The sequence below is a fragment of the Aphelocoma coerulescens genome, chromosome 6 (assembly GCF_041296385.1).
Source record: "Aphelocoma coerulescens isolate FSJ_1873_10779 chromosome 6, UR_Acoe_1.0, whole genome shotgun sequence".
In the NCBI taxonomy this organism is placed as follows: Eukaryota; Metazoa; Chordata; class Aves; order Passeriformes; family Corvidae; genus Aphelocoma; species Aphelocoma coerulescens.
This window is the reverse complement of record NC_091020.1, coordinates 37181893-37237500: the sequence shown is the minus strand read 5'-3', so window position 1 is coordinate 37237500 and position 55608 is coordinate 37181893. Positions and strand designations below refer to the sequence as shown.

Genomic DNA, 55608 nt, shown 5'->3' with positions numbered 1-55608 from the left:
TAGCCCTGCGTCCCTGACCCCTAGCCCCTGGCCCTGGGCCCCTAGCCCTGGACCCCTGCACCCCTAGCCCCTGGCCCTGGGCCCCTGGCCCTGGGCCCCTGGCCCCTAGCCCTGCGCCCCTACCCCTGGACCCCTGCACCCCTAACCCCTGGCTCTGGGCCCCTAGCCCTGCATCCCTGGCCCCTAGCCCTGGACCCCTGCACCCCTAACCCCTGGCCCTGGACCCCTGGCCCCTGGCCCTGGGCCCCTGGCCCCTAGCCCTGCACCCCTGGCCCCTGGCCCTGGGCCCCGGGCCCCTGACCCCTAGCCCTGCACCCCTGGCCCTGGATCCCTGGCCCCTAGCCCTGGATCCCTGGACCCCTAGCCCTGGACCCCTGGCTCCTGGCCCTGGACCCCTGACCCTGTGGCCTGTGGCCCCTGGCCTGTGGCCCCTAACCCTGCCTCCTACCCTGCACACCTGTCCCTAGCCTGTGCTCCTCACCTGTGCCTGCACCCCTCGCCCTGCCTCTTGCCCTGTACCTGCACCCCTGACCTGTGATCCTCGTGTGCACCTGCACCCCTAGTGTGTGGTCCCTACTTGAACCTCCACCCCTAACCTGCACTCCTTCCCTGTGCCTGCACCCCTGGCCCTTGCTCCTCACCTGCACCTGGCACCCCTAGTGGGCACCTGTGCCCCTACCCTGTGTACTACTGTCCCTTTGGCCCCTGGCCCTTACCTGCTGGTCTCTGGCTGGCGTGCGTTGTCCCTTGTGTGGTGGGCTCCTGCCGTGGTCCTGGTGGTGGGGCTCTGGCATTGTATGGGTATTGGGGCTATAGGGTTGGGGTCAGGGCTGAGGCTGCGGTTAGGGTTTGGGGCTGGGGTCGGGTGGGGAGGGTGCTGGCATGGGCTCAGCATTTTAGATTATTGCCTCCGGCTGTGGGGAGGGTGCTGGCATGGGCTCGGCATTTTGGATTATTGCCTCCGGCTGTGGGGAGGGTGCTGGCGTGGGCTCGGCATTCAGGGTGATTGCCTCCAGCTGTGGGGAGGGCTGCTGCCTGGGGCTGCTTTTTGGGGGGAATGGGGTGTTGTTTGGGGTCCTGGTTAAGGTTAGGTTTAGGGAATGGGGCTTGTGTATTGTACCTCTTGTGTTTGTTGTGGAGTGTGTGGTTTCTGAGCCCGTTCTCTTTATTCCCTGGCTTCCCCCTGGGCTCTTAGCCTTTATTATATTCTCCTGCTGCCTCCCCCTTGGGCTCTTGGCCTTTATTATGCCCCCCTGTACTCTCCCCCTGGGCTCTCAGCCTTTATTGTGTCCCTCCTTAGCTGCCACCCTTTTTGTGGTTTTCTAACCTTTTTGTGTGGGTGTTCTCCTTCCGTGGGGGCTATGCCGCTCTCCTGGTGTTGGGGGGTCTGCCTGCTGTGGCTGGGTGGGCTAAAATGGTGGCCTGAGGGGTGCTGTGGGGTGGTGTGCGACTGGCGGGAAGGGGGGGCTGCCCTGAGGGGAGCCGGGATGGCGGGAAGGGCCGCCGTGAGGCGGCGCGGGGTGGGGGGGGTCCCCTGAGGGGACCCGCGGGCGGCGAGGGGCGGGAGCTGCCCTGAGGGGGGTCGCAATGGCGGGAAGGGCTGCCGTGAGGCGGCGCGGGGTGGGGGGGGTGCCCTGAGGGGACCCGCGGGCGGCGAGGGGCGGGGGATACCCTGAGGGGGCTGTAATGGCGGGGGAGCTGCCCTGAGGGGACCCGCGGGCGGCGAGGGGTGGTGGGTGCCCTGAGGGGGTCCGGGTACCGGGAGGGGCTGCCGTGAGGCGGCGTGGGGTGGGGGGGTGCCGTGAGGGAACCCGCGGGCGGCGAGGGGCGGGGGATACCCTGAGGGGGGCTATAATGGCGGGAGGGGCTGCCGTGAGGCGGCGGGGGGTGCCGTGAGGGGACCCGCGGGCGGCGAGGGGTGGGGGGTACCCTGAGGGGGTCCGGAATACCGGGGGGGGCTGCCGTGAGGCGGCGCGGGGTGGCGGGGTGCCGTGAGGGGACCCGCGGGCGGCACGGGGCGGGGGATACCGTGAGGGGACCCGGAATGGCGGGAGGGGGGAGCGGCGGGGGGGTGTGAGGCGGCGGAGCGGTGCGGGAGCGGTGGGGGGGTGGCGGCGGCTCACGGAGGGCTGGCGGGTGGCTCCAGGCGGCGGCGGAGTGGTGCGGGACCGGCGGCGGCTCACGGAGGGCTGGCGGGTGGCTGCGGGCGGCGGCGGGTACCGGACCGGTGGGCTCTGGCTGCCGGCAGGTGCAGGGTCGGCGCGGGACTGGCGGAGGGGCGGTGCCGGGGGGCGGGAAATACCGTGAGGGGAGAGGGGCGGGGCTAGGTTTCGCGCGCGCGCGAAAGAGGGGGCGGAGCCGGGGCGGGGCGGCGTGAGGGGAGGGGGGCGGGGCTAGATTTCGCGCGCGCGCGAAGGAGGGGGGCGGTGCCGGGGGCGGGGGCAGCGTGAGGGGAGGGGGCGGGGCTACATTTCGCGCGCGCGCGAAGGAGGGGGGCGGAGCCGGGGGCGGGGCGGCGTGAGGGGAGAGGGGCGGGGCTAGATTTCGCGCGCGCGCGAAGGAGGGGGGCGGAGCCGGGGGCGGGGCAGCGTGAGGGGAGGGGGCGGGGCTACATTTCGCGCGCGCGCGAAGGAGGGGGCGGTGCCGGGGGGCGGAGCGGCGTGACGCAAGCAGCGGGGGGCGGAGCGGCGTGACGCAAGCGCCGGGGGCGGTGCCGGGGGGCGGTGCGGCGTGACGCAAGCGCCGGGGGCGGTGCCGGGGGGCGGAGCGGCGTGACGCAAGCGCCGGGGGCGGTGCCGGGGGGCGGAGCGGCGTGACGCAAGCGCCGGGGGCGGTGCCGGGGGGCGGAGCGGCGTGACGCAGGCGGCGGGGGCGGTGCCAGGGGCGGAGCGGCGTGACGCAAGCGCCGGGGGGCGGAGCGGCGTGACGCAAGCGCCGGGGGCGGTGCCGGGGGGCGGTGCGGCGTGACGCAAGCGCCGGGGGCGGTGCCGGGGGGGCGGTGCGGCGTGACGCAAACGCCGGGGGCGGTTGCCGGGGGGCGGTGCGGCGTGACGCAAACGCCGGGGGCGGTGCCGGGGGGCGGAGCGGCGTGACGCAAGCGCCGGGGGCGGCGCCGGGGGGCGGAACGGCGTGCCGCGGGACCGGGGGCGGCGCCGGGGGGCGGAGCGGCGTGACGCGGGACAGGGGGGCGGCGACCGGGGCCGGGGGGGGGCGTGTGGCGCGGGCCAGGGGGGCGGCGACCGGGGCCGGGGGGGGGGCGTGTGGCGCGGGCCAGGGGGGCGGTGACCGGGGCCGGGGGGGGCGTGTGACGCGGGCCAGGGGGGCGGCGACCGGGGCCGGGGGGGGCGTGTGACGCGGGCCAGGGGGGCGGCGACCGGGGCCGGGGGGGGCGTGTGACGCGGGCCAGGGGGGCGGCGACCGGGGCCGGGGGGGGCGTGTGGCGCGGGCCAGGGGGGCGGCGACCGGGGCCGGGGGGGGGCGTGTGACGCGGGCCAGGGGGGGCGGCGACCGGGGCCGGGGGGGGGCGTGTGACGCGGGCCAGGGGGGCGGCGACCGGGGCCGGGGGGGGCGTGTGACGCGGGCCAGGGGGGCGGCGACCGGGGCTGGGGGGCGGCGTGTGGCGGGGGCCAGGGGGGCGGCGACCGGGGCCAGGGGGGCGGCGTGTGGCGGGGGCCAGGGGGGCGGCGACCGGGGCCAGGGGGGCGGCGACCGGGGCCGGGGGGGGCGTGTGGCGCGGGCCAGGGGGGCGGCGACCGGGGCCGGGGGGGGCGTGTGGCGCGGGCCAGGGGGGCGGCGACCGGGGCCGGGGGGGGCGTGTGGCGCGGGCCAGGGGGGCGGCGACCGGGGCCGGGGGGGGCGTGTGGCGCGGGCCAGGGGGGCGGCGACCGGGGGGGGCGTGTGGCGCGGGCCAGGGGGGCGGCGACCGGGGCCGGGGGGGGCGTGTGGCGCGGGCCAGGGGGGCGGCGACCGGGGCCGGGGGGGGCGTGTGGCGCGGGCCAGGGGGGCGGCGACCGGGGCCGGGGGGGGCGTGTGGCGCGGGCCAGGGGGGCGGCGACCGGGGCCGGGGGGGGCGTGTGGCGCGGGCCAGGGGGGCGGCGACCGGGGCCGGGGGGGGCGTGTGGCGCGGGCCAGGGGGGCGGCGACCGGGGCCGGGGGGGGCGTGTGACGCGGGCCAGGGGGGCGGCGACCGGGGCGGGGGGGCGTGTGACGCGGGCCAGGGGGGCGGCGACTGGGGCCGGGGGGCGTGTGGGGTGGGCCAGGGGGGCGGCGACCGGGGCCAGGGGGGGCGTGTGGGGTGGGCCAGGGGGGCGGCGACCGGGGCCAGGGGGGGCGTGTGGGGTGGGCCAGGGGGGCGGCGACCGGGGCCAGGGGGGGCGTGTGGGGTGGGCCAGGGGGGCGGCGACCGGGGCCGGGGGGGGCGTGTGACGCGGGCCAGGGGGGCGGCGACCGGGGCTGGGGGGCGGCGTGTGGCGGGGGCCAGGGGGGCGGCGACCGGGGCCAGGGGGGGCGGCGTGTGGCGGGGGCCAGGGGGGCGGCGACCGGGGCCAGGGGGGGCGGCGACCGGGGCCGGGGGGGGGCGTGTGGCGCGGGCCAGGGGGGCGGCGACCGGGGCCGGGGGGGGCGTGTGGCGCGGGCCAGGGGGGCGGCGACCGGGGGCCGGGGGGGGGCGTGTGGCGCGGGCCAGGGGGGGCGGCGACCGGGGCCGGGGGGGGCGTGTGGCGCGGGCCAGGGGGGCGGCGACCGGGGGGGGGCGTGTGGCGCGGGCCAGGGGGGCGGCGACCGGGGCCGGGGGGGGCGTGTGGCGCGGGCCAGGGGGGCGGCGACCGGGGCCGGGGGGGGCGTGTGGCGCGGGCCAGGGGGGCGGCGACCGGGGCCGGGGGGGGCGTGTGGCGCGGGCCAGGGGGGCGGCGACCGGGGCCGGGGGGGGCGTGTGGCGCGGGCCAGGGGGGGCGGCGACCGGGGCCGGGGGGGGCGTGTGGCGCGGGCCAGGGGGGCGGCGACCGGGGCCGGGGGGGGCGTGTGACGCGGGCCAGGGGGGCGGCGACCGGGGCGGGGGGGGCGTGTGACGCGGGCCAGGGGGGCGGCGACTGGGGCCGGGGGGCGTGTGGGGTGGGCCAGGGGGGCGGCGACCGGGGCCAGGGGGGGCGTGTGGGGTGGGCCAGGGGGGCGGCGACCGGGGCCAGGGGGGGCGTGTGGGGTGGGCCAGGGGGGCGGCGACCGGGGCCAGGGGGGGCGTGTGGGGTGGGCCAGGGGGGGGCGTGTGACACGGGCCAGGGGGGCGGCGACGCATATGTGGGGGGTGGGGGCCTGTGATGAATGGGGGAGGGGGCTTGGGGTGAGTGATAGGTGGGGGGGGGGGGGGGGGGGGGGGGGGGGGGGGGGGGGGGCGGTATCCCATTACCTAATTCAATTACTGCTCCAGATGGGAGTAGCTATGTGATGACTAATTCATTCAATTAGTTGCTCCCAGCTGGAGCACTAATTAGGGGCCCTATATACTATATATAAAAAGAAGAAAAATAATAAGTCTGGTGCAGCAGTAGGGCTTTTAATGCTCCCTGGGAGTAAAAATTCTATATGTAAAACTTTTTTTTTTTTTACTCCCAGGGAGCATTAAAAGCCCTACTGCTGCTTTTTTAAATTTAAGCTATAAAGAAAAGTTAACTTTATTTCTAACAAAAGTTAGAAATAAAGTTAAAGTTAGAGAGAAAGAGAGAAAAGCAAAGTAGAAAAGTTAAAGTTAGAGAGAAAGAGAAAGAGAGAAAAGCAAAGTAGAAAAGTTAAAGTTAGAGAGAAAGAGAAAGAGAAAAAAGCAAAGTAGAAAAGTTAAAGTTAGAGAGAAAGAGAAAGAGAGAAAAGCAAAGTAGAAAAGTTAAAGTTAGAGAGAAAGAGAGAAAAGCAAAGTAGAAAAGTTAAAGTTAGAGAGAAAGAGAGAAAAGCAAAGTAGAAAAGTTAAAGTTAAAGAGAAGGAAAAAAGAGAAAAAGTAGAAAAGTTAAAGAGAGAGAAAAGCAAAGTAGAAAAGTTAAAGTTAGAGAGAAAGAGAGAAAAGCAAAGTAGAAAAGTTAAAGTTAGAGAGAAAGAGAGAAAAGCAAAGTAGAAAAGTTAAAGTTAAAGAGAAGGAAAAAAGAGAAAAAGTAGAAAAGTTAAAGAGAGAGAAAAGCAAAGTAGAAAAGTTAAAGTTAGAGAGAAAGAAAGAGAAAAAGAAAAGCAAAGTAGAAAAGTTAAAGTTAGAGAGAGAGAAAGAGAAAAAGAGAAAAGCAAAGTAGAAAAGTTAAAGTTAGAGAGAGAGAAAGGGAAAAAGAGAAAAGCAAAGCAAAGTAGAAAAGTTAAAGTTAGAGAGAAAGAGAGAAAAGCAAAGTAGAAAAGTTAAAGTTAGAGAGAAAGAGAAAGAGAGAAAAGCAAAGTAGAAAAGTTAAAGTTAAAGAGAAGGAAAAAAGAGAAAAAGTAGAAAAGTTAAAGAGAGAGAAAAGCAAAGTAGAAAAGTTAAAGTTAAAGAGAAGGAAAAAAGAGAAAAAGTAGAAAAGTTAAAGAGAGAGAAAAGCAAAGTAGAAAAGTTAAAGTTAGAGAGAAAAAGAAAAGCAAAGTAGAAAAGTTAGAGAGAGAGAAAGAGAAAAAGCAAAGTAGAAAAGTTAAAGTTAGAGAGAGAGAAAGAGAAAAAGAGAAAAGCAAAGTAGAAAAGTTAAAGTTAGAGAGAGAGAAAGGGAAAAAGAGAAAAGCAAAGCAAAGTAGAAAAGTTAAAGTTAGAGAGAGAGAAAAAGAAAAGCAAAGTAGAAAAGTTAAAAGTTAGAGAGAAAGAGAAAAAGAGAAATGCAAAGTAGAAAAGTTAGAGGGAAAGAGAAAAGCAAAGCAGAAAAGTTAGAGGGAAGGAGAAGAGCAAAGTTGAAAAGTTAGAGAGAAACAGGAAAGTAAAGTAGAAAAGTTAAAGAGAAAGGGGAAAGTAAAGCAAAAGAGTCAGCGGGAAAGAGAAAAGTAAAGTTAAAAAGTTAGAGAGAGAGAGAAAGCAAAGTTAAAGACAGAAAAGTAGAGTTGGAGAGAAGAGGAAAGAGAAAAGTAGAGAAAACACAGGAATAAAGACAAACAGAGGAACAAAGAAGAGTTAAAAGAGAAAAATAGAGAAGGACAGAAACAGAGTTAAAGAGAAAAAGAGAGAGACAAAGCAATAAGGAGAAATAGGAAAGCAAAGAAACAGAGTTCTAGAGAAGCAAAGAAATGGAGTCAGAGACAAACAAGGAAATAGTTAAAGAGAAATAGGGAAATAAACCTAGAGAGAAACATAATTGGAGAGAGTGAGGAGAAACTGAGAGACAGAGGTAGAAACAATGAGAAAAAGAAAAACAGACACAGAAATAAAGATAGACAGAGAAAAGTAAAGTGAAGCAAAGCAAGAAATACAGTGAATAAATGACTAAACCACACCAAAGAAAGACAGGAGCCAAGGAAGGAGGGGGGGGCTGGGGATCTTTATTAGGGTTTTAGAGTTTATTCAACTTTATTGAATGGATTTTTGTATTTACACTCTAGCACAATATACAGAAACAACAATGTATACAAATAAAGTACAAATACAATCCATATACACACTGGTAAAAGTCCTATTTGCATACAGAGCAATACATGGAAATACAGCAGCAGACACAAATACAGACCAATACAGAGCAGCACAAGGCAAATACATATCAATACAATATAACAATTACTCTATTTCTGGAAAACTTGCTACATTTTGTTTTATTGTTACAGAAAACCCAAAACAACAGCACCACAGGGAGAACATACCAGTCATCCACCACACACACCTCTTTCAGCTTCCACACAACCCCACCATTGCTCTCATCGCAACCACTCTCCCCCCCCCAGGCTGCTCGGGAACGGGGTTCCCGAGAGCCTCCAAATTGTCCTGCCTGACAAAACCCCGGCCCGGCACGGTCCGCACCCAAACCTTGGCGATGAACATCGCCTCACAGACCGGCCGGGACCGAGGAAAAAAAAACCCAGCCGGGGGGGAAAAAAAAAAAAACCCCCCCAGCTGGGGTTTTTTTATTCTAAATTTAAAAATGTGTTGAAAAACCTGAAAGGCAAAAACCAAACACACAAGGTTAGAACCATTCCACCACACACACACTTCTTTCAGCTTCCACACAATCCCACCATCATCTCAACCACTCTCCCCCCCCCAGGCTGCTCGGGAACGGGGTTCCCGAGAGCCTCCAAATTGTCCTGCCTGACAAAACCCCGGCCCGGCACGGTCCGCACCCAAACCTTGGCGATGAACGTCGCCTCGCAGACCGGCCGGGACCGAGGAAAAAAAAACCCAGCCGGGGGGAAAAAAAAAAAAACCCCCCCAGCTGGGGTTTTTTTATTCTAAATTTAAAAATGTGTTGAAAAACCTGAAAGGCAAAAACCAAACACACAAGGTTAGAACCATTCCACCACACACACACCTCTTTCAGCTTCCACACAATCCCACCATCATCTCAACCACTCTCCCCCACCCTGGCTGCTCGGGAACGGGGTTCCCGAGAGCCTCCAAATTGTCCTGCCTGACAAAACCCCGGCCCGGCACGGTCCGCACCCAAACCTTGGCGATGAACGTCGCCTCGCAGACCGGCCGGGACCGAGGAAAAAAAAACCCAGCCGGGGGGGAAAAAAAAAAAAAACCCCCCCAGCTGGGGTTTTTTTATTCTAAATTTAAAAATGTGTTGAAAAACCTAAAAGGCAAAAACCAAACACACAAGGTTAGAACCATTCCACCACACACACACCTCTTTCAGCTTCCACACAATCCCACCATCATCTCAACCACTCTCCCCACCCTGGCTGCTCGGGAACGGGGTTCCCGAGAGCCTCCAAATCGTCCTGCCTGACAAAACCCCGGCCCGGCACGGTCCGCACCCAAACCTTGGCGATGAACGTCGCCTCGCAGACCGGCCGGGACCGAGGAAAAAAAAACCCAGCCGGGGGGGAAAAAAAAAAAACCCCCCCAGCTGGGGTTTTTTTATTCTAAATTTAAAAATGTGTTGAAAAACCTGAAAGGCAAAAACCAAACACACAAGGTTAGAACCATTCCACCACACACACACACACACACCACACCTCTTTCAGCTTCCACACAACCCCACCATCATCTCAACCACTCTCCCCACCCTGGCTGCTCGGGAACGGGGTTCCCGAGAGCCTCCAAATCGTCCTGCCTGACAAAACCCCGGCCCGGCACGGTCCGCACCCAAACCTTGGCGATGAACGTCGCCTCACAGACCGGCCGGGACCGAGGAAAAAAAAACCCAGCCGGGGGGGAAAAAAAAAAAAACCCCCCCAGCTGGGGTTTTTTTATTCTAAATTTAAAAATGTGTTGAAAAACCTGAAAGGCAAAAACCAAACACACAAGGTTAGAACCATTCCACACACACACACTCACAGGCAGACACAACCACATAAGCACACACAACCTCTCACACACAGATACAGACAGTCACACGCTCTTCAGCTTACACAGTGACTGTAGCCATTCATCAAAACACTCCACCAATGAAAATACTTCGATACATCTTCCCTGGCTGCCGCTCCTCGACATCGAGCCGTAGATTCCGGGAAAATCGGTAGCATCTGTGACCGTGGAGATCCAAAGCCACCTCGGGACCTGCAAGAAAATGTGAAGCGGTCAGAGAGTGGCCCGTGGCTAGGAGTTATCCCCACACCAGGCCCATAAATTTTCTACCCAAAACCCCACAGAAAATAAATGAACCCTTAAGTTTTATGACTGTTCTACCTAACTGTGACTCTACATGCCAGGGCAGGGCGGCTCCGACCCTAAGCGGCGCACAGAGGGGCGGCACCCCAAATTAAGAAAAGATGACACGAGGGCTTGAGATGAGTCTCCAGAAGATTAATTCTTGAGCACAATACACTTAGAGGCGATGGAACCTACTGAAATATTGCGGTCATGGAGGGAGGGTCCGATACCCTCCCTCTAGAGGTCCAAGGGAATGACATGTGAAAAGAAGCCAGTACTAAAACTGAGAAGGAAGATAGATGAGAACATCTTGTGTACTTCCTCCAGTCTCAAGAAGTGAAAAGGTAAAGATGCCAGAATAAGCCCCATCTGGGAAAGTAGGCAAGTAGAGTACAGCCAATACGGCCCAGAACAATGCAAAAAAAGTCACTGATATGCAACAAAGCCCTGTGACACAGAGGACAATGGACACTACATAACATAGACACAACCTACAGAACATAGACACAAGTTGAAACTGCCCAGCAGTCTCACCTGATGGACCCAAGATTCCTACTGCAAGATGAGCCAGAGGCCGATGATGCCAAAGGAAAGAAAGCTCTATGGCAATAGCACATGATAGCAAAACATAAGTCCTTACAAGAAGTTGGTACCAAAGCTGTTAAGAGGATGCTCAAGCTCAGTAGGCCTAGAGAAGAAGGCAACAACTGCTGGGGGACCGGGGCGATCGCTCCGGACCCAAAGGCGAGCTCCTGGGCCAAAAGGTTTTGCGATGACATCAAGACTCGGAGAAGGCCGATGACGTGAAGCTCGTGAGAACACGGAGACGGGTCGGAACCGTCCTGCCCGGCAAAAGGTCGGGTGATGCTGAGGAGAAACCCTCTCCCTTTACTTCTAAGGGGCCTATCCCTCTACAGCCCTCTCCTCTAAGCTAACTTCAAATTGCCTCCTGCAAGTCCAAAGGGTTTTCCCTTGTCCCCACCACCGGTCCCAACACTTAGCTTTTGGAAGACGAGCCGACAAAATCCATCCTCAATGGAAATGAGCACACGGGCGCCATGGATGTTGATACGGTCCCCAGGGTCTGTTTTGGTGGCTGCAAAAATTCAGAAAAAAAATTCAGACCGCAGTGAGACGTCCCAAAAGCGACCCCTTCCGCAAGGCCTCCCTCCCTCCTAAGGGCCCAGGCTCGCTTACCTGCCGCTTCCAAACTTCACCTCCGCAGCTGCTCACGGCACCTAAGACAACAAAACAGAAAACGTCACTGTGGCCCTCGAGAATATTAATCCCCGGGGGTCCTCCGCACCAGTACCCTGGCTCACCTCAAATCTTCATCCGATTCCAGAGGCGGCCCAGAAAATACCTGCAAAGCGAAAAGGTACATGCTTAGCACACTGCCACATACCGCTCGCCTATTACTTGCCCCACTTAAAGGCCAACTCACCTGATTGTCTCTATTTCTTGGCACATCCAAGGCAGCAGCAGCACCTGCAAAGAAACAAAGCAAAAAACATCCTGAAAGACTCTGAAATCACAACCTCCCCCCTCCAATTAAAGTACACTGCACCTATAGCTTAAGCTTGCACCCACCTGGCTGCCAGCATCCCCGACCGGGACATCTTGCCGGTGGACCGCCTAAAATGCGCAAAAAATAACAGATGCTTAGAGCTGCACCAGAAATTGATAAGTGAGGAAGAAAAACTAGTTCGGTCCACTAGTCACCACTTACCTCACTCACTTCACCTTGATGGCTGAGATCCAGCTTGACCTCCTAAAAATAAAGACAAAGAACAATGCTGTAACACAGCCACCATTTGCGCTTGCTCCACAAACACAAATGGTGACTGACCTTCCGGTGGGAACCCCGTCACCCGGTCCAGGGCGCTCTGCCACGGATTTAATCCCTCCGCATCTGAAAGAAAGCGATGACAAAAGTCAAAGTGCTGCATGAGAACTTCACAGCCCCAGCTATCTTGTGTCAATCTAGGAATACCATCTAGAGGCCAAACTACAGCCTACACCACAAGTTACAAGTCCCCAGGCCTTGTCCTATTACACCCATATGCCAGACCGTGCAGCAGGGCAGAGCAGCTCCGGGCCAAATTTACGCAGACACCTGTGACACAGGAAAGGACAAAGGAGGGGATGCGATGAAGAGAGAAAACCCTCGTAGAGAAGAACGATCGCAAGGACCGAGAGACCGAGGAATGAGATGACCTAGCGAGACCGACGGTGAGCCGATGAGGCTCGAAGAACCCCGGCAGAAGGACTTATTCCGAGAACCGCAAAGACGGATGCCCGAGAATCGTACGGTCAGAATCCTCTACCGCTCTTTGCATTCTGACAAGTCCTAATCCGCTATAATGGATCATTGCGGCATACAGCTGTGAATACAGCTCAGAACAAGACCATAAAAGACATCTGACTCGACGCTTCTAAAGAGAGATGCGATTCTGATGCACCTCCAAGCTCTTGAGTCAAAGGATCGATGGTATCGGCACCGGGCCAAAGAGCACCGAGAGCAGAGATGCTAAGAATAACACCCAACATTTCCAATAAGCATCTCAAAGGGCTAAGGCAAAAGACCTGCAACAGAAGATGCCCAAAAGACACAGAACATACAATAGACAAGTGACACACACCGGGACTGCTCTGCTCTGCACACCTCGGCATTGTGATCAAAAGTGAGACTTGCCCTTTATGTGGCCTAAGGGGCCCCTTCCTGGACATCCCCACCTCCATATCTGACTCAAAAATCCCTCCCGGCGAGCCCTGACCCAACACCGCACATTCATTCCCTCAGTGGATTGTAGCCCTCAACTTATCTCTCAGGCATCTGGAGATGGGAATCCTCCTCAGGCACAACAGAAGGCCGGCTCACCCTCTGGGAAGCTCCTGTCATCACCGGGCTGTCGTCTCCTAGTCAGCCACAATAAAGAAAACCAAACATCACTACAGGAACTTAGTGGCACGTCGGCCAAAGCCCCGACAATTCCGCTACTCACCGTCCCCTAAGAAGGCCGGGGTCCTCCGACCGCACGCTTCGGCCGCGCTCCGAGGCCGACGCCGTCGTCGCGGGGTATGCCTGGGTTAAGAGGAGACAAGGTGGTGTGGCATTGCTGAAACTTAAGTGGACCCTCCCTCCTCCTCCCTCCCTGACTCACCGCAACTCCACGGCCGTGGATGTACCGGAAGGTACCTCAGAAGAGAAAATGTAAAGGCTTCGTTGCAGAGTCCCGTAATACTTCCAGAGCGCTCACGACGGTGGCAAACCGGGTCTGTCGGGCGGTCGGCGAGAAGGTTCGGCATAAAAAAAGCGGACCCCCTAAAACACACAAATGACAATGGATGCTTAGAACTGCACCGGAAATTGATAACCGAGCAATAACAACTCGTTCTGTCCACCGGTCACCGCTTACCTCGCTCCATCGACCTTGACTACTGCTATCCAGCTTTACCTCCTGAAAGCAAAGACAAAGAACAATGCTGTAACATAGCCACCATTTACAGTTACCCCACAAACACAAACGGCGACTGACCTTCTTGCGGGAACCCCCTCGCCCGGTCTTGGGCGCCCTGACACAGATTTCATCCGTCTGCATCTGAAAGAAAGCGATGACAAAAGTCAGAGTCCTGCATGATAACAGCTCCAGGCATCCTGTGTCAATCTAGGAATACCAGCTAGAGGCCAAACTACACCCTATATTACAGATTTCAAGGCCTTGGGACTTGTCCTACTGCACCTATACACCAGACTACACGGCGGGGCAGAGCAGCTCCGGGCCAAACCCATGCAGGCACCCGTGACACAGGAAATGACAAACGAGGAGATGCGATGAAGAGAGAAAACTCTGGCAAGAGGAATGACCGCAAGGACCGAGAGAATGCGGAGCGAGATGATCTCGGTGAGACCGACGAGGCTCGAAGAAGATGCTAACGGAAGGGCTTATTCCGAGAACCGCAAAGATGGATGCCCGAGAATCGTCCGGTCAGAATCCTCTACCGCTCTTTGCATTCTGACAAGTCCTAATCCTCTGTAATGGATCACTGCGGTGCAGAGCTGTGAATATAGCTCAGAACAAGACCATAAAAGACCTCTGACTCAATGCCTCTGAAGGGAGATGCGATTCCAATGTGCATCCAAGCTCGTCGGTCAAAGCTCCGACGGTATCGGCACCAGGCCGAGGAACACGGATGCTAAGGATGATGCCTGGCATTTCCGATAAGCTGGCCCCTCGAAGGGCTAAGGAAAAAGACCTAAGACACAAGATGCCCAAAAGACACAGAACATACAACAGACAAGTGACACGACACGCACCAGGACTGCTCTGCCCGCCTCGGCATTGTGATCAAAAGTGAGACTTGCCCTTTATGTGGGCTAAGGGGCCCCTTCTTGGACATTCCCGCCTTCAAAGCTGACTCAAAAATCCCTCCCGGCGAGGCCCGACCCGGCACCCTGCTTTCATCCCCTCGGTGGGTCGTAACCCTCGACTTATCTCTCGGACGTCCGGGATGTGAATCCGCCTCGGGTGCAAAATAAGGCTACCTCGCTGTCCGGGAAGTTCCTGCCATCTCCTAGTCAGCTACAACAAAGAAAACCAAAACATCAGAAAATGTAAAGGCTTCATTGCAGAGTCCCATAACACTTTGGGAGGGCTCACGAGGGCGGCGAGCCGGCTCTGTCAGCCGGTCGGTGAGGGGATTTGGCATAATACGAGTGGACTGCTCAAAACACGCAAATGACGATGGCCGCTTAAAGTTTAGAGTACCGGCACTCGGCACCCGAGCGATAACAACTTTTTCCTTCCACCGGTCACCGCTTACCTCACTAACTTGACCTTGACTGCTGAGATCTGGCTTTATCTCCTAAAAGAAAAAGACAAAGAACGGTGCTATAACATAGCCATCATTTACACTTGCCCAGCACAGACAAACAGTTACTGACCTTCCTGCGGGAATCCCCTCACCCGGTATGGGGCGCTCTGCCACAGATTTAATCCATCTGCATCTGAAAGAAAGCGATGACAAAAGTCAAAGGGCTGCATGAGAATTTCACGGCTCCGACCATCTCGTGTGAATTTAGGAATATCATCTAGAGCCCAGCTACAACCTACATTACAAATTTCAAGTCCCCAGGCCTTGTTCTATTACACCTATGTGCCAGACTATGCGGCAGGGCGGAGCAGCTCCGGGCCAAACCCGTGCAAGCACCCGTGACACAGGAGATGACAAATGAGGAGACACGACAAGGACAGAAAACTCTCTGCGAAAAGAACGACTGCAAGCACATCAAAGGGCTAAGGCAGAAGACACGAGACACAAGATGCCCAAAAGACACAGAACGTAACAATAGACAGGTGACACGACACGCACCGGGATTGCTCTGCCCTGCGCACATCGGCATTGCGATCAAAAGCGAGACTTCCTTTTATGTGGGCTAAGGGGCCCCTTCTTGGATATCTCCATCTCCAAAGCTAATTCAAAAATCCCTCCCGGCAAGTTCCGACCCGACACCCCGCTTTCATCCCCTCCGTAGGTCAGAGCCCTCGACTTATCTCTCGGATGTCCGGGGATGCGAACGTGCCTCGGGTGCAAAAAGAAGGCTGGCTCTCGCTACCCGGGAAGGTCCTGCTGTCGCTGGGCTGTTGTCTCTTAGTCAGATACAATAAAGAAAACCAAGATCAAACTATGAGTTTAGTGGCAAATCGCAACAAGTCGGCGGCTCGCTTCGCTCCTAAGTGCCCCTAGATTCTCAAGGCCCTAGCTTTATCCCTAGTCTAAGGCTGCGGCTGCTATTGTGATAGGCACCCAGGGTAGCAAGGGACAGAGTTACAAGGCGTTTCCATAAATGCATGGGATGTGTTTGCATGCCATAAAACTTGTAAATGCGGCTGCTATGCTTATGGAAAGGCCTTAAGCGGCTCCCAAATACACCGTGCCGCCTTCAAAAGCCCCCTGCTGTAACTCCTAACCCGCTACCCTGCTCGTCCTCCCTCTCCCGGTCGCAATGCTCAACTTCCCTATCGGAAGCCTCAATCTCGGACACCTCGGACAGCCTCAATCTACGGCATGAGGTAGATCCCTTTTTGGACACAATGAATTCACTGAAAAAATTTGAAGTATCCCACTCAACACAACCTGGAATAGCAGGAAGTTGCACTGCTCCAAAAAAAAAAAACCTTAGCACAAAACCAGAAATTATAAAACCACCTTACCAACCCTAAACATGTAACCCAAATGAGTGAACTTAAATATTACCTGTATTCAATGGTATCTTCTTCCCGATGTCTTCAAAGCCTCTGTTGCTTTAGAGGCTAAAAGAGCCTGCTGAAAGCAAGCTGAGATAAGCAGAAAGATCCCCATCACTGAAATGAGAGGAGAGCTCTTACCCCACTCACTCCCAGAGAGGGAATGACTCCCCTTGCAAAAGCCTGGGCTTAATATACCCCTGGCCGGGTCCGCCCCTCGTTCCCATGATGCCCAGGGAAAAGGGAGGAGCCAAATCCTGCAAGGTATAAAAGCCCTCCTAGGAGTTGCCACTGTTTGGCTCCTCTGACTTAAATTTGAGGTGAGTAAAGGGCTTGGTAGGAAACTCTGCAGGGAAACGACAATGCTTTCTTTTTTTGCTTTTATATTGAGCAAAAGGGTGGCCGGCCGGTAAGAAATCAAACTTTGTGTTTTGGGAACTCAGCTAGGTAATTTGTTGTTAAGTTGCATAATTATTCCCTAGTAATTACTGAGTAGTACTCCACCTGTGGCTTAGTAGGGTAGAGAAGAATAGTAATTTTATTAACGATGTAACTCTCCTTGGGACCTCTAATTAAGGCTATATACCTTATAAATAAAAATAAGACGTCTTAATACCCTCCTAGCTGCTATTAGGGTTACGTCCGTGCGGGGCTCGCTCCCGTATGACGTTCGGTACCGGGGCTTGGGTAGGAGCACCCTGAGATGCAATTTAAATCCTTAAAATGCTCAAAAAGGGAGAGCTTTCTTTGACTGAAGTCTTTAAAATGAGGGAACGGGCGGGAGTTGCCTCCACTTGAACCGATACAATGGCAAATTAATGGCTTCTCCCCTTCAATTTAATCCCCTAACCTGTTGGGAAAAGAGGGGTTTTCCTCACTTTAAAACTCTCTGGTGCTGGAAAAAGGGGGATTTTTCCTCAATTCAAACCCTTAGAAAGGAGGGAGAACTGGGCTTCCCCCTCAATTTAAACCTTACAATGATGGAAAAGGGGGAGATGAAAGGGACCTCACATACTGCCCTGCCCGCTCAGGTGCTGCCCCTTGGCACGAGAGCTTTTCCCTGGGTGTTTTCTTGAAGCGATGCTCCTTACCCGGGTGCATCCGGCCGCTCCCCGGCTCCTGCGGAGTGCTGCGACCGTTGTTCCCGAAGCGTCTCTCGGGACGCCTCCGTTGGCCCCTCTCGACCGGCAGCTCCCCGTGTAGGTGTGCCTCGGGAACCCTCTGAAAGCGACCTCTGGCAGAGCCGCCCCCTCCTCATCCACGCCGGTCGCGCTCGGTGCTGCCGCACCTCGGAGCGGGGGGATGAGGCGGAGAAAGGTCCTGCCGGTCGTTCCCTCCCCTACGTGGGCCGTCGTCCGCCCCCGAAACGCCGGGGTGTGGGGCTTTCCTTTCCGTGGAAAAGGACCGGCCTTCTCGTCCGGGTGCACGTGGCCAAAATTGGGATCCCGCCTCCAAAATTCCCTATGTCCTAGGCTTGTACTTACCGAGGAAATTCCCTGCCGATCGCAAGCAATTACCGGTAATGGTTCTTCCATAATTGTTACTGACTTCCGTTTCCTTTGAAGTGTTTGACGTGTTCCTCGAGGGGGTCGAGGGTTTGGCCGGGTCGTTTATGGCCCGTCCCGGCAGGCCCGGACCGAACCCGAGCGCCCCCGTCGCCGGTCCGCCCTGAATTTCGGTGAAATATTGATATTGTTTATAAATACTCCCTTTCCCTGCTACTCGGTCTTTCCTCGTGTATCTGCAGGGAGAGGGTTTACTCTATCCCTTGATCCCACCCGCAGCTCTCCGGCCCAAATGCCGATGCTTGCGGACACGATCTAAGCAGAAAACTACTACGAGTGTTGGCTTTTTGAAGTAAAAGTCTTATTGTACATCTGGCTGTACAATTTAAAAAAATGCATCTATTGATGGTCATTATGGGAAAGCTTTTCAGAGGAGAAAATACCCATTTTGGTAGCACAGATCCCATTTTGACAATACTGCATTTTTGTGGGTTTGGGAATCCTGCCTGTACAAGACATCTGAAAATCGGTATTTTACAATTTGATATTTGGAAACGGGGTCATTTTGATATTTTGGAACTTGATATTCTGTTGTTTTGAAATGGAATTAGTTTGGTATTTTGGAACCTGGTATTCTGATATTTGGAAACCGGGTAACTTTGGTATTTTGGAACTTGGTAATTTGTAACTGGGTTACTTTGGTATTTCTGAACGTGTTCTGGCAATTTGAAACTGGGTTACTTTGCTACCTCTGAACGTGGTGTTCTGGTATTTTGAAACTAGGCTATTTTAATATTTTGGAACTGGGTATTGTGGTTGTTTGAAACTGTTTTTCTGGTATTTTGAAATTTGGGTTTCTATGATTTTGAACTAGGTTATTCTGGTATTTTGTTCCAAAATACCAGACAAATAACAAACAAAACAAAGAACAAAATTTTTCTGTAGGCTGTTTTTTTGGTGTATTTGTAGGCTTTTTTTTTTTCCCTGTGTATTGTATGATGAGCTTTTACTGTTTTTGTAACCTCGGGGTTTGGTTTTTTGTAATCTGCGCCTGGCAGGGACCTGGGGCATCCCGGTCGAGTCTCTAGGCTTCGTTTGCTGTCTTCCGCTACGATTAACAGTTCCTGGCATGGGAACTGTTAAATTACAGACTATATGATGAGACGCTTCCTGAAACAAATTAATTCCAGCTAAATGACTCTTCCTGCTCTGCAGTTCCTATACCTGGCCCGGTTTAAATCCGTACCTAGCCCGACTCTTCGGTCCTTCCGTTTCCTACCGCTCTGCTCGGGGCTTTGCACCTCACGCTCTTTCCGCCCTCGGTGGCGTCACGGCAGAATGTGGCGAGGTTTTGGCCGGCACTTGAGGTCTCCGAGATGAACTTACCGAGAATTCTTCTGCTTTTCGCTGCACCTGCCACAACAACATTTGTTCACTGAAATAAATGCTTTCCACAATGAACTAAAGGTGTAAGGGAACAAGCGCTGCACTGTTGGGGAGGAGGATAGTTTGGCAAGGGAATTACACAGATCTGGAGGCTTGGCAGAATTGAAAAAAAGGCAAGAAAAACACAAGAACTCCAAGCCCAAGCTACATCCACTACACAAAACATATTGGCCATAAAAGCAAGAAATTCCCATCTGCTTCTAAAAAAGCTAAGCAGCACAAAATAAAATCTATTTTGCTAGAGTTCTGCTTACCATAAAAAACCCTGATTAATTTAATCATGACACTTAAACTTCAGGCATATTAGAAAACTTGTACTGTCTGAAATGTCAGGGGAGGCTGATGCAGCAGCTCCACCCCAGTCACTGTGCTGGAAAGCACAGGAGGCACCTGCTACATCACAGGTACTTGTGGAAATAAATAAAACGCAGCACTTTAGGTTGTGACAGATTGTAAAGCACTGTACCTAAAAGCCCCATAACATAAACATGTACTGAAGCTGAAGCAAGCACCACATTGGAAGCTTCTTTCCATCCTGTTCCTTCCACCCACTTGCTGCAGTTCCCTGGGAGCTGCCAGGAGCACTTACTTGCACTGAAGCATCTCCCATGATGAATTTTGCCCCTTCAGTAACAGCTAAGTAGGAGAACCGGAGCTGATCTGCAGTCTGGATGAGCCCCATCCTGTACTTCCTCATTTCCAGGAGAACCTGCTTAACGTCCACGGAAGAAGGGTCTTTCCGTTTGTCCATCTGCAGATAAAAACGTGAAACGTGTTTTCTGCTCTGATGAGGTTCACTACAATGACTCACTTTGTGGTAAGGCCTTCACACCACCCTCCACATTACAGAACGAATGAACTCACATACAATTGGTATCAACGGCTCTTTACTGGGTCTCCAAAAACACACAGGGGAAAACACTGGGCCTCAAAAATGCTGCTTTCCCTGAAAGCAAAGCCTGTCTTTGCGAATCACTCTGAAAACTGGAGACTTTTCTTCCCCTAACTCAAAATGGCCACTTAGGAATGAGACCTACCTTGGAATACACTCCCAAAACAGCAGAGTAAAACAACAGGAAATCACAGGGAACCCCTCCAGCCCCTGCTCCAGCTCCTTTAAGGCTGCACCAAAGCTCCCCTGAAGGTGCCTGTGCAGGAGAGGTGGCCCTGCAGGTGGCCCTTACCAGCAGCAGACAGGTGTCCACCAGGCAGAAGGTGCCCGACCTCCCGATGCCAGCGCTGCAGTGCACCACGACCGGGCCATGCCCGGGGCTCGGCGAGCCCGACTCCCACACCTTGAACGGGAAATTCAGGAACGAGGCCGGCGACTCTGGGACCCCAAAGTCGGGCCAGGTGGTGTAGTGAAAGTGCAGAATCTCCTGAGTTTCCTGGGTCTGCAAAAACAGGGTTTGGGAACAGTTTTAGTTTGGATACACCAGTCAGAAGGACTGACTTAAATTCCAAGGACAAAGTTTCAGGGAGCCTCAGGGAGTTTTTATAGCTGCACAGCCAAGAAACTAATTACAAGTAATTGTCTCTTGTTGTGAAGGTCTCCACTGGGACCAAAGGGAATTGGGTAAGTAAATTTATTTATTTACAATTCAGTTATTTCAGTGCAGCTCAGAAGCCTGTGTCACTGGGTATGGCTGAGACATGAAACCGCCTGGAGTGTCCCCAGGTACGTCTCAGAAATATCCAAGAGTTTCATTTCCATGACATCTCATGCAGAATCATCAAATCCAGACCAATTCGTGACCCCCAATTTCAAGCCAATCTCCTGGCCCGGCTGCGGCGCGATTCATCTGGTGCCCCGAGATGGGACCCTCTCTGCCCGGCTGCCGGATCCAGGGGTAAGCGGACCTCCCGGTCGCGACCCTGAATTTTCAGGGGGAGCTCGGCTGTCCTTTGGCTCGCGGCGGGGGCGGACAAGGACCATCTGCACCAAATTAAGGTATTTGCTATTCCTTTTAAACACAGAAATACCTGCAGGTCCAGGGTGCGAGTCCCTGAGGGTGGGTTGAAAGTCCCGAAGAAGACTGGGTCTCCCAAAATTAGTCCTGGGCAAGAAAAAAAAGTACTTTTAAGGGGTTGGACCCCGACTTTCAAAGGGGTTGGACCCCACTGGGAAAGGTACCTTTAAGGGGCTGGACCCCACTGGCGTGTGCTATTGTACTGCTATTTTTGTTTTGTCTGTCGCTATTCTGCTGCTGTGTGAGTGAGAGTGGATGAGACGTGCTGTCAAAGTACAAAGCGAGTGAGAGGCTCTATCTGCGGTTCCGTACCCCGGCGACGGGCTCGACCGGAGGAAAGCGAAGCGTTTGGCAAAGAGCGAATGAGCATAAATCACATAAACTGTCGGTCTGGAATTCAACCTTACTGTCCAAAGGGGGTGGATTTTAGAGGAGAAAGATTTTAGCTATTGAATTGAAAACATGCAGACCCCCAACGCCTTTCTGATATAGCTCCATCTGATTTCCCTTTTGAAATCCCGTGTTAAGTGTGAGAAAACGGTTCTAAAGCTTGTCTTTGTGAGCATGTATTAATTGTGAGAGAAAGTGGTATTGTATTTCTACTAGATGGAGTGGGTGGTGTCCAAGCTGCCAGAGGAGAGAGCTTGGTATCAGACTAGAAAGAGCAGGAATAAAGAACTTGGCAGAAAAGGAAAGTGCAGATAATGTTAAAGGGGAGAGTGGCAGAGAATAGTGAGAAATTTGAGAGGAGCTGGTTAGAAAAGTACAGCAAGCGTATGGAAGAAGAGATGAGGAAAAGGCAAAAGCAATGGCAAAGGTGATGGCAGAGGTTGTAAGAATTGTGGACATTGTGGTTAATAGGTTTGGGTGTTTAGTTCCCTTTTCTGCTTGGTGTTTTGTGCGGAGCTGCGAGGCTCCTGTTATGTGGTGCTTGTGCAGAGCTGAAAGGCTCCTGTTTGGAGGGGACCCGTGCCCCTGTGCCTTTTGTGTTTTGTTGTGAAAAGCCAAAATTGGCAGGTTTCGGTTCTGAGGTGAATCCGGAGCTCCTATCTTGTGGGGAACCCTCCCCTGCCACCGGTCTGTGGTTTATTGTGGAGAACTAGAATTGGCAGATTCTAATCCTGCGGCCAATTCTGCAGCTGCTGCCTTGTGGGGATGGTGTTGTCCCTGTGCAGGCCCAGGTATTTGTCATGCAGCCTCATCTGCGGGGGCTGTAAAGAGACCTATGGGGAGAATGTTTTGCTGTCCTTCCTTGGTTAATTTGTTAGTCACCTCTCTACTCCTGGGGTGGACTTGGTAAAAAAAAAAAATATTGAGATAAGGAACAATTGGTTACTAAAAGATGATTGATTACTAAAAATGTGATTGGTTATTTAAAAAGAAAAAAAGGCGACTCAAATGCCTGATTCACAGACTGCAACTCTTGCAAAACTGTTAAAAGCAGTCTCGCTCCCTCCGCTGAAGAATCAATTGGAAGAAACCCCACCGAAAACCTGTGGGAGACAACAAAAGTGGTGCGACAAGCACTTCATAGAATAAAAACTAAAACTCCACTTGAATAAGTTAATGCAATTAAACTCTTGTTTCACTCAGACTTTTTTTTTTGGGGGAAGTTTGTTTCTTTTCTCTTTTCTAGGAATGTCAAATGTCCCGACATCAAAGATAAAGCAAGCAGTTTGAGAGCAAGGAAACTGCAAGCAGCAAAATCACACCTAAATGTGATAACCGTTGCTTCGCTGTCACTTTGTGTTAGCCCTATAAAGTTTTACTTCTTTTTTAATAATCGGTCTAGTGGGCCAAATTTTCACTTTTCTTTTATAGGAATCTACCAATACCTGAGATGGAGCTGTGTGAAAACCAATGAAATTGAAAGTGTCACCATAATTGCCTGCATTGTCAGTTGGTTAATGTTTGTAATTTGTTTGTGTTTTCATTGCAAGTGACAGATCAAATAGTAGTTAAAGCATTCTACATATTCTTGAGTTTAATTTTTGTCTAACTTGTTTTGTCTTTTTACTGAAAAATGGTGTGGCTCGGGTCTTATGGATGTATAATTTGTTTCAACCAATATTATCCTGAGAGTTGGTATAAGAATTTATACATATTTGAAATCCTACAAATATGGACTAACCCTCCCGGTTCTGCCTCAGAAGGCTTCAAAATTATTATAATCTGGCTAAATTTTTTGGATTTTCTAATTAGTGAATTAAAGAGTCTTGACAAAACACAAGCAAATGCTACATGAGAAATGATTGAATCCCCCTTCCTAAACCAGGAGGGATACAGAAAAGCCTTCTACCAGCTCTCAAACTAAAGTGCTGTTCAATCTCATGCCATATGTCTTAAGAGGATGTTTTAACTTTTCCTCACCCCTCCTATTTATAGCATATTCTGCAATGTCAGTTGTAGGTGCAGAATGGGATGAAGGCAATTTATTCACCAAAAAAAAAAAAAAAAGGCTACATGAGGTAAAAAGAAAAAAAAAACCCTAAGTTTGAAAGAGAATTCATTTCATTTTTAATCCCACCAAAAATAAAGCCACAGTTTGTAGTTTGTGTCAAGATTAAATGACAAGAGTGCTATAATCTGTCTCCTGGAAAACAGAGCATAGCCCTGATGTAAAGATATGTTTGCATGAGAATATTTTGTATGAAAATGTTCTGTGTGTTAATTTTGTATCATAAAAACTAATCCTTCATAATGTATAGAATTATATAGCAGAGTAAGAATATCATTATAACAAAAACTGTATAAAGAAGTTACAACCAAAGAAGCCTCCTGAAGATACCTGACTAGGACTTTAAAGTGTAAGTTAAACCACTAAGATTAGATAAAGGGAAAACCCATTCTTTGCCCAACTCAGGCCTAGGAAAAAAAACAAAACAAAACCAAAAAAAAACCAACAAAACAAACAAGACTGAAAGAAGAGAAATACCCATAGATAGTAAAATAACAAATCAGATGATCCCATTAGTAAGAGATGTTGAAATTCCAGGGAGATCAAAACGGGCTCCCCCAGTGATTATTGAACTACTGGAAGGGGTACAACCAGTGTCAGTTAAACAATATCCACTAAGGCATGAAGCATGAGTAGGAATGGAACCAATAATTAGTAAATTTATTGATCAGAAGTTGTTGAGAGAGTGTAGGTCTTCCTGCAATACCCCAATTCTACCAGTACAAAAGCCAAATGGAAGTTATTGATTAGTTCAGGACCTGAGGACACTTTACTCACAAAATTACCAAGTGACTGAGTGTGGTTTTCAGTTTTAGATTTAAAGGATGTTTTCTTTTGTCTGCCATTAGCTGAAAGCAGTCAGGAAATTTTTGCCTTTGAATGGGAAAACCCCAGAACAGGGAGAAAAAGCCAGCTTACGTGGACTGTATTGCCACAAGGATTCAAAAATAGACCCGTGATATTTGGAGATCAATTAGCCGAGGAACTGGAAGCCTGGACGCCGCCGCTTGGGAAAGGGAAGGTACGCTCTTGCAGTACATCGATGATCTATTAATAGCAACAAGGACCTGTGAAGACTGCAAGAACTGGACTGTAAGTCTTTTAAATTTTCTGAGACTAAGTGGACATAGAGTCTCTCCTGAAAAGGCTCAGCTAGTCCTCCACAATGTTACATATCTGGGGTATGAACTGGCAGGAGGGGAGAGAGCCTTGAGAGACAACAGGAAGGAGGCAATTTGTCAAATGCCCTGGCCAACTGAAGAACCAAAGAACTGAGAACTTTTCTGGGAATGACAGGATGGTGTAGATTACAGATCTGCAACTATAGACTCATTGTGAAACCTTTATACCAACTCCTAAAAGAGACTAGGGGAACTCACCTATGCTGGACACCAGAGACTAATAATGTATTTGTAACTCTACTGGGCATACCAGATGTCACTAAACCTTTTCTGTTGTTTTGACATGAGAGACAAGGACTGGCGCTGGGACTTTTCGCACAGAAGCTGGGACCCTACAAAAGGCCGGTGGCTTATTTCTGCAAGCAGCTGGACGTGGTCAGCCACGGAGAGCCTGCACTGCGTGCAGTGGCAGCCGTGATCCTGAACGTAGAAGCTCGCGAGTTCACACTGGGACAGTAGATAACTGTTTTTGTCTCTCACACGGTGTCAGCAGTGCTCACACAGAAAGGAAATCACTGGTTAACCCCATCTCGCTTTCTCAAATACCAGGCTGTCCTAGCAGAATCGGAGGATGTGAGTATCCAAGTAACTAACGTTTTAAACCCAGCAGCTTACCTGGGGCAAAGCTGCTGAGGAGCCTGTACGGCATGACCGCATCGAAACCGTGGACGCGGTTTACTCCGGCCGCCCGGACCTAAAGGACTCTCCGCTAGAAAATGCGGCAAACTGGTTCACCGATAGGAGCGGTTATGTCAAGAATGGTAAGCGGCTCGCTGGGTATGCAGTTATAGCCACAGATGCTGTCATTGAGGCAAAACCATTACCTGTGGGGACATCAGCTCAAAAGGCTGAAATAATGGCCCTAACTCGAGCCTTGGCATTGGCCGAAGGAAAACCTATCAACATTTGGACTTATTCGAGGTATACTTTTGGGGTGGTACACGCTCACGGGGCTATCTGGAAAGAAAGGGGTTTATTAACCTCACAGAAGAAATCAAGCAAGCTACTGAAATTGTACAGTTACTGGAATCAGTGGTAAAACCTTCAAAAGTGGCTATAATGCATTGTAAGGGACAGTCCCAGGGTAACACTATCCCTGAACTGGGAAATGCTATGGCAGACAAAACAGCAAAGGCAGTGGCCAGTGGGGTTCAGATCCAAGCCCTAGCTCTAATTCCTTCTAGCATCCTTATAAGTAGAAAAAAAAAACCACCATATGACACCGATGATTTAAATTGGATACAAGAAGACAAGGGACAAATGAGCACAGATGGGTGGGCTAGGATAAAGGGTCTCATAATCATACCCAGAAAACTGTTAAAATTATTTATCGAAAGCCAACATTGCATCAGATCACCTTAGATTACAGTTCTTGAAGGTTTGAGGAGGTATGAGACAAACTTACAGCATGGTTACCCAACTTACCCGGCTTAAACAATTGTTTGTAATAGCTATTTGTGTTATTGCATTGTTACTTAGTGTTTGTATTAGTAGTTACTGTTGTATGATATTATGTACCTGGAATCGAGATGCTTATGCTCCATGGCACAAGTATAAACTTAGAACTAAGATAGAGAAGGGTTCTTACTTTAAAGACATGCAAGATTTGTAAAGAATTACAAATACCCAAAGAAAAGGGGGGGATTGAAGAAGGGGCAGTCAATAACTAACTCATGTAAGCACAAGTTAACTAGCTGGAGACAGCAAATGTTAGTTCAGACAGCAGATGCTAATTACACAACCTAAGAAGCCAAATTCACCTTAATCTTGTCAAGATAGAGGTGTAATAAATAAGGGTATTTTGTTCATTGAAAAGAGCTGACACAGGCCACAACGTACATAACAGGAAATGTCTTAACAAATCCATATGTAAAGGTTGTAAGTGCTGTAAGTGTACTATTGTTTAAGCTCCAGGAAGAAAAGCGGGGGATACTAACTGACCAAATATGGAAAGGGTCACCCAGAGGGCACTTGAAGAAGACTACTTGCCTTCAGCTATCGACCACCAGAAGGCAGAAAACGACCCCCTAGCAACAAGCTCACACATGCGTAGAGTACTCCCTTGAAGATAAGTTAATAGGAAATGATCCTGCATAAAAGAAGGACTGAAATTTGCAAACCCCTGCGGCAGTCGGTGGAGCGGGGACTCCCCTGTCGCCCAGCGCTGATTTTGCTTATGCCTTGCTTGCTGTAATTAATAACTTCTCTAATTTGATTAAACCTCCTTGTCTGCCTCAGTCAATCACAATTTGGTGCCGTGACTTGGATGGGAATGGTACGGTGAGACAGAGATAGGGGAGGCGCCCCACCTCTGGTGGCCTCGGTATCCTCAGTCTTTACCTCGCTCCCACCGACGAACCTAAACTCAAGGCATTAAACAAAGGGAACCGGTCGGCCCCATAAACTTTGTGCGCAGAGGTCCGGACGAAGACGCTGGAAGCGTGAGTATTTGCGGAAAAGGGATCCGTTCGGTCGGGGTCGGGTATCCTGGAGTGTGGCGAGTGCGGTGTGTGAGAGGGGGGCCGGCAGCCGGACTCCCCAAGCGAGTGTGGACCCTCAGTAGTGCGGTTCCCATTGCCCGCGAGGGCGTGGGCCACGAACCAGGGGAAGCGAGTGATTCCACACACAGAACGCCTGAAGGCACTCCAGAGGATGGGACAGGGGAAAAGCAAGCCCTCTAGTTCCATGAGGTTTCCCCCAGTACCTGAGGATAGTCCGTTAGGGCTTTTATTGAATAATTGGAGGCATTATTCGAGTACACAGAATAAAGATAAGGCCAAGATGATTTATTATTGTATAAAGGTCTGGGGAGGAAAGCAGATATCACAAAATGTATTTTGGCCTATATTTGGGTCCTACGAGGACTGGGTGAGACAGGATTTGAATTTATGGGTAAATTCCAAAACTCCTTTTAGTCGAGAAGAGAGTGAATATGCAAAAATATGGATAGAGACCCCCGGGGTACTCCTGTTTACTTTAAAGGAAAAATCTGAAAACTCGGGGGTAAGAAGAAAAGATAAAAAGAAAGAGGAAGTCCCGTTGATTCCACCCCCCTATATACCTCCGCAGGCCCCGCAAGCACCCCCACTCCCACTCCCTGAGCAGCCCCTAGAGGAAGAGGAAGGGAATCCTGAACCCGAACGGGAGGGACCAATGACAAGGGGCAGAGCTAGACGTCATAACCTCTATCCATTAAGAGAAGTGCCTATGGGGGGACCCCAACCAGGAATTGGCTTTATTTCAGTTCCCCTTAGCTCTGGAGATGTACGGGACTTTAAGAAGGAAATGGGGAACCTATTAGAAGACCCCCTGGGAGTTGCAGAGAAGCTAGATCAATTTTTAGGCCCTAATATATAGACCTGGGATGAGTTGCAGTCAATTCTAAATATTCTTTTTACTGCAGAAGAAAAGAACATGATTAGGCGAGCGGGAATGCAAATTTGGGATGCCCAACATGCCCAAGGCCCACAGGCAGATATCAAATGGCCTTTACAAAACCCTAATTGGGATCATCAGGATCCAGCACACAGAACTCATATGCAGGACTTAAGGACAATAGTTATACAAGGGGTCCGAGAGGCAGTACCGAGAGGACAAAACATAAATAAGGCCTTTAATGAGAGGCAGAGAAAGGAGGAAACTCCAACAGATTGGCTAGAAAGGGTAAGAAAGAATCTACAGCTGTATTCAGGCCTGGACCCAGACACACAGTTGGGTCAGGCACTTCTGAAAACTCAATTTGTAGCCAAATCATGGGATGACATCAGGAGGAAGCTAGAAAAACTAGAAAATTGGCAGGAGAGAGGATTAGATGAATTGTTGAGGGAAGCGCAGAAAGTATATGTCAGGAGGGATGAAGAGAATCACAAGAGACAAGTCAGAATGATGGTGGCAGCAGTAAGGGAAAGCAGAAAACAAGACTCTCCCCGCCGAATGGGGCAAATACCCAGAAAGGCCCCTAGGAACACAGAGGGAAATCAGAGAGTGGAAAGGAGGGAAGCAGTCGTATGTTTTTATTGTGGGGAGAAGGGACACATCAGAAGGGATTGTAGAAAGAGGATAAGAGATGAAAAGATGTTTAAAGAAGATTAGAGGGGTCAGGGGCTCTACTTACTGGGGACCAAGAAACATCCAGAGCCCTTGATAAAAATAAAAGTCGGTCCCCAGTGCCAGGAATTTGAATTCCTGGTAGATACGGGAGCAGAAAGATCAACTATCCAAGTTTTACCATCTGGATGTAAAGTCTCCCGAGACACCGCCCTTGTAGTGGGCGCCAAGGGTGAACCTTTTGAGGTCCCTGTTATTAAAGATGTCCTGATAGAAACCGAATCAAAAATAGGAATAGGAAGCCTTTTGTTGGCACCAGAAGCAGAGTATAACCTCATGGGTAGAGATCTCATAGTAGAATTGGGAATAAACCTAGAGGTAATTAATAAAGAATTGAGAATCAAACTATGCCCCCTTAGAGTAGAGGATGAAAAGGAAATTAACCCTGAGGTATGGTACACGCCTGACAGTGTGGGCCAACTGAACATTCCGCCCTTCTCCGTAACCATAAAAGATCCAGAAATTCCAATAAGGATCAAGCAGTATCCCATATCCCCAGAAGGGAAACGAGGACTAAAGCCTGAAATACACAGACTAATAAGCAAGGGACTCCTAGAAGCCTGTATGTCCCCTTTTAATACACCCATTTTACCAGTAAAGAAACCAGATGGATCCTATCGATCGGTGCATGATTTAAGAGAAATTAATAAGAGGACAGTGACCCGGTTCCCGGTGGTTGCTAACCCATACACCCTATTAAGTAGACTAGGGCCAGAAAATCACTGGTGTAGTGTAATTGATCTAAAAGATGCATTTTGGGCCTGCCCCTTAGACGAAAATAGTAGAGATTATTTTGCCTTTGAATGGGAGGACCCAGATACTCATAGGCGACAACAGTTGCGATGGACCGTGCTGCCACAAGGGTTCACAGAATCACCAAATTTATTTGGACAAGCATTAGAACAAATCCTCCAAGAATATCAAACAAGAGAAAACATTACTTTGATTCAGTATGTGGATGACCTCCTGATTGCAGGAAAAAAAGAAGAAGAAGTTCAGGAGGAGAGCATTAAACTGTTAAACTTTTTAAGCTTGAAGGGACTAAAAGTATCAAAGGCAAAATTACAGTTTGTAGAAGAAGAAGTAAAATATTTAGGCCATTATTTGAGTAAAGGAGAGAAAAAAATAGACCCTGAAAGAGTGAAAGGAATCCTCTCACTCCCGCCACCAAGGAGCAAGAGACAAGTAAGGCAATTGCTAGGATTAGTAGGCTACTGTAGACAATGGATTGATAATTATAGTACCAAGGTTAAATTTCTGTATAACAAGCTCAGTCATGACGGGTTATTGAAATGGAGCAGAGAGGATGAGCAGAGCTTAGAACAACTGCAACAGGATTTAATTAACGCTCCAGTACTAAGTTTACCTGATTTTAAAAGACCATTTTATCTATTTGTAAACATTGAAAATGGGACAGCATATGGAGTATTAACTCAATATTGGGCTGGGAGAAAGAAACCGGTAGGATACTTGTCAAAGCTATTAGACCCAGTAAGCAAGGGATGGCCTACATGCCTACAGGCAGTGGTAGCCTGTGCTCTCTTGGTAGAAGAAGCACGTAAAATAACTTTTAATGGGGAACTCAAGGTACTATCTCCACATAATATTAGGGGAATATTGCAACAAAAAGCTGAAAAATGGATAACAGATTCGAGACTTTTAAAGTATGAAGGGATCTTATTAGATTCCCCAAAGCTAACACTAGAGGTCACTACACTACAAAATCCGGCCCAGTTCTTATACGGAGAACCAAATGAGAAAAAATTAGCCCATGATTGCATGTTAACCATAGAAGAACAAACCAAAATCCGACCGGACTTAGAAGAAGAAGAATTAGAAGAAGGGGAGAGGCTGTTTGTAGACGGATCATCTCGGGTAATTGAGGGAAAGAGAGTATCTGGCTATGCAATCATTAAAGAGGAAGGGTCAGAAGTCTTAGAGTCAGGACCTCTAAGTAGATCCTGGTCAGCTCAAGCTTGTGAATTGTATGCAGTCTTACGAGCTCTGAGATTGCTGAAAAATAAAACAGGGACAATATATACAGACTCCAAATATGCATATGGAGTGGTACATACATTTGGAAAAATATGGGAAGAACGAGGGTTAATAAACTCTCAAGGGAAAGACTTAGTCCATCAGGAGCTAATAAGACAGCTACTCCAGGCCTTACGGGAGCCTAGAAGAATTGCTGTAGTACATCTTAAAGGACACCAGAAAGGATTAGATTTTAGGAGTAGAGGTAATAATGGGCCAGACCAAGAAGCAAAAAGGGCAGCACTTTTGGTTATACAACAAGTTCAGGATAAGGAACAACCAAAGGAGAAATTCCTCAATAAAACTAGAATGTATAGTTTTACAGAACAAGAAAAAGAGAAACTATCACGAATGGGGCTAAAAGAAAATTCAGAAGGAGAATGGAAACTCCCAGATGGAAGAGTAGTACTACCTAAATCAATAGCAGTAGAAATTTTACCAAGGTTACATAGCCAAACTCATTGGGGAACACAAGCACTAGCAGACCAGTTTGCCACCAAGTATATGTGTATTGGAATATATAATTTGGCAAAACAAATTGTTAAAGGCTGCATAACTTGCCTTAAAGTGAATAAGGCTTATTTAAGAGAACACCCATTGGGAGGGAGACCACTAGCACACAGGCCCTTTGCTAACATACAACTAGATTTCACCGAATTGCCCAAAGTAGGAAGAAGTAAATACTTATTAGTTATAGTATACCATCTAACGCATTTTGTCGAAGCATTTCCCACAGCAAGGGCAACAGCACAGACAGTGGTCAAAGTTCTATTAGAAAATATTATCCCTAGATATGGAATAATTGAGACTATTGACTCCGACCGAGGACCCCACTTTGTATCTAAAATCATCAAAGAAGTAATGGGAATTATGGGAATAAAGTGGGAATATCATACCCCCTGGCATCCCCAAAGTTCAGGACGAGTAGAAAGAATGAATGGGGAAATAAAGAAGCAATTGACAAAGCTTATGCTTGAAACCAAGTTGTCGTGGGTGAAATGTCTACCATTAGCTTTGTTAAACATACGGACTCAACCAAGATCTGACATGGGAATCTCCCCTTTTGAGATGCTGTATGGAATGCCTTATAATATGGGGGAACCTCAAGATCACCCAAATTTAAGAGACCAAAACATGAATCATTACATTATTACCTTAATGAAATATAGAGAAGAATTATGGAAAAAGAGCATGATAACTCAAAGGCCCCCGCTAGAACTTAAACTACATCGAATTCAACTATTTAATTACACCCACGATTATTGTATTCAAGTGTCCATCATACCCCGAATCACGTATCATCCTAGTGAATACATGTACCAACAACACACCACAGCAGATCATCACCTAGTAAAAAGAGAACCTTTTATTGCATTAACCATAGCAACCCTTCTCACTATAGGAGGAGTTGGGGCAGGAACTGGAGTAGCATCCTTAGTCACCCAGCAAAAAGAATTAAGAGCACTAAGGGTCTCAGTAGATGAAGATCTAAGCCGAATAGAACAAGCAATTGATGGCCTAGTAAAATCAGTAAGATCTCTATCAGAAGTAGTCCTACAAAATAGGAGGGGATTAGACTTATTATTCCTTCAGCAGGGAGGACTGTGTGTAGCACTCAAAGAGGAATGCTGTGTTTATGCAGACCACACTGGGGTAGTGATAGACACCATGACTGAACTAAGAAAACGGCTAGAACAACGGAAAAGAGAAAGAGAGGCACAACAGAGCTGGTATGAATCCTGGTTTAATCATTCACCCTGGTTAACCACTTTGTTATCTACCATTGCAGGGCCTCTAATTCTGTTAGTCCTAGGACTCACATTTGGGCCGTGTATATTCAATAAGCTGATCTCCATAGTAAAAGGGCGCTTAGAAGTAGCACATTTAATGCTCCTTAGGGCTAAATACCAGCAGATACCAGAAAATCATGAAGAAGAAATGTTAGAATTAGCTAAACAAGAGCTAAAAAGATTCAATGAACAAAAATGAACAAGAGAAAAAGGGGGGATTGTAATAAATAAGGGTATTTTGTTCATTGAAAACAGCTGACACAGGCCACAACGTACATAACAGGAAATGTCTTAACAAATCCATATGTAAAGGTTGTAAGTGCTGTAAGTGTACTATTGTTTAAGCTCCAGGAAGAAAAGCAGGGGATACTAACTGACCAAATATGGAAAGGGTCACCCAGAGGGCACTTGAAGAAGACTACTTGCCTTCAGCCATCGACCACCAGAAGGCAGAAAACGACCCCCTAGCAACAAGCTCACACATGCGTAGAGTACTCCCTTGAAGATAAGTTACCAGGAAATGATCCTGCATAAAAGAAGGACTGAAATTTGCAAACCCCTGCGGCAGTCGGTGGAGCGGGGACTCCCCTGTCGCCCAGCGCTGATTTTGCTTATGCCTTGCTTACTGTAATTAATAAATTCTCTAATTTGATTAAACCTCCTTGTCTGCCTCCGTCAATCACAGAGGGGACAAGGATTATCTCAGAGGCTGCTAAATCATTCATTATTTAAAGCCGTGGCTCAGTTAAAGAGCAATACCAATTAAGCTCCTGGATAAAAAGCCTGGGAGATCGGGGTTGGGTTTTTTTCTATTGTTCCTTTCGGTGGCTTTTTGCAAGCAAACTATGAAGCGGACAAGCCGCAAGCGTGCTACAGCGCCCCTTGCTGGGACTCGCTCCGGGCTGGCGCTGTTCCACGGTGCGAGGGGACCGGAAAAGCCACGCGGCCCACGGAACCGGCGGCACTCGCCGCCCGAGGACGGCCCCGCGCTCCCGGAACCGGGAGGAGCGCGGCTCGCGGCACGGAAGCGGCTCCTCCGGCAGGCGGGGGCGGCCCCGCGCCGGGAGACCCCTCCCGCCCCCGGCGCCTGCTGAGCGGCACTGGCGCCGGGCCGAGGGGGACCCGGCGGCGCGCGGCTCGCGGCACGAAAGCGCCTCCTCCGGCAGGCGGGGGCGGTCCCGCGCCGGGAGACCCCCGCCCGCCCCCGGCGCCTGCCGAACGGCACCGGCGCCTGACCGAAGGGGACCCGGCGGCGCCCGAGCCCCGCGCACGGACGGCACGGAGCGGGCGGGACGACCCGGGGCGGCGCGGCTCCGTGCCGCATCTCCCGCCTGCCGGCCCGGCGGCGCTCACCTCGGCTCCGCGCGGCTCGGACCGGCGTGGCTCCGTCGGTCCCTGTCGGCGGCCCAGCCCCCAAATTCCCACTCCTCCTCAGAAATTCCCCAGGGGCCGGGAGTGCTCCCGCGCGAGACATTCGGTGCCGGGGCATGGCCGGAAGCGACCTCAAATGCGGTGGCACGCTCCGATTCAAACCTTTCAAATGCTGGAAAAGACGGAGTTTCTTTCAATTTAACCCCTGAAACTGAGGCAACGGGGGGTGTTCACCTCAATTCAAACCAATACAATGGTAAATAAATAAATGTGTTCTCCCTTTCTATTTAATGGTCTAAGATACCAGAAAGAGAGGAGTTTTCCTCAACTCTCAAATGATGGGGAAAGGGCGATTGTTACCTTCATTAAAACCCTCAAAAAGCAGGGGCAGCAGGGCTTCCCCCTCAATTTAGAACTTAGGTTGATGAAAATGGAGGGGTTACCCTCAATTCAAACCCATAAAATGGTAACATCTGTGCTTTCCCCTTCCATTTTAAATGGAAGTGGGATCCCCTCGTTCAAACACAGACAATAATGAAGGAGGAGTTTCTTCCCTCCATTTAAACTCCTTTTGTTCTCGTAATCCCCATTTTTTTCTGAGGGCACGGGGGGAGGGACTGGCAAGATGAAATCAGAAGGGAAAAATAGAAAGAACCCCCCCCCGCAAACCCACTCACCGGCTCACCTGCTTAGCTGCAGCTGCCTGGCGCCTCCTTTGGCAATGCTCCGCATCTAACTGCATCCGAGTGCTCCCCCAGACCCTGTGAGATGCTCTCACCGTCCTTTCGTGAGAGACCCCCCCAGGACCTCACCGTAAGCCCCTCTCCTCCAACATAGCCCTGCAAAAGTGAGCTGAGGTAACCCCTCCTAAAACAGGCCCCGGCAGGAGCCGCCCTCTCCTCACCGTCACAGCTCACACCTGGGGCTGCTCTGCCCCCTCATCATTCTCACGGCTCACACCTGGGGTTGTTGCCGGTCCAAGTGTGAGGGCAGGTGCAGAAAGGATTTGCTGCTCCTTCCCTGGACGGCTCATTGTCTGCACCTGACACGCTGAGGCACTGGGCTTTCCTTTCCATAGATAATAGATAGTTGATGCCAGGTGCAGGTAAACTGTCAGGGTTGGTTTTTGAAATATTTTTTTAAACTAGAAAGTGTTCCATAAGTATGCATGTGACTTTTGAGATTTGATATACGAGACTTGTTGAGCTTTTGACGGGGTACCCTTCCTTCTCGGACCGGGGTAACGGAGCAGAGGAGGCTGCTGTTCTGCTAAGTTCTTTATTTCATAGTCTCATAGTTTTCTTGAAGGCAGAGTTCAGAGGGGGTTACATGATAAAGCCAAGCAGCAACAGCAGGCAAAAACAGCCTCTTCTATATGTTCTATATGCTCCATATACTCTATATACTATACACACTATACTTAATGCACTCTATACAATGTACTATACACTCTATATTTTTTCTTACGGAAGTGTGGATTATATTTGTTAACTGACCAATAAGATTAATACACGATTCCAGTTTTTCTTAACCTATCCTGGCCTGATTCTAACAGTCGTAAGCCTTACACAAGTACTACATAGGTATTACACAGATTTGCGTATGCAGTTTCTATCGGCTCTTATTGTTTATGTGAACAGTCTATCTAAAAAATATGAACAGTGTAATTCTATCTATATTTTGTCTAAAGTAAAGAATTCTGTGAAAAGGTAACACTGCTGCAGCAAGAACTGTGTTTAAGGTCTCTGCTACAGCTTTTTAATGTTTAAGGCACTTAGCATATATGTCTACTGAAGTTAAAAATCTATGTTTCTATTTCACTTTGGTGTGGCTTCATGTATCTCAGCCTGTCCAAAGGTTTAAATTCAATCCCCGTGCTTTGGCTTCCCTCTGGGCCTGAGTCCAGAGGAGCTTTTGCTCCGACAGAGACTAAATCTCTCGCCGGTTTTAGAGTACTGCATTGAAAGTCTGTGCGCTTTCTCTTCTTTCCCTGTTCTGAGCGAGTTCTTTGGAACTTCTTTCTCCATTGAATTTTTTTATTTACACTTCAGCAAAATGTGGAAATAACGTATACAAACACAAGTACGAATACAATCCATATACATGCTGGCAAAAGTCCAATTTACACACGGAGCAATACATGGAAATTCAGTGGCAAACACCAATACAGAACAATACAGGGCAATGCAAGCCAAGTACATATCAATACAATAAAACAATGCTACTGTTTCTAGAAAGTTTATTACATTTTCTTTTATTGTTATAAGAAACCCAAAACAGCAACATGTAGAGAACATAACAGTCATCCACCACCCACACCTCCTTTAGCTTACACACAAACCCACCCTTGCTCTCATCTTGACCGCTCCACTAACCCTCGGCGCTCTATGGGAATGTGGTTCCCAGGAGCCTCCAAATCATCCTGCCTCACAAAACCCCATCGCCGGCACGGTCCGCACCCAAACTTTGGCGATGAACGTCGCCTCGCAGACCGGCCAGGACCGAAGGAAAAAAACCTGGGGGGGAGGAACAAACCTGGCTGGGGTTTTTTTAATTCAAAATTTAAAAATGTGTTGAAAAACCTGAAAGGCAAATATCTCACATACAACATTAGAACCCATCAACACACATGCTCTCACAGGCAGACAGAAGCAGAAAGACAGACAACTCTCACAGACACACACAGTCACACACTCTTCAGCTAACACACACTCACTGCGGCCCTTACTCAAAAAACTCTACGGATGAAGATGCTTCAGCACATCTTCCAGCTGCTGCTCCTCGACATCAAACGGTAGATTCTGGGAAAATTGGTAGCATCAGTGACCACAGAGATCCAAAGCCACCTCAGGGACCTAAGAGACAACATGAGGCGGTCAGTGAGGGGCCGAAGGCTAGGAGTTATCTCCACGCTAGGCCCATAAATTTTCTACCCAAAACCCCATAGAAAAGATATGAACCTTTAAGTTTTATAACTGTTCTTCTTAACCATTACCCTGCCAGGGCAGGGCAGCTCCAACTGCAAAGAGCACATGGACAAGGTGGTGCGCCAAATATAAGCAAAGATGACAAGAGGGCTTGAGATAACTCTCTGGAAGATTAATTCTTGAGCCCGATATGCTTTAAGGCAACAAAACCTACAGAACTACCACAGTCACATGAGGAGGGTCTAATATGCTCCATATAGAAGTCTAAGGGAATAGGATGTGAACAGAAGGCACTACCAAAAGTGAGAAGGAAGATGGATGAGAACATCTCCTGCACTTCCTCTGGTCTCAAAAAGTAAAAATGTAAAGATGCCGGAATAAGCCCAATCTGGGAAAGTACACAAGGAGAGACACCCCCCCCCCGCTGCCAATACGGCCCAGAACAATGCCGATAAAGCATCAAGACATAACGAAGCCCTAGGACACAGAATAGGGTGGACACATGTTACAGTGGGGATACTGCAACACGCCTATATCAAACCAGGAGTCCCGTGGAAAAGAAATATATATAGACAGATTCTTGCTAGATGTTTCAGAGATGTTTATTTCTCCAGCCGCATGGCCGGGATCTGCCGAGGAACTGTTACAGTCAGCCCCCAAGCTCCTTTGCCTGCACAGGGAAACACAAACCAACCAATGGGGAACGAGGCTGACCAGGGGCAGGGAAATCCCGTGCCTCCCTCAGGGCTCCCAGGGCTACAGGGCGGGGAAGGGACCCCGACAGACACAAACTACACAACATAGACACAAACTACGTAACACAGAGAGAAGTTAAAACTGCCCAGTAGTTTCACCTGATGGACCCAAGATTCCTGCTGCAAGATGAGCCAGAAAGTGATGATGCCAAAGGAAAGACGGCTCTATAGCAATAACACGTGACAGTGAAACAACTCCTTACGAGAAGTTAGTGCCAAAGCTGTTAAGAGGATGCTCAAGAAGTTCAGTAGGCCTAGAGAAAGAGGTGATGACTGCTGGGCGACCGCTCCGGACCCAAAGGCAGGCTCCTCAGGCAAAAAGATCTGCGATGACATCAAGACTCAAAGCACAAAGCTTGCAAAAACATGGGTATGGAACTGCTCTGCCCGGCAAAGGGTCAGGTGATGCTAAGGAGAAACCCTCTCCCTTTACTTCCAAGGGACCCATCCCACTACAGCCCTCTCCTCTAAGCTAACTTCAGATTGCCTCCTGTGATTCCAAAGGTTTTTCCCTTCTCCCAACCACCAGTCCCAGCACTTAGCTTTCAGAGATGAGAGGAAAAAATCCATCCTCGACAGAAAAGAACACGTGGGCGCTGTGGACATCAGTACATTCCCTGTAGTCTGCTTTGGAGGCTGTGAAAATTCAGAAAGAAACTTCAGACTGCAATGAGATGTCCCAAAAATGACCCCTTCTGCAACACCCCCCTCCCTCGTAACTGCAAAGGCTAATTGCTTACCGGCCGTTTCCAAACTTCGGCTCCACACCGGCTCATGGTACCTAAGACGACAAAACAGAAAACGTGACTATCACCCTCCAGAAGATTAATCCCCAGGGCTCCTCTACACTGCTACCCTGGCGCACCTCAAATCTTCATCCGACTCTGGAGGTGGCCTGGACAATACCCGCAAAGTGAAAAGGCACATGCTTGGCACCTCAAAGGACTAAGGCAAAAGACCTGTGACACGAGATGCACAAAAGACAGAGAATGCACAATAGACAGGTGACATGTACCAGGCCTGCTCTGCCCTGCGCACCTCGACACTGTGATCAAAAGCAAGACTTAAGCTTTATGGGGCCTAAGGGGCCCCTTCTTGGGTATCCCCACCTCCAAATCTGACTCAAAAATACCTCCGGTGAGTGCCAACTCGACACCCCGCTTTCACCCCCTCTGTGGGTCACAGGTCTCAACTTACCTCTTGGATGTCTGGGGATGTCAATCTGCCTCGGGTGCAAAAGGCGGCCGCCTCACCATGCAGGCAGCTGGTGCCTTCACCAGGCTGGTTATCTCTTAGTCAGCTACAATAAAGAAAACCAAACAAACATCAGTGCATGAGCTTAGTGGCACCTCAGCCAAAACCCGTCAATTCTGCCACTCACCGTCTCCTAAAAAGGCTGGAGTCCTTGGGCCGCATGCTCTGGCCGCGCTCCAAGGCCAGCACCATCGTTGTAGGGTATACCTGAGTTGAGTGGAGACGAGGTGAGGTAGCATTGCTAAAACTTGAGCAGACCCGCGCTCCCCCTCCCTCCCTCCCCAACTTATTGCAACTCCTCAGCCGTTGCCAAAGGCAACCTGGATGGTACCCTCACATGGAAAAGGTAAAGGCTTCGTCACAGAGCCCCATGATACTCACAGAGTACTAACAAGGGAAGCGAGACAGGACCGTCGGCCGGTCGGTGAGGGGCACAGCCTAAGACAGTGGTACGGCCTGAAACACACAAATGACAATGGATGCTTAGAGCTGTACCAGAACTTAGCGCCCAAGGAATAACATGTGGTTCTTTCCACCAATGACTTCTTACCTCATTCACTTGACCTTGACTGCTGAAATCTGGCTTTACCTCCTAAGAACAAAGACAAAGAACAATCCTGTAACACAGCCACCATTTATGTTTGCCCTGCAAAGACAAACAGTGACCGACCTTCATGTGGGAACCCCCTCACACGGTATGGGGGGCTCTGGCATGGATTTAATCTGCCTGCATCTTCAAGAAAGTGATGACAAAAGTCAAAGGGCTGCATGAGAACTTCACAGCTCCAGCCATCTTGTGACAATCTAGAAATATCATCTAGAGGACAAACTACTCCCTACATTACAAATTTCAAGTCCCCAAGCCTTGTTCTGTTACACCGATATGCCAGGGTATGCAGCAGGGCAGAGCAGCTCTGGGCCAAACCCATGCAGGCACCCATGACAGAGGAGACGACAAACGAGAGGATACAACAAGGAGAGAGAACTCAGGGTGGAAAGCATGACTGCAAGCACATCAAAGGGCTAAGGCAAAAGACCTGTGACACAGGACACCCAAAAGACATGGCATGCACTATAGACAAGTGACACAACATGCACTCGGATTGCTCTGCCCTGCGCACCTCAGCATTGTCATCAAATGTGAGACTTTCACTTTATGCGGGCTAAGGCGCCCCTTCTTGGGTATCCCCATCTCCAAAGCTGACGCAAAAATCCCTCCCGGCGAAGCCCGACTCGATACTCCGCTTTCATCCCCTTGACTTATCTCTCAGACGTCCTGAGATGTGAATCCAGCTGGGACGCAAAAGAAGACCGCCTCACCATCCTGGAAGCTCCTACCATTGCCGGGCTTTTGTCTTTTAGACGGCTACAATAACAAAAGCCAAACATCAGTACAGGAACTTCTTGGCACATTGGCCAAGCCCCCAACAGTTCCACTACTCACCGTCTCCTAAGAAGGCCGGGGTCCTTGGGCCCCACGCTTTGGCCACGCCCCGAGGCAGATACCGTCACCGCAGGGTATACCTGAGTTAAGAGGAGAGGAGGTGATGCGGGACTGCTGAAACTTGAGCGGACCCTCGCTCCCCCACCCTCCCTCCCCGACTTGCCGCAATGCCTCAGCCGTCGCCAAAGGCTACCGGGACGGTACCTTCGCATGGAAAAGGTAAAGGCTTCATCGCAGAGTCCCATGATACTTGCAGAGGACTCACGAGGGTGGCAAGAGAGGTCCGTCAGCCAGTCGGCGAGGAGTTCGGTGTAATACAAGGGGACTACCTGAAACACACAAATGACAATGGATGCTTAGAGCTGTACCAGAACTTGGCACCCAAGGCATAACAAGTGCTTCTTTCCACCAGTGACTTCTTACCTCATTCACTTGACTTTGACTGCTAAGATCTGGCTTTACCTCCTAAGAACAAAGACAAAGAACAATCCTGTAACACAGCCACCATTTATGTTTGCCCTGCAAAGACAAACAGTGACCGACCTTCAGGTGGGAACCCCCTCACACGGTATGGGGCGCTCTGCCGCAGATTTAATCCGTCTGCATCTGCAAGAAAGTGATGACAAAAGACAAAGAGCTGCATTAGAACTTCACAGCTCCAGCCATCCTGTATGAGTCTAGGAATACCATCTTGAGGCCAAACTACAACCTACCCCACAAATTCCACATCCCCAGGCCTTGTCCTATTACACCCATACTCCACAGTATGCATCAGGGAAGAGCAGCTCTGGGCCAAACCCACTCAGGCACCCGTGACACAGAAGATGACAAACAAGGGGACACAACAAGGAGAGAAAACTCTAGGCTAGATGATCACAAGGACCGAGCAAATGAGGAATGAGATGACCACGGCGAGACCGACGGTGAGCCAACGAGGCTGCAAGAACCCTGGCAGAGGAGGATGATAACAGAAGGGCTTATTCCAAGAACCGCAAAGATGGATGCCCGAGAATTGGACGGGTGGAATCCTCCAGCTATCTTCACATTCTTACAAGCCTTCATCCTCTATAATGGATCATTGCAGTGCACAGCTGACAATGCAGCTCAGAACAAGACCTGAAAAGACACCCGACTCAACCTCGCTGAAGAGAGACGTGATCCTGATGCACCTCCAAGCTCACGAGTCAAAGGATCAATGGTATCGGCACCACACTGAGGAACACCAAGAACAGAGATGCTAAGAATAATGCCCAGCGTTTGCGATAAGCATCTCAAAGGGCTAAGGCAAAAGACCTGCGACATGAGATGCACAAAAGACAGAGAACGCACAATAGACAGGTGACATGTACCAGGCCTGCTCTGCCCTGCGCACCTCGGCACTGTGATCAAAAGCAAGACTTAAGCTTTATGGGGCCTAAGGGGCCCCTTCTTGGGTATCCCCACCTCCAAATCTGACTCAAAAATACCTCCTGGTGAGTCCCAACTCAACACCCCGCTTTCACCCCTACTGTGGATCACAGGTCTACACTTATCTCTTGGATGTCTGGGGATGTCAATCTGCCTCGGGTGCAAAAGAAGGCTGCATCACCATGCGGGAAGCGCGTGCCTTCACCGGGCTGGTTCTCTCTTAGTCAGCTACAATAAAGAAAACCAGACAAACATCAGTGCATGAACTTAGTGGCACCTCAGCCAAAACCTGTCGATTCTGCCACTCACCGTCTCCTAAAAAGGCTGGCCTCCTCAGGCCGCACGCTTTGGCCACGCTCTGAGGCCAACGCCATCGTCATCGTCACAGAGTATACCTGGGTTAAGAGGAGACGAGGTGATGCGGCATTGCCGAAACTTGAGTGGGCCCTCGCTCCTCCCTCCCTCCGCAACTCACTGCAACTACCCGGCCGTTGCCGAAGGCAACCTGGACGGCACATTCAAATGGAAAAGGTAAAGGCTTCCTCACGGAGTCCTGTAATACTTCCGGCGGGCTAACGACAGCGGCGAGCCAGGTCCATCAGCCAGTTGGCAAGGAGTTTCACCATAATACATGGGGACTGCCTGAAGCACACAAATGACAATGGATGCTTAAAGCTTAGAGTGCCAGAACTTGGCATCGAAACAATAACAACCGGTTCAGTACACCGGTCACCACTTACCTCGCTAACTTGACTTTGACTGCTGAGATCTGGCATTACCTCCTAAAAACAAAGACAAAGAACGATGCTGTAACACAGCCACCAATTACACTTGCCCCGCAAACAAACGGTGACTGACCTTCCTGCAGGAAAGCCCCTCACCCGGTATGGGGCGCTCTGCCACGGATTTAATCTGTCTGCATCTGCAAGAAAGTGATGACAAAAGTCAAAGGGCTGCATGAGAACTTCACAGCTCCAGCCATCTTCTGACAATCTAGGAATATCATCTAGAGGCCAGACTACACCCTACGTTATGGATTTAAAGGCCTTGAGCCTTGTTCTATTACATCGATATGCCAGGGTATGCAGCAGGGCAGAGCAGCTCTGGGCCAAACCCATGCAGGCACCCGTGACACAGGAGACGACAAAAGAGGGGATGCAATGAGGAGAGAGAACTCGGCGAAAAGCGTGACTGCAAGCACATCAAAGGGCTAAGGCAAAAGACCTGTGACACAAGATGCCCAAAAGACACGGCATGCACAATAGACAAGTGACACAACATGCACTCGGATTGCTCTGCCCTGCGCACCTCAGCATTGCGATCAAATACGAGGCTTTCCCATTATGCGGGCTAAGGGGCCCCTTCTTGGACATCCCCATCTCCAAAGCTGACTCAAAACTCCCTCCCAGCAAGCCCCGACCCGACACCCCGCTTTCATTCCCTCCGTGGGTCATATCCCTCAACTTATCTCTCGGACATCTGGGGACGTGAATCTTCCTGGGGCGCAAAAGAAGGCGGCCTCTCGCCGGCCCAGAAGCTCCTGCCATTGCCAGGCTGTTGTCTCTCAGTCAGCTACAATAAAGACAACCAAACATCAGTATATGAGCTTAGTGGCATGTCAGCCAAAACCCATCAATTCCACTACTCACCGTCTCCTAAGAAGGCCCGGGTCCTCGGGCCACACGCTCTGGCCGCGCTCCAAGGCCGACACCATCATCGCAGGGTGTACCTGGGTTGAGTGGAGACGAGGTTATGCAGCATTGCTGAAACCTGAGTGGACCCTTGTTCCTCCTCCCTCCCCGACATGCTGCAACTCCTCGGCCGTTGCTGAAGGCTACCCAGACGGTACCTTCGCATGGAAAAGGTAAAGGCTTCATCGCAGAGTCCCATGATACTTGCAGAGGACTCACGAGGGCAGCGAGCCAGGTCCATCAGCCAGTCGGTGAGGGGTTTCAGTGTAATACAAGGGGACCGCCTGAAACACACAAATGACAGTGGATGCTTAGAGCTGTACCAGAACTTGGCACCCAAGGAATACCAGGTGGTTCTTTCCACCAGTGACTTCTTACCTCATTCACTTGACCTTGACTGCCGAGATCTGGCTTTACCTCCTAAGAACAAAGACAAAGAACGATGCTGTAACAAAGCCACCAGTTACACTTGCTGAGGAAACACAAACAGTGACTGACCTTCCTGTGGGAACCCTGTCACCCGGTATAGGGCGCTCTGGCACGGATTTAATCCGTCTGCATCTGCAAGAAAGCGATGACAAAAGTCAAAGGGCTGCATGAGAACTTCACAGCTCCAGCCATCTTCTGACAATCTAGAAATATCATCTAGAGGACAAACTGCACCATACATTACAGATTTAAAGGCCCCAAGCCTTGTTCTATTACACCGATATGCCAGGGTGTGCAGCAGGGCAGAGCAGCTCTGGGCCAAACCCATGCAGGCACCCATGACAGAGGAGATGACAAACGAGAGAATACAACAAGGAGAGAGAACTCAGGGTGGAAAGCATGACTGCAAGCACATCAAAGGGCTAAGGCAAAAGACCTGTGACACAGGACACCCAAAAGACATGGCATGCACTATAGACAAGCGACACAACAGGCACTCGGATTGCTCTGCCCTGCGCACCTCAGCATTGTCATCAAATGTGAGACTTTCACTTTATGCGGGCTAAGGCGCCCCTTCTTGGGTATCCCCATCTCCAAAGCTGACGCAAAAATCCCTCCCGGCGAGGCCCGACTCGATACTCCGCTTTCATCCCCTTGACTTATCTCTCAGACGTCCTGAGATGTGAATCCACCTGGGACGCAAAAGAAGACCGCCTCACCATCCTGGAAGCTCCTACCATCGCCGGGCTTTTGTCTTTTAGATGGCTACAATAAAGAAAACCAAACATCAGTACAGGAACTTTGTGGCACATTGGCCAAGCCCCCAACAGTTCCACTACTCACCGTCTCCTAAGAAGGCCGGGGTCCTTGGGCCCCACGCTTTGGCCACGCCCCGAGGCCGATACCGTCATCGCAGGGTATACCTGAGTTCAGAGGAGAGGAGGTGATGCGGGACTGCTGAAACTTGAGCGGACCCTCGCTCCCCCCCCCCCCCACCCCGACTTGCCGCAACTCCTCGGCCGTCGCCAAAGGCTACCGGGACGGTACCTTCGCATGGAAAAGGTAAAGGCTTCATCGCAGAGTCCCATGATACTTGCGGAGGACTCAGGAGGGCGGCAAGACAAGTCTGTCAGCCAGTCGGCGAGGAGTTCGGTGTAATACAAGGGGACTACCTGAAACACACAAATGACAATGGATGCTTAGAGCTGTACCAGAACTTGGCACCCAAGGCATAACAAGTGCTTCTTTCCACCAGTGACTTCTTACCTCATTCACTTGACCGCTAAGATCTGGCTTTACCTCCTAAGAACAAAGACAAAGAACAATCCTGTAACACAGCCACCATTTATGTTTGCCCTGCAAAGACAAACAGTGACCGACCTTCAGGTGGGAACCCCCTCACACGGTATGGGGCGCTCTGCCGCAGATTTAATCCGTCTGCATCTGCAAGAAAGTGATGACAAAAGTCAAAGAGCTGCATTAGAACTTCACAGCTCCAGCCATCCTGTATGAGTCTAGGAATACCATCTTGAGGCCAAACTACAACCTACACCACAAATTCCACATCCCCAGGCCTTGTCCTATTACACCCATACTCCACAGTATGCATCAGGGAAGAGCAGCTCTGGGCCAAACCCACTCAGGCACCCGTGACACAGAAGATGACAAAACAAGGGGACACAACAAGAAGAGAAAACTCTAGGCTAGATGATCACAAGGACCGAGCAAATGAGGAATGAGATGACCACGGCGAGACCGACGGTGAGCCAACGAGGCTGCAAGAACCCTGGCAGAGGAGGATGATAACAGAAGGGCTTATTCCAAGAACCGCAAAGATGGATGCCCGAGAATTGGATGGGTGGAATCCTCCAGCTATCTTCACATTCTTACAAGCCTTCATCCTCTATAATGGATCATTGCAGTGCACAGCTGACAATGCAGCTCAGAACAAGACCTGAAAAGACACCCGACTCAACCTCGCTGAAGAGAGACGTGATCCTGATGCACCTCCAAGCTCACGAGTCAAAGGATCAATGGTATCGGCACCACACTGAGGAACACCAAGAACAGAGACGCTAAGAATAATGCCCAGCGTTTGCGATAAGCATCTCAAAGGGCTAAGGCAAAAGACCTGTGACACGAGATGCACAAAAGACAGAGAACGCACAATAGACAGGTGACATGTACCAGGCCTGCTCTGCCCTGCGCACCTCGGCACTGTGATCAAAAGCAAGACTTAAGCTTTATGGAGCCTAAGGGGCCCCTTCTTGGGTATCCCCACCTCCAAATCTGACTCAAAAATACCTCCTGGTGAGTCCCAACTCAACACCCCGCTTTCACCCCTACTGTGGGTCACAGGTCTCAACTTATCTCTTGGATGTCTGGGGATGTCGATCTGCCTCGGGTGCAAAAGAAGGCTGCATCACCATGCGGGAAGCTCGTGCCTTCACCGGGCTGGTTCTCTTCTTAGTCAGCTACAATAAAGAAAACCAGACAAACATCAGTGCATGAACTTAGTGGCACCTCAGCCAAAACCTGTCGATTCTGCCACTCACCGTCTCCTAAAAAGGCTGGCCTCCTCAGGCCGCACGCTTTGGCCACGCTCTGAGGCCAACGCCATCGTCATCGTCACAGAGTATACCTGGGTTAAGAGGAGACGGGGTGATGCGGCATTGCCGAAACTTGAGTGGGCCCTCGCTCCTCCCTCCCTCCGCAACTCACTGCAACTACCTGGCCGTTGCCGAAGGCAACCTGGACGGCACGTTCAAATGGAAAAGGTAAAGGCTTCGTCGCAGAGTCCTGTAATACTTCCGGCAGGCTAACGACAGCGGCGAGCCAGGTCCATCAGCCAGTTGGCAAGGAGTTTCACCATAATACATGGGGACTGCCTGAAGCACACAAATGACAATGGATGCTTAAAGCTTAGAGTGCCAGAACGTGGCATCGAAACAGTAACAACCCGTTCAGTACACCGGTCACCACTTACCTCGCTAACTCGACTTTGACTGCTGAGATCTGGCATTACCTCCTAAAAACAAAGACAAAGAACGATGCTGTAACACAGCCACCAATTACACTTGCCCCGCAAACAAACGGTGACTGACCTTCCTGCAGGAAACCCCCTCACCTGGTATGGGGCGCTCTGCCACGGATTTGATCTGTCTGCATCTGCAAGAAAGTGATGACAAAAGTCAAGGGCTGCATGAGAACTTCACAGCTCCAGCCATCTTCTGACAACCTAGGAATATCATCTAGACGCCAGACTACACCCTACATTATGGATTTAAAGGCCTTGGGCCTTGTTCTATTACACCGATATGCCAGGGTATGCAGCAGGGCAGAGCAGCTCTGGGCCAAACCCATGCAGGCACCCGTGACACAGGGGACGACAAAAGAGGGGATGCAATGAGGAGAGAGAACTCTCGGTGAAAAGCGTGACTGCAAGCACATCAAAGGGCTAAGGCAAAGGACCTGTGACACAAGATGCCCAAAAGACACGGCATGCACAATAGACAAGTGACGCAAGATGCACTGCGATCGCTCTGCCCTGCGCACCTCAGCATTGCGATCAAATGTGAGGCTTTCCCATTATGCGGGCTAAGGGGCCCCTTCTTGGACATCCCCATCTCCAAAGCTGACTCAAAACTCCCTCCCAGCAAGCCCCGACCCGACACCCCGCTTTCATTCCCTCCGTGGGTCATATCCCTCAACTTATCTCTCGGACATCTGGGGACGTGAATCTTCCTGGGGCGCAAAAGAAGGCGGCCTCTCGCCGGCCCAGAAGCTCCTGCCATTGCCAGGCTGTTGTCTCTCAGTCAGCTACAATAAAGACAACCAAACATCAGTATATGAGCTTAGTGGCATGTCAGCCAAAACCCAACAATTCCACTACTCACCGTCTACTAAGAGAGCCCGGGTCCTCAGGCCGCACGCTCTGGCCGCGCTCCAAGGCCGACGCCATCATCGCAGGGCGTACCTGGGTTGAGCGGAGACGAGGTTATGCAGCATTGCTGAAACTTGAGTGGACCCTTGTTCCTCCTCCCTCCCCGACATGCTGCAACTCCTCGGCCGTTGCTGAAGGCTACCCAGACGGTACCTTCGCATGGAAAAGGTAAAGGCTTCATCGCAGAATCCCATGATACTTGCAGAGGACTCACGAGGGCAGCGAGCCAGGTCCATCAGCCAGTCGGTGAGGGGTTTCAGTGTAATGCAAGGGGACCGCCTGAAACACACAAATGACAGTGGATGCTTAGAGCTGTACCAGAACTTGGCACCCAAGGAATACCAAGTGGTTCTTTCCACCAGTGACTTCTTACCTCATTCACTTGACCTTGACTGCCGAGATCTGGCTTTACCTCCTAAGAACAAAGACAAAGAACAATGCTGTAACAAAGCCACCAGTTACACTTGCTGAGGAAACACAAACAGTGACTGACCTTCCTGGGGGAACCCCCTCACCCGGTATAGGGCGCTCTGGCACGGATTTAATCTGTCTGCATCTGCAAGAACGTGATGACAAAAGTCAAAGGGCTGCATGAGAACTTCACAGCTCCAGCCATCTTCTGACAATCTAGAAATATCATCTAGAGGACAAACTGCACCCTACATTACAAATTTCAAGTCCCCAAGCCTTGTTCTATTACACCGATATGCCAGAGTATGCAGCAGGGCAGAGCAGCTCTGGGCCAAACCCATGCAGGCACCCATGACAGAGGAGACGACAAACGAGAGAATACAACAAGGAGAGAGAACTCAGGGTGGAAAGCATGACTGCAAGCACATCAAAGGGCTAAGGCAAAAGACCTGTGACACAGGACACCCAAAAGACATGGCATGCACTATAGACAAGTGACACAACAGGCACTCGGATTGCTCTGCCCTGCGCACCTCAGCATTGTCATCAAATGTGAGACTTTCACTTTATGCGGGCTAAGGCGCCCCTTCTTGGGTATCCCCATCTCCAAAGCTGACGCAAAAATCCCTCCCGGCGAGGCCCGACTCGATACTCCGCTTTCATCCCCTTGACTTATCTCTCAGACGTCCTGAGATGTGAATCCACCTGGGACGCAAAAGAAGACCGCCTCACCATCCTGGAATCTCCTACCATCGCCAGGCTTTTGTCTTTTAGATGGCTACAATAAAGAAAACCAAACATCAGTACAGGAACTTTGTGGCACATTGGCCAAGCCCCCAACAGTTCCACTACTCACCGTCTCCTAAGAAGGCCGGGGTCCTTGGGCCCCACGCTTTGGCCACGCCCCGAGGCCGATACCGTCATCGCAGGGTATACCTGAGTTAAGAGGAGAGGAGGTGATGCGGGACTGCTGAAACTTGAGCGGACCCTCGCTCCCCCACCCTCCCTCCCCGACTTGCCGCAACTCCTCGGCCGTCGCCAAAGGCTACCGGGACGGTACCTTCACATGGAAAAGGTAAAGGCTTCATCGCAGAGTCCCATGATACTTGCAGAGGACTCAAGAGGGTGGCAAGACAAGTCTGTCAGCCAGTCGGCGAGGAGTTCGGTGTAATACAAGGGGACTACCTGAAACACACAAATGACAATGGATGCTTAGAGCTGTACCAGAACTTGGCACCCAAGGCATAACAAGTGCTTCTTTCCACCAGTGACTTCTTACCTCATTCACTTGACCGCTAAGATCTGGCTTTACCTCCTAAGAACAAAGACAAAGAACAATCCTGTAACACAGCCACCATTTATGTTTGCCCTGCAAAGACAAACAGTGACCGACCTTCAGGTGGGAACCCCCTCACACGGTATGGGGCGCTCTGCCGCAGATTTAATCCGTCTGCATCTGCAAGAAAGTGATGACAAAAGTCAAAGAGCTGCATTAGAACTTCACAGCTCCAGCCATCCTGTATGAGTCTAGGAATACCATCTTGAGGCCAAACTACAACCTACACCACAAATTCCACATCCCCAGGCCTTGTCCTATTACACCCATACTCCACAGTATGCATCAGGGAAGAGCAGCTCTGGGCCAAACCCACTCAGGCACCCGTGACACAGAAGATGACAAAACAAGGGGACACAACAAGAAGAGAAAACTCTAGGCTAGATGATCACAAGGACCGAGCAAATGAGGAATGAGATGACCACGGCGAGACCGACGGTGAGCCAACGAGGCTGCAAGAACCCTGGCAGAGGAGGATGATAACAGAAGGGCTTATTCCAAGAACCGCAAAGATGGATGCCCGAGAATTGGACGGGTGGAATCCTCCAGCTATCTTCACATTCTTACAAGCCTTCATCCTCTATAATGGATCATTGCAGTGCACAGCTGACAATGCAGCTCAGAACAAGACCTGAAAAGACACCCGACTCAACCTCGCTGAAGAGAGACGTGATCCTGATGCACCTCCAAGCTCACGAGTCAAAGGATCAATGGTATCGGCACCACACTGAGGAACACCAAGAACAGAGACGCTAAGAATAATGCCCAGCGTTTGCGATAAGCATCTCAAAGGGCTAAGGCAAAAGACCTGTGACACGAGATGCACAAAAGACAGAGAACGCACAATAGACAGGTGACATGTACCAGGCCTGCTCTGCCCTGCGCACCTCGGCACTGTGATCAAAAGCAAGACTTAAGCTTTATGGGGCCTAAGGGGCCCCTTCTTGGGTATCCCCATCTCCAAATCTGACTCAAAAATACCTCCTGGTGAGTCCCAACTCAACACCCCGCTTTCACCCCTACTGTGGGTCACAGGTCTCAACTTATCTCTTGGATGTCTGGGGATGTCAATCTGCCTCGGGTGCAAAAGAAGGCTGCATCACCATGCGGGAAGCTCGTGCCTTCACCGGGCTGGTTCTCTTCTTAGTCAGCTACAATAAAGAAAACCAGACAAACATCAGTGCATGAACTTAGTGGCACCTCAGCCAAAACCTGTCGATTCTGCCACTCACCGTCTCCTAAAAAGGCTGGCCTCCTCAGGCCGCACACTTTGGCCACGCTCTGAGGCCAACGCCATCGTCATCGTCACAGAGTATACCTGGGTTAAGAGGAGACGGGGTGATGCGGCATTGCCGAAACTTGAGTGGGCCCTCGCTCCTCCCTCCCTCCGCAACTCACTGCAACTACCTGGCCGTTGCCGAAGGCAACCTGGACGGCACGTTCAAATGGAAAAGGTAAAGGCTTCGTCGCAGAGTCCTGTAATACTTCCGGCGGGCTAACGACAGCAGCGAGCCAGGTCCATCAGCCAGTTGGCAAGGAGTTTCACCATAATACATGGGGACTGCCTGAAGCACACAAATGACAATGGATGCTTAAAGCTTAGAGTGCCAGAACTTAGCATCGAAACAGTAACAACCCGTTCAGTACACCGGTCACCACTTACCTCGCTAACTCGACTTTGACTGCTGAGATCTGGCATTACCTCCTAAAAACAAAGACAGAACGATGCTGTAACACAGCCACCAATTACACTTGCCCCGCAAACAAACGGTGACTGACCTTCCTGCAGGAAACCCCCTCACCTGGTATGGGGCGCTCTGCCACGGATTTGATCTGTCTGCATCTGCAAGAAAGTGATGACAAAAGTCAAAGGGCTGCATGAGAACTTCACAGCTCCAGCCATCTTCTGACAACCTAGGAATATCATCTAGATGCCAGACTACACCCTACATTATGGATTTAAAGGCCTTGGGCCTTGTTCTATTACACCGATATGCCAGAGTATGCAGCAGGGCAGAGCAGCTCTGGGCCAAACCCATGCAGGCACCCGTGACACAGGGGACGACAAAAGAGGGGATGCAATGAGGAGAGAGAACTCTCGGTGAAAAGCGTGACTGCAAGCACATCAAAGGGCTAAGGCAAAGGACCTGTGACACAAGATGCCCAAAAGACACGGCATGCACAATAGACAAGTGACGCAAGATGCACTGCGATCGCTCTGCCCTGCGCACCTCAGCATTGCGATCAAATGTGAGGCTTTCCCATTATGCGGGCTAAGGGGCCCCTTCTTGGACATCCCCATCTCCAAAGCTGACTCAAAACTCCCTCCCAGCAAGCCCCGACCCGACACCCCGCTTTCATTCCCTCCGTGGGTCATATCCCTCAACTTATCTCTCGGACATCTGGGGACGTGAATCTTCCTGGGGCGCAAAAGAAGGCGGCCTCTCGCCGGCCCAGAAGCTCCTGCCATTGCCAGGCTGTTGTCTCTCAGTCAGCTACAATAAAGACAACCAAACATCAGTATATGAGCTTAGTGGCATGTCAGCCAAAACCCAACAATTCCACTACTCACCGTCTACTAAGAGAGCCCGGGTCCTCAGGCCGCACGCTCTGGCCGCACTCCAAGGCCGACGCCATCATCGCAGGGCGTACCTGGGTTGAGCGGAGACGAGGTTATGCAGCATTGCTGAAACTTGAGTGGACCCTTGTTCCTCCTCCCTCCCCGACATGCTGCAACTCCTCGGCCGTTGCTGAAGGCTACCCAGACGGTACCTTCGCATGGAAAAGGTAAAGGCTTCATCGCAGAATCCCATGATACTTGCAGAGGACTCACGAGGGCAGCGAGCCAGGTCCATCAGCCAGTCGGTGAGGGGTTTCAGTGTAATGCAAGGGGACCGCCTGAAACACACAAATGACAGTGGATGCTTAGAGCTGTACCAGAACTTGGCACCCAAGGAATACCAAGTGGTTCTTTCCACCAGTGACTTCTTACCTCATTCACTTGACCTTGACTGCCGAGATCTGGCTTTACCTCCTAAGAACAAAGACAAAGAACAATGCTGTAACAAAGCCACCAGTTACACTTGCTGAGGAAACACAAACAGTGACTGACCTTCCTGGGGGAACCCCGTCACCCGGTATAGGGCGCTCTGGCACGGATTTAATCTGTCTGCATCTGCAAGAACGTGATGACAAAAGTCAAAGGGCTGCATGAGAACTTCACAGCTCCAGCCATCTTCAGACAATCTAGAAATATCTTCTAGAGGACAAACTGCACCCTACATTACAAATTTCAAGTCCCCAAGCCTTGTTCTATTACACCGATATGCCAGAGTATGCAGCAGGGCAGAGCAGCTCTGGGCCAAACCCATGCAGGCACCCATGACAGAGGAGACGACAAACGAGAGAATACAACAAGGAGAGAGAACTCAGGGTGGAAAGCATGACTGCAAGCACATCAAAGGGCTAAGGCAAAAGACCTGTGACACAGGACACCCAAAAGACATGGCATGCACTATAGACAAGTGACACAACAGGCACTCGGATTGCTCTGCCCTGCGCACCTCAGCATTGTCATCAAATGTGAGACTTTCACTTTATGCGGGCTAAGGCGCCCCTTCTTGGGTATCCCCATCTCCAAAGCTGACGCAAAAATCCCTCCCGGCGAGGCCCAACTCGATACTCCGCTTTCATCCCCTTGACTTATCTCTCAGACGTCCTGAGATGTGAATCCACCTGGGACGCAAAAGAAGACCGCCTCACCATCCTGGAAGCTCCTACCATCGCCAGGCTTTTGTCTTTTAGATGGCTACAATAAAGAAAACCAAACATCAGTACAGGAACTTTGTGGCACATTGGCCAAGCCCCCAACAGTTCCACTACTCACCGTCTCCTAAGAAGGCCGGGGTCCTTGGGCCCCACGCTTTGGCCACGCCCCGAGGCCGATACCGTCATCGCAGGGTATACCTGAGTTAAGAGGAGAGGAGGTGATGCGGGACTGCTGAAACTTGAGCGGACCCTCGCTCCCCCACCCTCCCTCCCCGACTTGCCGCAACTCCTCGGCCGTCGCCAAAGGCTACCGGGACGGTACCTTCGCATGGAAAAGGTAAAGGCTTCATCGCAGAGTCCCATGATGCTTGCAGAGGACTCAGGAGGGTGGCAAGACAAGTCTGTCAGCCAGTCGGCGAGGAGTTCGGTGTAATACAAGGGGACTGCCTGAAACACACAAATGACAATGGATGCTTAGAGCTGTACCAGAACTTGGCACCCAAGGCATAACAAGTGCTTCTTTCCACCAGTGACTTCTTACCTCATTCACTTGACCGCTAAGATCTGGCTTTACCTCCTAAGAACAAAGACAAAGAACAATCCTGTAACACAGCCACCATTTATGTTTGCCCTGCAAAGACAAACAGTGACCGACCTTCAGGTGGGAACCCCCTCACACGGTATGGGGCGCTCTGCCGCAGATTTAATCCGTCTGCATCTGCAAGAAAGTGATGACAAAAGTCAAAGAGCTGCATTAGAACTTCACAGCTCCAGCCATCCTGTATGAGTCTAGGAATACCATCTTGAGGCCAAACTACAACCTGCACCACAAATTCCACATCCCCAGGCCTTGTCCTATTACACCCATACTCCACAGTATGCATCAGGGAAGAGCAGCTCTGGGCCAAACCCACTCAGGCACCCGTGACACAGAAGATGACAAAACAAGGGGACACAACAAGAAGAGAAAACTCTAGGCTAGATGATCACAAGGACCGAGCAAATGAGGAATGAGATGACCACGGCGAGACCGACGGTGAGCCAACGAGGCTGCAAGAACCCTGGCAGAGGAGGATGATAACAGAAGGGCTTATTCCAAGAACCGCAAAGATGGATGCCCGAGAATTGGACGGGTGGAATCCTCCAGCTATCTTCACATTCTTACAAGCCTTCATCCTCTATAATGGATCATTGCAGTGCACAGCTGACAATGCAGCTCAGAACAAGACCTGAAAAGACACCCGACTCAACCTCGCTGAAGAGAGACGTGATCCTGATGCACCTCCAAGCTCACGAGTCAAAGGATCAATGGTATCGGCACCACACTGAGGAACACCAAGAACAGAGACGCTAAGAATAATGCCCAGCGTTTGCGATAAGCATCTCAAAGGGCTAAGGCAAAAGACCTGTGACACGAGATGCACAAAAGACAGAGAACGCACAATAGACAGGTGACATGTACCAGGCCTGCTCTGCCCTGCGCACCTCGGCACTGTGATCAAAAGCAAGACTTAAGCTTTATGGGGCCTAAGGGGCCCCTTCTTGGGTATCCCCACCTCCAAATCTGACTCAAAACTACCTCCTGGTGAGTCCCAACTCAACACCCTGCTTTCACCCCTACTGTGGGTCACAGGTCTCAACTTATCTCTTGGATGTCTGGGGATGTCGATCTGCCTCGGGTGCAAAAGAAGGCTGCATCACCATGCGGGAAGCTCGTGCCTTCACCGGGCTGGTTCTCTTCTTAGTCAGCTACAATAAAGAAAACCAGACAAACATCAGTGCATGAACTTAGTGGCACCTCAGCCAAAACCTGTCGATTCTGCCACTCACCGTCTCCTAAAAAGGCTGGCCTCCTCAGGCCGCACGCTTTGGCCACGCTCTGAGGCCAACGCCATCGTCATCGTCACAGAGTATACCTGGGTTAAGAGGAGACGAGGTGATGCGGCATTGCCGAAACTTGAGTGGGCCCTCGCTCCTCCCTCCCTCCGCAACTCACTGCAACTACCTGGCCGTTGCCGAAGGCAACCTGGACGGCACGTTCAAATGGAAAAGGTAAAGGCTTCGTCGCAGAGTCCTGTAATACTTCCGGCGGGCTAACGACAGCAGCGAGCCAGGTCCATCAGCCAGTTGGCAAGGAGTTTCACCATAATACATGGGGACTGCCTGAAGCACACAAATGACAATGGATGCTTAAAGCTTAGAGTGCCAGAACTTAGCATCGAAACAGTAACAACCCGTTCAGTACACCGGTCACCACTTACCTCGCTAACTCGACTTTGACTGCTGAGATCTGGCATTACCTCCTAAAAACAAAGACAGAACGATGCTGTAACACAGCCACCAATTACACTTGCCCCGCAAACAAACGGTGACTGACCTTCCTGCAGGAAACCCCCTCACCT

At 51.2% G+C, this 55608-nt stretch overlaps 1 protein-coding gene across 7 annotated transcripts; it reads right to left on the bottom strand.

Annotated features, from left to right (window-relative positions):
* Window positions 1-9304: 9304 nt before the first annotated feature.
* Window positions 9305-34740, bottom strand: LOC138112753 (tyrosine-protein phosphatase non-receptor type 1-like). Of its 7 annotated transcripts, none has more exons than XR_011151821.1 (21): window positions 34527-34740; window positions 33824-34013; window positions 20914-20987; window positions 20115-20324; window positions 19520-19681; window positions 18731-18897; window positions 15990-17647; window positions 15316-15382; window positions 14699-14739; window positions 13271-13333; window positions 13151-13192; window positions 12896-13056; window positions 12737-12816; window positions 12553-12650; window positions 11581-11643; window positions 11461-11502; window positions 11322-11366; window positions 11176-11246; window positions 11054-11094; window positions 10929-10969; window positions 9305-10827 (listed from the first exon to the last, which is right to left on the bottom strand). XR_011151821.1 is itself a non-coding variant. In XM_069020352.1 (6 exons), the coding sequence occupies exons 1-6, from the start codon at window positions 34581-34583 to the stop codon at window positions 18787-18789; spliced, it is 804 nt and encodes a 267-aa protein (XP_068876453.1). In that variant the 5' UTR covers window positions 34584-34739; the 3' UTR covers window positions 17864-18786. The 7 variants fall into 7 exon arrangements, 1 of the variants encoding a protein (XP_068876453.1); XR_011151820.1 differs by having other exon boundaries at window positions 12613-12650; XR_011151822.1 differs by having other exon boundaries at window positions 11176-11219; window positions 12613-12650.
* Window positions 34741-55608: the final 20868 nt, after the last annotated feature.

Excerpts from the sequence above, each read along its gene's own strand:
- LOC138112753 (XM_069020352.1), bottom strand. The coding sequence starts at position 34,583 with ATGCAGTTAGATGCGGAGCATTGCCAAAGGAGGCGCCAGGCAGCTGCA. Across the intron at positions 20,325-20,913 it reads CTCGCACCCTGGACCTGCAG|ACCCAGGAAACTCAGGAGAT; the intron begins GTATTTCTGTGT and ends CTGTTTTTGCAG. Across the intron at positions 18,898-19,519 it reads TGGGAGATGCTTCAGTGCAA|GTGCAGCGAAAAGCAGAAGA; the intron begins GTAAGTGCTCCT and ends TTGTTGTGGCAG.